Here is a 72,089-nt window from a genome sequence, read left to right as displayed (position 1 = left end):
CATTACATTCTATGGGGGCTGTGCTGCATTACATTCTATGGGGGCTGGCTGCATTACATTCTATGGGGGCTGGCTGCATTACATTCTATGGGGAGGGCTGTATTACATTCTATGGGGGGCTGTATTACATTCTATGGGGGCTACATTATATTCTATGGGGGTTACATTATACTCACGGGGCTAAAATATATTCTGTGGGGTGGCTGCATTATACTCTGGGGTGGCATCATTATACTGTATCGAGGACTATGGGGAATACATTATACTATATGAAGAACTATGGGGTGCATTATACTATGGGAAGTGAATTGTACTACATGGATGACAATGGTGGGGCATTATACTATATGGAGCACTATGAGGAATGTATTATACTATTTGGAGGACTGAGGAGTGTATTATACTATATAGAGGACTGTGGCAGTACATTATACTATATGGAGTACTGAGGAGTGTATTATACTATATGGAGGACTGAGGAGTGTATTTTAATATATGGAGGACTATGAGGAGTGTATTATACTATATGGGGGACTATGGGGAGTGTTTTATACTATATGGAGGACTGAAGAGTATTATACTATATAGAGGACTGAGGAGTGTTTTATACTATGTGGAGGACTGAGGAGTGTATTATACTATCTGGAGTACTGAGGAGTGTATTATACTATATGGAGGACTGAGGAGTGTATTATACTATATGAAGGACTGATGAGTGTATTTTACTATATGGAGGACTGAGGTGCACATTATAATATATGGAGGACTATGAGGTGTATTATACTAAACAAGCAAAATGCTGCATATTCATCGAGTGATTAGATTGTTTATGCGGGAACAGAAATCCTTGTTCTCAGCAGCACATCGCCGATGTAAACTGTAGATGTGCTGCTGATAACATGATACTGTATGGGGACAGATTGATCTAATTGTGATTGTTCTGTTCCCTTCATTCTTTCTCAGTTGGTGTAAAGAGGCCGGGAAACAAGCGAACGACTTCACTATTGTCGATCACACTTGTTTAGCGGCCTGAGAATAGCGCATGTAAATACAGCAGAAATGCATCGCAGGGAGACCAGGCAAGGATGATGACAGTTGTAGTTAGCACCCAGCGCCTGGGAATAGCGCTAACTCTACTGCTTTTCCCAGACGCCAGAGCATTTGATTCTGGTATGTGTAATGATTTTTAGGGTTGATGTCAGCTGCGTAATGTCAGCTGCTATCAATCCCTGGTGTAAGTAATGGAGAGGTGTCTATCAGACACCCCCACTACTAGCCCAGACCTGGCGAGACCCAGCGACTCTGAAGAGCGGTGACGGTAGTAACAGTACCGCTCTTCACAGTCGCCGAGCTCAGCGCAAGACCCGGAATATCTGAAGAGCGGTGACGTTACTGATGTCACTGCTCTTCAGAGTCACCGGGTCTCGTGCTGCGCAGCAGAACCAAAAGTGGCTGTAGGCAAAGTTTATGGAACATCAGAATGAGGTTATCTACGAGATCCAGTTATGTAGGTAAAGTAACAAAACAAACCCAAATTGAAGAATATACTTCCAAATTTCTCCACTATGCTCACGACCCCAGTGGGGGAGCTTATCGAGGAGATAATCTCTCACAATGACCAATAGGACACTCCCACAATTGGTATCATAGAAGAAAAAACGGAGTTTATGTCCATAAAGATATAACAAGTTTATTAGTTACACAATTGATAATCATAAAATATCAAAACAATTATAATCCAATCACAATTGATTACCAGTAGTGTTGAGCATTCCGATACCGCAAGTATCGGGTATCGGCCGATATTTGCGGTATCGGAATTCCGATACTGAATTCCGATACTTCCCGCGTATCGGATACCGGAATCGGAAGTTCCCAGAATTCAAATTGAACGCAGCAGCCAATGAGGAATGAATGAAAGTGTGGGCACATCCTGTTTAGCATGGTGGGCATGTAAGTACTGGCAAGGCTTGGATTGGCTGCTGAAATGATGTCACTCTGCACTATAAAAAAGCGCTGCCGCCATTTTGCGCTCACTCTGCTGTGATTTCAGTTAGGGACAGGACGCTGTGTTCTAACTGAGGGCCAGTTGAGCTAGCTAATTGCTTTATTTTCCTTTCCAAAGGCTAATTTAGCAAAACGCTGTGTGTTCTTCACTGTTCACCTTGCTCTTGCCTTGCAGCGCTGTTTTAACAGCGTTCTGCAAGGTCTCTGTGTGTGTGTGTGTGTGTGTGTGCAGCTCACTCTGTAGTCTGTGTGCAGCCATATACCCGGTTGTATTCAGCTCAGGGGGGGTTCACACTGCCTCACACAGTTGTTCTTTTTTGCTCTTAGTGCAGCCTGCTGCACATTTTTTCTCAAATTTCCTATTAGTGTTTTTCCACCAGTCTCCAGCTCTATTGTGGAAAAACACTACATAGGATAACCTAGAGGGGGGTTTTTGGGCCTTGCAGCGCCGTTTACGGCTGTCTGCACGGTCTCCGTGTGAGCCCAGCTCGCCCTGTAGTCTGTGTGCAGCCATAGCCGGTTGGATTCAGCTCAGGGTTCGTTACTGGCTCATACCTTGAGAAAAATTTTCCTTTTTTTCAAATAGTGCAGCCTGTTTAAAATTTGAAAAAAAAAATTCCTATTAGTGTCTTTCCACTCGTATCCAGCTAAATAGTGGAAAAACACTATATAGGATAACCTAGAGGAGGGTTTTTTGGCCTTGCAGCGCCGTTTACGGCTGTCTGCACGGTCTCCGTGTGAGCCCAGCTCGCCCTGTAGTCTGTGTGCAGCCATAGCCGGTTGGATTCAGCTCAGGGTTCGTTACTGGCTCATACCTTGAGAAAAATTTTCCTTTTTTTCAAATAGTGCAGCCTGTTTAAAATTTGAAAAAAAAAAAAATTCCTATTAGTGTCTTTCCACCAGTCTCCAGCTCAATTGTGGAAAAACACTACATAGGATAACCTAGAGGTTTTTTTGGGGGCCTTGCAGCGCCGTTTACGGCTGTCTGCACGGTCTCTGTGTGAGCGCAGCTCGCCCTGTAGTCTGTGTGCAGCCATAGCCGGTTGGATTCAGCTCAGGGTGCGTTACTGCCTCATACCTTGAAAAACAATTTCCTTTTTTTCAAATAGTGCAGCCAGTTTAAAATTTGAAAAAAAAAATTCCTATTAGTGTCTTTCCACTTGTATCCAGCTAAATAGTGGAAAAACACTATATAGGATAACCTAGAGGAGGGTTTCTTGGCCTTGCAGCGCCGTTTACGGCTGTCTGCACGGTCTCCGTGTGATTTAAACTAGCTCTGTAGCCCGATCTGCACCAAAAAAAAGGTTAAGTTCACCAAACACAACTTACACTTGTGTAGGCCACATTTGAAAAATAATAAAGTTTAGTCCACAATTTACAACATTAGTGTTTCTTACACCTGTTAGGAGGAGCATTACAGGAATAAGCACACTAAGGCCTTAGTACTTTTCTGCTTATCTTTATCTGTCAACCAAGATGAAGAGGGCAGGGAGTAAGGCACGTGGGCGTGGGCGCCGAGCAGGGAGAGGAGCAGGGAGAGGACGTGGTGATTCTGTGCCTGCTGCGGGCGCCGGTGACTCGTCGTCACTCAGTTTCAGCAGGGAACAGTCCTTCATGCGCAGCTTTGTCGGAGAGCGCCGTGCACCGCTGCTGCGTGAAGACCAAATTGAAGCCGTTGTCGGGTGGATGGCAGCTAACGCCTCGGCATCGACTTCAGTTAGTGCCACATCCTCTCAGGCACAGAGCACTGGAGAGCAGCCATCTGTCTCTTCACCACCTGCCAAATTGGCCAGGCAGTCAGAGAGCCCAGGACAGGAGCCGTCTCTACTTCTGTTCTCTGAATCTCTTGGCTTGGAAACAGGGGGCCAGCCAAGCAGCATTGGAGAAATGGAAGAAGAGGCAGTGTGCAGTGATGCCCAACACCTTTTTCTCTCTGACTCTGAAGAGGCAGGTGGGCCAGTGCCTCCGGTGACCACAGCGCAGTACGCATCTGATGATGAAACTCAGGTGCCGCTTTCTCGTGCGTACTGTGCTGCTGAGACTACCCAGGAGGAGCAGTTGGTGGCAGAGGGTAGTGGAGATGATGAGGTCCTTGACCCATCGTGGCGTGAGGAACAGGAAGGTGGTGGGAGCAGCTCAGAGGAAGAGCTTCCTCTTACGGGCCAAAGAGGGAGAGGGAGGGGGAAGACTGCGGAGCCTGTAGCCTCCACTTTGGCACCCGTTAGGAGCCTGTCTCTTTCCAAAGCCAAAAAGGGCGCTCCCAAGACTTGCAGTGCCTGGTCCTTTTTTGACACAGTTGCAGATGACATTTGTTTTGTCAAATGCAAGCTGTGTCATCATAAAGTAAAAAGAGGGAAAAATGTCAGCAACCTCAATACCACAAATATGTGGAAACATGTGCGGACCAGGCACGCGGTGGAGTTACAGAAACACACTGAAGATGTAGGCCAACCAACAGCGGCAGCTACCACCTCTTCAGCTCGTGTTGCCTCTTCCTCCAGCTCACGCACAGCTGGTTTGGCTTCCTCCCAGAGACCTTGTGTAATTCCACCCACAGCACCACCTTCCCAGTCATCCTCACACTCCCAGTCTACTCTACAGCCATCGGTAGTACAGGCATGGGAGAAAAGGCGGGCATTCTCGGCCAACCACCCCCGAGCACAGGCTCTGAATGCAGGCATTGCCAAACTGTTGTCCCTGGAAATGCTCTCGTTCAGGCTGGTGGAGACTGACAGCTTCCGTGACTTGATGGCATTGGCAGTCCCACAGTACAAGGTGCCCAGCCGCTTTTACTTCAGCAGGCAGGCTGTCCCTGCCCTGCACAGGCATGTTGAGGCAAACATAAAACATGCGCTACTGAACGCCGTCAGTAGCAAGGTCCACCTCACCACCGATGCGTGGACCAGTCAGCATGGACAGGGGCGATATGTTTCCCTCACTGCCCATTGGGTTAATGTTGTTGAGCCAGGTACAGATCGTGCGAGTGGCGCAGGACGTGTCCTGCCCACTCCAAGGATTGCAGGAATCCAGTCTGTACGCATCGACTCCTCCTCTTACACCAGTTCCTCTGATTCCTCTCTGCAGGATCCGTCACAGTCCACCCCCACATGGACCCGTGAACGTTTACCTATGACCGACATGAGCACAGCCGTGGCCAAACGTCAGCAGGCCGTCTTGAAACTAGTTTCATTGGGGCATCGAAGCCACACAGCGCAGGAGCTCTGGAATGCCATAAAGCAGGAGAGCGATGTGTGGTTACTGCCAGCGAATCTCCAGCCAGGCATGGTAGTGTGTGACAATGGCCGAAATCTGGTGGCAGCTTTGGCCCTTGGCAACCTCACTCACATCCCATGTCTGGCACATGTGCTCAATTTGGTTGTGCAGAGTTTTCTGAGGGACTATCCGGATCTTGATGCCCTGCTGCACAAGGTCCGCCTAGAGTGTGCTCACTTGCGGCGTTCCAGCTTGGCCAGATCCCGCATTGCTGCTCTGCAGCGCCGATTCCGCCTTCCGGAACACCGCATCATATGTGACCTACCTACCCGGTGGAATTCCACGTTACATATGTTGGAGCGGTTGTGTGAGCAGCAGCAAGCAGTTATGGAGTACCAGCTGCATCAGGCGCAAAGAAGTCGCAGTCAGCGCCGATCAGACTTCACAACCACAGAGTGGGCCACTATGAAGGACGTCTGCCAGGTTTTGCATCCTTTTGATTATTCCACGCGGATGGCAAGTGCAGATGATGCACTAGTCAGCATGACTGTCCCCCTTATCTGCCTGCTTCAGCAAACTTTGCAAGGGTTAAGGGATGATGTGGTGGAAGAGGTGGAGGATGAGGAGTCACCTTTTCCATCAGCTTCTGGAGAGTCAGCGCCACGTGGTTCCTCACAAAGGGGTACGCAGGGGCCAATTTGTGAGGAGGATGAGGAGGAGTCAATGGAGGAGGAAGAGCTCCGTCCAGAGGAGGGAGCGACACAATTGTCCAGTGGTCAGTGTGTACAGCGAGGGTGGGGTGATGACGAGCGGGCAGAGATCATGTCTCAAGCAGGGGACAGCGTTTCTGGGCCGGTTGGCACTCTGCAGCACATGGTGGATTTCATGCTGCAGTGCCTGAGAAACGACCGCCGCATCGACCACATTCTCAACATGCCTGATTATTGGGTGTTCACCCTCCTCGATCCTCGCTACCGGGACAACGTCCAAAACCTCATCCCTGCGTTGACCCGGGAGCGTAAATTGCGGGAGTACCACGACACACTGGTGAATTCCATCATCTTCTCCTGTCCAACTGAGAGGAGTGCTGCTAGTGCTTTACAAAGCAGCTCAGTGCGTCGAGGCAGTGGGGGAGGCTCTGCCCAAAGAGGGAGCAGAAGCAGTGCCTCTGCCCAAGGCAAGCCCAGTATGGCACAACTCTGGCACACTTTTGTGTGCCCGCCCCAAATGTCTACACCATCACCGGCGGCTCCAGTCAGCAGGAGGCAACGGTTCCGTCAGATGGTGACAGACTACATGGCTTGCCCTCTTACTGTACTCCCAGACGGCTCTTCCCCGTTCAAGTTTTGGGTCTCTAAGCTGGATACATGGCCAGAGCTAAGCCAGTATGCATTGGAGGTGCTGGCTTGCCCTGCGGCTAGTGTCTTATCGGAACGTGTCTTTAGTGCCGCAGGTGGTGTACTAACAGACCGTCGCATGCGACTATCCTCCGATAACGTTGACCGGCTTACTTTCCTGAAAATGAACCAGGCCTGGATCTCGCAGGAATTTGCCACTCCTCTGCCTGATTAAGTAATTGGGTGTCATCCAGGTCTCCTGCTGTGTTCATCTTTCTACCACCTGAACTGCTATTCCTGGGCTCCAACACCGCCAGTTGCGGCTCAGAAGTGCAGGCTGCACAGTAAAAACATACGACCCAGTGTTATTGGGTTTCAGTAACGTCAGCTGATCCCCAGCTGTGTAGCCGGCAATGTGTCCTGCGACCGCCACGCTGGCACAACAACCTAAATGTAAGGGAACCTCTCCCCCCCCCCCCGTCGTTTGTTACTGAAAGAGCCATCTTGTGCAGCAGTAATGCTGCGCAAGGAAAAGGTAGCTCTTTTTTTTTAGCTCTTTGCACACGCAGAACTTAACACTTATAAAATGTGTTCACTGATACCGTTATACCGTCCCGGAGCTGGGACTTTCCTTCGTAATGTGACGCAGCACAGCCGTCATTCCTACCCCCTTGGTGCCATGCGCTGCCTCCTCAGCGTTGTTTTAAGCTGTCACGGAGCCTGCGCTGTTCTGTTATCCCTTGGGCATGCCCTATTTGCGCTGCCTGTCTTCTGACATAATTTGGTGTCAGGCTGGCTGCGCCTGTGCGGCCGCGGTGCCCGAGATCCCGCCTCGCAGTGTCTTCTGATTGAGTCACACTGCGGGCCTGGGATCCATGGGCATGCGCAGTGCATATCTTCCCCTCGGGCTCTCGCTCATTTCCCTCCGCCTTCTTTAGACTGTGCGCCGTCAGCTGATCCCTAGCATGCCACGGCCGTGACACCGCACAGTCTGAAGAAGAGGGAAGGAGGGGAGTGAGAGTCGAGGTTATGCACTGTGCATGCCCATGGTTCCAAGGCCCGCAGTGGGATTACGTTAGATGAGACTGCGAGGTGGGATCTGGAGCAGCGTGGACGCACAGGCACTGACAGCCTGACACCAAATTATGTCAGAAGACAGGCAGCGCTAATTGGGCATGGCCAAGGGCTAACAGAACAGCGCAGGCTCCGTGGCAGCTTAAAACAACGCTGAGGAGGCAGCGCACGGCATCAAGGGGATAGGAATGACAGCTGTGCTGTGTCCCATTACGAAGGAAATTCGCACCTCCGGAACGGTTTAACGGTATAAAGGGACACATTTTTAGTGTTTACTTCGGTGTTTGCAAGGAGCATAATTAAAAGAGCAACCTTTTCCTTTTGCATCCTTAGTGCTGCACAACATGGCTCTTTCAGCTACAAACGTCTTGGGGGGGGGGGGTTAAAGGTTTCCTTTCAACTTGCTCCAATCAGGCTTCGGCCTACACTCTGTTCCTCTGCTCCTCCTGCTGTCCCTGGGCTCTAACACCGCCAGTTGGTGCCTGGAAGTGCTGTGTGCACAGTCAACAGTCGCTCCTCTGTTATTGGGGTTCAGTAACGTCAGCTGATCCCCAGCTGTGTGTGCGGCAATACCTCCAATCTGCTCCTCCTGCTGTCCCTGGGCTCTAACACCGCCAGTTGGTGCCTGGAAGTGCTGTGTGCACAGTCAACAGTCGCTCCTCTGTTATTGGGGTTCAGTAACGTCAGCTGATCCCCAACTGTGTGTGCGGCAATACCTCCAATCTGCTCCTCCTGCTGTCCCTGGGCTCTAACACCGCCAGTTGGTGCCTGGAAGTGCTGTGTGCACAGTCAACAGTCGCTCCTCTGTTATTGGGGTTCAGTAACGTCAGCTGATCCCCAGCTGTGTATCCGGCAACGTGTCATGCGACCGCCACGCTGGCACAACTAAAATGTAAGGGGACCTGTCCCCCCCCCCCCCTAGGCGTTTGTTACTGAAAGAGCCACCATGTGCAGCACTAATACTGCACAAGGGAAAGGTCGCTCTTGAAATTATGCTCCTTGCAAACGCTGAACTACACACTCATGTAATGTGTCCCCTCACACCGTCCAACCGTCCCGGAGGTGGGACTTTCCTTTGTAATGTGACGCAGCACAGCCGTCATTGCTACCCCCTTGGCACCGTGCGCTGCCTCCTTAGCGTTGTTTGATTCCGTCATGGACCCTGCGCTGTTATGTTATCCCTTGGCCATGCACAGTTTGCGCTGCCCGTCCTCTGACATCATTTGTTGTCGTCCTGGCTGCGCCTGTGCGTCCACGCTGCCCGAAATCACACCTCGCAGTGTCGTCTAATGTGATCCCACAGTGGGCCTGGTATCCATGGCCATGCGCAGTGCATATACTAGCCTCTCACTCCCCTTCTTCACGCTTCTTCAGACTAGGCGGCGTCAGCTGATCCCTAATAGCATGCCACGGCCGTGACGCCGCACAGTCTGAAGAAGCAGGAAGGAGGTGAGTGAGAGGCGATGATATGCACTGCGCATGCCCATGGATCCCTGGCCCGCAGTGGGACTACATTAGATGACACTGCAAGGTTGGATCTCGGGCAGCTTGGACGCACAGGCACTGCCAGCCTGACACCTACATGATGTCAGAAGACGGGCACCGCTAACTGTGCATGGCCAAGGGATAACATTACAGTGCGGGCTCCGTGACAGAACCAAACAACGTTGAGGAGGTGGTGCCCGGCACCAAGGGGGTTGGAATGACGGCTGTGCTGTGTCACATTACAAAGGAAAGTCCCACTTCCGGGATGGTTTGACGGTGTGAGGGGACACATTATATGAGTGTGTACTTCAGCGTTTGCAAGGAGCATAATTTTCGGAGCCACCATTTTCCATGTGCAGTATTACTGCTGTACAAGATGGCTCTTTCAGCAACAAATGCCTGGGGGGGGGGTTAAAGGTTCCCTTTCAACTTGCTTGTTGGAATAAGTTTAAATGCAACAACTCCATTCCTGTTGTAGTCTGCATTGAATGTCTATGAGTGTTCATTTGTCAGCTATGCTGTGATTGTTAAAGTTTGTACAAAAAGGTCAGAGGACTCTCACTGATTGCATCATTCTGCTGCTGTTTCCTTCACAGAGAGACATGTGTTACATGGACTAGATTATATCGGTAGTTACTGTCAAAGCTTTCTTATTTTGTTCCAGTTCAAGCTGCATATATTAAACACAGTTTGCCTTACGTTGGATTCTGCTGCTTATATGAAGTAACACGCGCTGCTGTGGTAATACTCCGGCTAACAGGTTATGGGCCCAGCCACCGGAAAGTAAATGGTAAAAAGCCCAGTCACCGGAATAAGCAGCGAGCCAAGCGCAGACAGCACAGAGGAACCCCCGGAATACAAGGACACCGGAACGCAAAGGTACCGCAGTGTACAGAGCACCGGACAGCGCAGCTTAAAGGGCCAGTAACAAAAAAAAAAGGTACAAGAGACAAGAATGTCTACAGAAAGGAATGCAGTGAAGTACACAGTGCCAAGTCTCACAAATCACAATTACAGCTCCTGGAAATTCAAGGTAAAGATGTTACTTATAAGAGAGGGTACATGGAAATGTATTGAACAGCCTGTGCCTGACCCAGTACCGGGTGATTGGCTAGAGACTGATCAGAAAGCACAAAGCACTATTTCCCTCAGCATAGATGATAACCAGATTGTACATGTATGCAAATGTGATACTGCAAAGAAAATGTGGGAAGAATTACAGAAAGTGCATGAAAGGTCAAATCTCAGCAATAAGCTATATCTTATGAGAAAGCTGTATCAGTCTAAATTAAGTGATGGCCAGCATATGCAGGACTATATCAGAAACACCCTAGAGATTGTGGAGCGCCTAAGGGGTATTGGTGAAGAAATTAAAGATTTTCATGTTGCTGCATTACTATTAAGTGGTCTTCCAGAAAGTTATGACACGCTTGTGACTGCATTAGATGCCAGACCAGATGATGAACTCACACTAGAATATGTGAAAGGGAAACTTGCAGATGAATACAAGAGAAAGTCAGAGACTATTAGCAATAATATATGCAAAGCAGAAGCAGCATTAAAGACACAGTACTTTTCTAAAGCTCAGAGTCATTTAAAGGAAACTCGTGAATGTTTTGTCTGTAAAAAGCCTGGTCACCTTAAAGCAGACTGCAGAGTGTGGAAAGCAAGAATGAATCAGTTTAAAAAGCAGGACAGTCATCAAAAGGTTAAAACAGCTGTAAAGAAGGAAGATGCATGTATTGCGACTGCATTTGGGGTCAGCACAAGCCCATATGCAAACCATGTTTGGTGTATTGACTCTGGAGCGACTGCTCACATGACACGTGATAAAGATTTCTTCATTAATCTAGATGAAAGCAAGTCTGAAAAGGTAATTTTAGCTAATGGTCACTATATGACATCAGAAGGAATAGGAGATGGTTATCTCCATTGTCAAGTTCAATCCTCAGCACAAGTCAGAAAAATCCCAGTTAAAGACGTGCTGTATGTTCCCAAACTTGAAAGTAACCTTTTATCTGTAAAGAAGCTTGCACAACAGGGAAATATAGTTACATTTAAGGATGACAGATGCATCATTTCAAAGAAGGGTCATACCCTTGCCGAAGGAAAAATCAAAGATGAACTTTATCAGCTGAAATGCAATGAAACTGTTTACAGTGCTAGACAAGATTTTCATAAGGACTGTATTCATGTGTGGCACAGACGCCTAGGCCACAGAGATCCAGAAGCAGTAAAGAAACTAGCTCAACTTGCAAATGGTATTGCAATCAACCAGTGTAATCAAACAATGAAGTGCACAAGTTGCCTAAAAGGGAAAATGTCCAGAAAATCGTTTCCTAAAGTAAGCACTACTAAATCTGCACAGATACTGGATTTGATACATACAGATGTGTGTGGTCCAATGAGTGTTCTTACTCCCAGCAAGAAGAGATATTTTCTCACATTCATTGATGATTATTCCAGATATACTGTTACTTACCTACTTCAAAGTAAAGATGAAGTTCCACAGAAACTTGAAGAATATCTTGCTGCAGTTCTTAACAAATTTGGAAGAATACCAAAGGTACTGCGAGCAGATAATGGAACTGAATATACAAGTGGTAAAGTGCAAACCATCTTGAAAAAGAATGGAATCGTGTTCCAGACAACCGTTCCATACAACCCAGAGCAGAATGGCACAGCAGAGAGAAAGAACCGAACTCTTTGTGAAAGTGGAAGAAGTATGCTATTTGATGGAAACCTACCTACAACATATTGGGGAGAAGCCATCATGACTGCTACCTATCTTCAAAATCGACTGCCAAGTAAAGCTACAAGTAAAACTCCATATGAGCTATGGAACTGTGAGAAGCCCAACCTGAAGCATCTCAGGATATTCGGAAGCAAAACTTTTGTGCATGTTCCCAAAGAAAAACGTTCTAAGTGGGAATCTCATGCAAAGGAAGGAGTTCTTGTGGGGTACAGTGAAACTCAGAAAGGATACAGAATCCTGCACCCACAGACCAACACAGTAACAATCAGCAGAGATGTAGTGATTGATGAAAACTCAGTATCGCTCAAATTTCATGAGGTTACGCAAATAATTCAACCTAAGGAACAAGAATTTCAGTCAGTGATTCCAGACATTGAAGAGAATCTCAAAGAAAATACTGAAGTCTGGATATGCTCTGAAAGTACTGAAAAAGAAACAGAAGAACCAAGCCAACCTCAGGAGATCAGAAGATCAGAAAGATCAAATAAAGGAATTCCAGCTAAACGCCTTTCTTATATGGTCAGATCAATTCCAGAAGAAGAGCCACAGTCATGGCAGGAAATGCAAAAACTGCCTATTCATAAGAAGCAAAAATGGATAAAAGCTGCTGATGAAGAAATGGAATCCCTTCATAAGCTCAAAACATGGGAGCTCACAGAGCTACCTCAAGGCAAGAAAGCAATTGGATGTAAGTGGGTCTTTAAGAACAAATATGACTCCGAAGGTAATGTTCACCGTTTTAAAGCAAGATTGGTCGCAAAAGGATATTCACAAAAATATGGTGAAGATTATGATGCTACTTTTGCTCCAGTTGCCAAGCAAACTACATTCAGAACTTTATTATCCATAGCTGCTGTTCAGCAGATGAAAGTAAGACATTTTGACATCAAAACAGCCTTTCTACATGGAGACATTGAAGAAGAGCTGTACATGACTCAACCAGAAGGCTATGTTAAAAGGGGTAAAGAGAACCTTGTTTGCAGAATGCAAAAATCTCTCTACGGCCTTAAGCAATCAGCAAGAGCATGGAACACTAAGATGAACAAAGTGTTAATCGACGAAGGATTTAAAAGGTCTCAAGCGGATCCATGTTTGTATACAAAAGGTGTATCACAAGATTGGATGTATGTTATTCTATATGTGGATGATGTAATAATAGCGCATCAAGAAGAGAGAGAAATTTCAAAACTAGGTCAAATTCTGAACAAGCATTTCGAGACCAAGGACCTTGGAGATGTGACATACTATTTGGGAATCCAAATCCAGAGAGAGGAAGATGGAAGTTTTCTTCTTAATCAAAATTCTAAAATCTCCACAGTTCTAAACCAGTTTGGAATGTCAGAAGCCAAAGGCATATCAACTCCAATGGATCCATCTTACCTAAAATTGGAAGGAGAAGAAGATCTGCTACCCACAAATGACAGTTACAGACAAGCAGTGGGGGCACTTCTATACATAGCAACCACAACCCGTCCAGATATCTCAGCCACAGTGGGAATTCTCTGCCGACGTGTAAGCAAGCCACGCCAAAGAGATTGGAATGCAATTAAGAGACTTCTTCAGTATCTTAAGGCAACCCAAGAGTTAAGTCTAAAGATTTCTGCATCAGGAGATCTAATTCTCAGAGGATATGTAGATGCAGATTGGGCTGGAGACTCAAGTGATCGAAGATCAACAAGTGGTTACTTGTTCAAGTTAGGACACACTTCAATCTCATGGTTCAGTAGAAAACAAGTGTCAGTTGCATTGTCTTCTACAGAAGCAGAATATACATCAGCTGCTCATGCAAGTCAAGAGTTAATTTGGTTGAAGCAACTTTTGGAAGAATTCGGCAAACCACTAGCTGAACCAACTGTTATCTATGAGGACAACCAAGGATGTATCAAGCTCGCCAGCAGTGAAAGGATAAGTGCAAGAACAAAGCACATTGATGTTAAACATCATCACTTGCGTGACTTAGTAGAGCGTGAAGTTCTAAAGTTTGTTTACTGTGAATCTGACAAGATGTTAGCAGATGTTTTGACAAAGCCATTGTCAAGAGCCAAGTTTGAAGAATTCAGAACTGCAATGGGACTAACAGGATAAGCAGTTGTTGAGTGGGGGTGTTGGAATAAGTTTAAATGCAACAACTCCATTCCTGTTGTAGTCTGCATTGAATGTCTATGAGTGTTCATTTGTCAGCTATGCTGTGATTGTTAAAGTTTGTACAAAAAGGTCAGAGGACTCTCACTGATTGCATCATTCTGCTGCTGTTTCCTTCACAGAGAGACATGTGTTACATGGACTAGATTATATCGGTAGTTACTGTCAAAGCTTTCTTATTTTGTTCCAGTTCAAGCTGCATATATTAAACACAGTTTGCCTTACGTTGGATTCTGCTGCTTATATGAAGTAACACGCGCTGCTGTGGTAATACTCCGGCTAACATTGCTCCACTGCAGGCTTCGGCCTACACTCTGCTCCTCTTTGATTCCCTGGGTTTCAACACTGTCAGTTGCCACCTGGAAGTGTTGTCTACACAGAAAAAAACACTAGGTGATGTGTCAGTGGGGTTCAGCACCGCCAGCTGTTCCCCTGCTGTGTAGTCGGCAACGTGTCCAGCACAAGCCACGCTGGCACAACAGAACAAAAGCTGCCACCAGTGCAGGCTTCGGCCTACACTCTGCTCCTCTCCTCCTCCTGCTGACCCTGGGCTCAAACACCGCTAGTTTTTGCCCGGAAGTGCTAGCTGCACAGAGAAAAACACCAGCCAATGTGTTAGTGGGGTTCAGCAACGCCAGCTGTTCCCCTGCTGTGTAGCCGGCAACGTGACCTGCAAACGCCATGCAGGCACAGGAACTGAAATTAAAAGGGAACCTGGCCCCACCCCCCCAGGTGTTTCTATGTATAACAGCCACCTAGTACAGCAGTACTGCTGCATTTGTACAAGGTGGCTGACTTTTTCTCCTTGCCCACGTGGAACTCAACACGTACAAAATGTGTCTCATTGAGACCATTCCACTGTCCCTGAGGTGTGACTTTCCTTTGTAATGATACGCAGCACCCCCCTTGGTAGCGTTTCCCGTCTTTTGTCATCATGGTTAGCTGGCTGCGCCTGTGCATCCGCCCTGCTAGAAACAACGCCCCTCGTTGTCATATTTATTTTGTCAGCGAGGGTGTGGTTTATGGGCACGAGCAGTGCATATGTTCGCCTGTCTTAACTCATCTCCTTCCGCCTTCTTCAGACTGTGCGGCCTCCTGGCCGTGGTAGGCGATAAGGGATCAGCTGAGGCCGCCCAGTCTGGAGCAGGTGTAAGGACATGTGTAAGCGGCAAACCTATTTACTGCACAAGGCCACGAATCCCAGCCACGCAGTGTGATTTTTTGAAAACACACTGTGGGTCTGGGATTCATGTCCATCGCTAACCGCAACGGCCGACATGAAATGAGGTCAGAAGACAGGAAGCGCTCACAGCGCATGGCCAAGGGATCACAATAGCGCAGACTCCTGTACAGCAAATAACAACGCTCAGGAATCTGCGCCCAGTACCTAGGTGCAAATTTTGACACCTGTGCTGCGTCTCGTTAAAAAGACAAGTCACGCCTCCACAACTGTTTGACAGTATAATGGGCTAAATAGTGTACGTGTTTTAGTCAGCGTGTGCAAGGAGCAAAACAAATAGAGCAACCTTTTACTTGTGCAGCATTAATGCTGCACAAGGTGTGGCTCTTGTACCTTGCAACACCTGAGGGGGGGGTTAAAGGTAACCTTTGAAATTGGTTCAACTAGGCTTCGGCCTACACTCTGCTCCTCTACTCCTCCTGCTGACCCTGGGCTCAAACACCGCTAGTTTTTGCCCGGAAATGCTAGCTGCACAGAGAAAAACACCAGCCAATGTGTTAGTGGGGTTCAGCACCGCCAGCTGTTCCCCTGCTGTGTAGTCGGCAACGTGTCCAGCACAAGCCACGCTGGCACAACAGAACAAAAGCTGCCACCAGTGCAGGCTTCGGCCTACACTTTGCTCCTCTCCTCCTCCTGCTGACCCTGGGCTCAAACAACGCCAGTTTCTGCCCGGACATGCTAGCTGCACAGAGAAAAACACCAGCCAATGTGTTAGTGGGGTTCAGCACCGCCAGCTGTTCCCCTGCTGTGTAGTCGGCAACGTGTCCAGCACAAGCCACGCTGGCACAACAGAACAAAAGCTGCCACCAGTGCAGGCTTCGTCCTACACTTTGCTCCTCTCCTCCTCCTCCTGCTGACCCTGGGCTCTAACACCGCTAGTTTTTGCCCGGACATGCAATCTGCACAGAGAAAAACACCAGTCAATGTGTCAGTGGGGTTCAGCAACGCCAGCTGTTCCCCTGCTGTGTAGCTTGCAACGTGACCTGCAAACGCCACGCAGGCACATGAACTGAAATTGAAGGGAGCCTGCCCCCCACCCCCCCAGGTGTTTCTATGTATAACAGCCACCTTGTACAGCAGTACTGCTGCATTTGTACAAGGTGGCTGACTTTTTCTCCTTGCACACGTGGAACTCAACAAGTACAAAATGTGTCTCATTACAGACCATTACAATGTCCCTGAGGTGTGACTTTCCTTTTTAATGACACGCAGCACCCCCATTGTTAGCGCTGCCCGTCTCCTGACATCATTGGTTGGCTGGCTGTGCCTGTGCGTCCCCCCTGCCCGACACAACGCCCCCCGTTGTCTCATATATTTTGACTGCGAGGGTGTGATTGATGGGCACGAGCAGTGCATATGTTCCCCTGTTTTCACTCCCCTCCTTCCGCCTTCTTCTGACTGTGCGGCCTCATGGCCGCGGCATGCGATAAGGGATCAGCTGAGGCCGCCCAGTCTGAAGCAGGTGTAAGGACATGTGTGAGCGGCGAACATATTTACTGCACAAGGCCACGAATCCCAGCACCGCAGTGTGACTTTAGGAAAAGCCACTGTGGGTCTGGGATTTATGGCCATCGTTAACCGCACCGGCCAACATGAAATGAGGTCATGAGACGGCCTGCACTAACAGGGTATTGCCAAGGGATAACACAAGAGCGCAGTTTCCTGTACTGCAAATAACAACGGTAAGGAATCTGCGCACAGCACCTAGGTGTAAATTTGTACACCTGTGCTGCGTCTCCTTAAAAAGACTAGTAGTCACGCCTCCACTACTGTTTGACAGTATAATGGGCTAAATAGTGTACGTGTTTAATTCAGCGTGTGCAAGGAGCAAAATTAAATAGAGCAACCTTTGACTTGTGCATCATTAATGCTGTTCAAGGTGTGGCTCTTGTACCTTGCAACACCTGAGGGGGGGGTTAAAGGTAACCTTTGAAATTGGTTCAACTAGGCTTCGGCCTACACTCTGCTCCTCTACTCCTCCTGCTGACCCTGGGCTCAAACACCGCTAGTTTTTGCCCGGAAATGCTAGCTGCACAGAGAAAAACACCAGCCAATGTGTTAGTCGGGTTCAGCACCGCCAGCTGTTCCCCTGCTGTGTAGTCGGCAACGTGTCCAGCACAAGCCACGCTGGCACAACAGAACAAAAGCTGCCACCAGTGCAGGCTTCGTCCTACACTTTGCTCCTCTCCTCCTCCTCCTGCTGACCCTGGGCTCTAACACCGCTAGTTTTTGCCCGGACATGCAATCTGCACAGAGAAAAACACCAGTCAATGTGTCAGTGGGGTTCAGCAACGCCAGCTGTTCCCCTGCTGTGTAGCTTGCAACGTGACCTGCAAACGCCACGCAGGCACATGAACTGAAATTGAAGGGAGCCTGCCCCCCACCCCCCCAGGTGTTTCTATGTATAACAGCCACCTTGTACAGCAGTACTGCTGCATATGTACAAGGTGGCTGACTTTTTCTCCTTGCACACGTGGAACTCAACAAGTACAAAATGTGTCTCATTACAGACCATTACAATGTCCCTGAGGTGTGACTTTCCTTTTTAATGACACGCAGCACCCCCATTGTTAGCGCTGCCCGTCTCCTGACATCATTGGTTGGCTGGCTGTGCCTGTGCGTCCCCCCTGCCCGACACAACGCCCCCCGTTGTCTCATATATTTTGACTGCGAGGGTGTGATTGATGGGCACGAGCAGTGCATATGTTCCCCTGTTTTCACTCCCCTCCTTCCGCCTTCTTCTGACTGTGCGGCCTCATGGCCGCGGCATGCGATAAGGGATCAGCTGAGGCCGCCCAGTCTGAAGCAGGTGTAAGGACATGTGTGAGCGGCGAACATATTTACTGCACAAGGCCACGAATCCCAGCACCGCAGTGTAACTTTAGGAAAAGCCACTGTGGGTCTGGGATTTATGGCCATCGTTAACCGCACCGGCCAACATGAAATGAGGTCATGAGACGGCCTGCACTAACAGGGTATTGCCAAGGGATAACACAAGAGCGCAGTTTCCTGTACTGCAAATAACAACGGTAAGGAATCTGCGCACAGCACCTAGGTGTAAATTTGTACACCTGTGCTGCGTCTCCTTAAAAAGACTAGTAGTCACGCCTCCACTACTGTTTGACAGTATAATGGGCTAAATAGTGTACGTGTTTAATTCAGCGTGTGCAAGGAGCAAAATTAAATAGAGCAACCTTTGACTTGTGCATCATTAATGCTGTTCAAGGTGTGGCTCTTGTACCTTGCAACACCTGAGGGGGGGGTTAAAGGTAACCTTTGAAATTGGTTCAACTAGGCTTCGGCCTACACTCTGCTCCTCTACTCCTCCTGCTGACCCTGGGCTCAAACACCGCTAGTTTTTGCCCGGAAATGCTAGCTGCACAGAGAAAAACACCAGCCAATGTGTTAGTGGGGTTCAGCACCGCCAGCTGTTCCCCTGCTGTGTAGTCGGCAACGTGTCCAGCACAAGCCACGCTGGCACAACAGAACAAAAGCTGCCACCAGTGCAGGCTTCGGCCTACACTTTGCTCCTCTCCTCCTCCTGCTGACCCTGGGCTCAAACAACGCCAGTTTCTGCCCGGACATGCTAGCTGCACAGAGAAAAACACCAGCCAATGTGTTAGTGGGGTTCAGCACCGCCAGCTGTTCCCCCGCTGTGTAGCCGGCATCGTGTCCAGCACAAGCCACGCTGGCACAACCGACCAAAAGCTGCCACCAGTGCAGGCTTCGTCCTACACTTTGCTCCTCTCCTCCTCCTCCTGCTGACCCTGGGCTCTAACACCGCTAGTTTTTGCCCGGACATGCAATCTGCACAGAGAAAAACACCAGTCAATGTGTCAGTGGGGTTCAGCAACGCCAGCTGTTCCCCTGCTGTGTAGCTTGCAACGTGACCTGCAAACGCCACGCAGGCACATGAACTGAAATTGAAGGGAGCCTGCCCCCCACCCCCCCAGGTGTTTCTATGTATAACAGCCACCTTGTACAGCAGTACTGCTGCATTTGTACAAGGTGGCTGACTTTTTCTCCTTGCACACGTGGAACTCAACAAGTACAAAATGTGTCTCATTACAGACCATTACAATGTCCCTGAGGTGTGACTTTCCTTTTTAATGACACGCAGCACCCCCATTGTTAGCGCTGCCCGTCTCCTGACATCATTGGTTGGCTGGCTGTGCCTGTGCGTCCCCCCTGCCCGACACAACGCCCCCCGTTGTCTCATATATTTTGACTGCGAGGGTGTGATTGATGGGCACGAGCAGTGCATATGTTCCCCTGTTTTCACTCCCCTCCTTCCGCCTTCTTCTGACTGTGCGGCCTCATGGCCGCGGCATGCGATAAGGGATCAGCTGAGGCCGCCCAGTCTGAAGCAGGTGTAAGGACATGTGTGAGCGGCGAACATATTTACTGCACAAGGCCACGAATCCCAGCACCGCAGTGTGACTTTAGGAAAAGCCACTGTGGGTCTGGGATTTATGGCCATCGTTAACCGCACCGGCCAACATGAAATGAGGTCATGAGACGGCCTGCACTAACAGGGTATTGCCAAGGGATAACACAAGAGCGCAGTTTCCTGTACTGCAAATAACAACGGTAAGGAATCTGCGCACAGCACCTAGGTGTAAATTTGTACACCTGTGCTGCGTCTCCTTAAAAAGACTAGTAGTCACGCCTCCACTACTGTTTGACAGTATAATGGGCTAAATAGTGTACGTGTTTAATTCAGCGTGTGCAAGGAGCAAAAATAAATAGAGCAACCTTTGACTTGTGCATCATTAATGCTGTTCAAGGTGTGGCTCTTGTACCTTGCAACACCTGAGGGGGGGGTTAAAGGTAACCTTTGAAATTGGTTCAACTAGGCTTTGGCCAACACTCTGCTCCTCTACTCCTCCTGCTGACCCTGGGCTCAAACACCGCTAGTTTTTGCCCGGAAATGCTAGCTGCACAGAGAAAAACACCAGCCAATGTGTTAGTGGGGTTCAGCACCGCCAGCTGTTCCCCTGCTGTGTAGTCGGCAACGTGTCCAGCACAAGCCACGCTGGCACAACAGAACAAAAGCTGCCACCAGTGCAGGCTTCGGCCTACACTTTGCTCCTCTCCTCCTCCTGCTGACCCTGGGCTCAAACAACGCCAGTTTCTGCCCGGACATGCTAGCTGCACAGAGAAAAACACCAGCCAATGTGTTAGTGGGGTTCAGCACCGCCAGCTGTTCCCCTGCTGTGCAGCTTGCAACGTGACCTGCAAACGCCACGCAGGCACATGAACTGAAATTGAAGGGAGCCTGGCCCCCACCCCCAGGTGTTTCTATGTATAACAGCCACCTTGTACAGCAGTACTGCTGCATTTGTACAAGGTGGCTGATGTTTTCTCCTTGCCCACGTGGAACTCAACACGTACAAAATGTGTCTCTTTGAGACCATTCCACTGTCCCTGAGGTGTGACTTTCCTTTCTAATGATACGCAGCACCCCCCTTGGTAGCGCTTCCCGTCTTCTGACATCATTGGTTGGCTACTTGCGCCTGTTCGTCCGCCCTGCCTGAATAAAATGCTCCTCGTTGTCTTAATTATTTTGACTGCGAGGGTGTGATTGATGGGCACGAGCAGTGCATATCTTCGCCTGTCTTAACTCATCTCCTTCCGCCTTCTTCAGACTGTGCAGCCTCATGGCCGCGGCATGCGAGAAGGGATCAGCAGAGGCCGCCCAGTCTGAAGCAGGTGTAAGGACGTGTGTGAGCGGCCAAAATATTTACTGCTCAAGGCCACGAATCCCAGCACCGCAGTGTGGCTTTATGAAAAGACACTGTGGGTCTGGGATTTATGGCCATCGTTAACCGCACCGGCCAACATGAAATGAGGTCATAAGATGGGCAGCGCTAACAGGGCATTGCCAAGGGATAACACAAGAGCGCAGACTCCTGTACAGCAAATAACAACGCTCAGGAAGCTGCGCCAAGCACCAAGGCGTTATTTTGGACACCTGTGCTGCGTCTCATCAAAAAACCAAGTCACGCATCCACTACAGTTTGACTGTAGAATGGGGTAAATTGTGTATGTCTTTCATTCAGCGTGTGCAAGTAGACAAATTAATAGAGCAACCTTTCACTTGTGCAGCATTAATACTGCACAAGGTGTGTCTCTTGTACTTTGTAACACCTGAGGGGGGGGTTAAAGGTTTCCTTTGAAATTGGTTCAACTAGGCTTCGGCCTACACTCTGCTCCTCTCCTCCTCCTCCTGCTTCAACACGGGCTCTAACATCGCTAGTTTTTGCCCGCAAGTGCTAGCTGCACAGATAAAAACACACGCCATTGTGTTAGTGGGGTTCAGCAACGCCAGCTGTTCCCCCAGTGTGTAGCCGGCAAAGTGTCCTGCAAACGCAACGCAGACACAAAGCTGCCTCCAGTGCAGGCTTCGGCCTACACTCATCTCCCCCTGCTTACCCTTTGCTCCAACACCGCTAGTTGGGGCTCTAGGAAGACAATCTTTAATAGGCAAGGCAACGCATCCGGGTTCCAGCACCGCCAGCTGGTTCTCGGCAGTGTTCTTGTCACAGGTACTCCCTCGTGCCAAGCCTGGTTTCAGCACCGTCAGCTGTTTCCGGGTTGTGTCAACTTCACTGAGACGCCTATGCTTGCCCCGTCGTGGGGCGGTCGAGTTAGCCAACTCCAGGGTGCCTCCAGTTTAGGAGCTTCCTATGTGGGCTGCGTGAACTGGTAGTCAAGGCTGGTTCTGTAGTGCCAGTAGGCCCAGCTCCCCCTGTAGGACTGTTGGGGTTCGGTAACTGCGGCTGCCTCGCGGCCTAGCTGTTCTCTCCTCTCCTGTGGGCCTTGGGGTCCACCACCTGGTTCCAGCACCGTCAGCTGGTTCCGGGCCGAGCCTTTGGCTTAGGTGCCTCCTCCTGGGTATCCGAGTTCCGCCAACGCCAGGCGGTCCTTGGTAGTGCTTTTAAGCGCGGGCACCTACAGCTTAGTAACCGGGTTCCAGCACCGTCAGCTGGTCCTCGGTCGTGCCATTGGCTCTTGCACACTGGGGCAACGCATCCGGGTTCCAGCACCGCCAGCTGGTTCTCGGCAGTGTTCTTGTCACAGGTACTCCCTCGTGCCAAGCCTGGTTTCAGCACCGTCAGCTGTTTCCGGGTTGTGTCAACTTCACTGAGACGCCTATGCTTGCCCCGTCGTGGGGCGGTCGAGTTAGCCAACTCCAGGGTGCCTCCAGTTTAGGAGCTTCCTATGTGGGCTGCGTGAACTGGTAGTCAAGGCTGGTTCTGTAGTGCCAGTAGGCCCAGCTCCCCCTGTAGGACTGTTGGGGTTCGGTAACTGCGGCTGCCTCGCGGCCTAGCTGTTCTCTCCTCTCCTGTGGGCCTTGGGGTCCACCACCTGGTTCCAGCACCGTCAGCTGGTTCCGGGCCGAGCCTTTGGCTTAGGTGCCTCCTCCTGGGTATCCGAGTTCCGCCAACGCCAGGCGGTCCTTGGTAGTGCTTTTAAGCGCGGGCACCTACAGCTTAGTAACCGGGTTCCAGCACCGTCAGCTGGTCCTCGGTCGTGCCATTGGCTCTTGCACACTGGGGCAACGCATCCGGGTTCCAGCACCGCCAGCTGGTTCTCGGCAGTGTTCTTGTCACAGGTACTCCCTCGTGCCAAGCCTGGTTTCAGCACCGTCAGCTGTTTCCGGGTTGTGTCAACTTCACTGAGACGCCTATGCTTGCCCCGTCGTGGGGCGGTCGAGTTAGCCAACTCCAGGGTGCCTCCAGTTTAGGAGCTTCCTATGTGGGCTGCGTGAACTGGTAGTCAAGGCTGGTTCTGTAGTGCCAGTAGGCCCAGCTCCCCCTGTAGGACTGTTGGGGTTCGGTAACTGCGGCTGCCTCGCGGCCTAGCTGTTCTCTCCTCTCCTGTGGGCCTTGGGGTCCACCACCTGGTTCCAGCACCGTCAGCTGGTTCCGGGCCGAGCCTTTGGCTTAGGTGCCTCCTCCTGGGTATCCGAGTTCCGCCAACGCCAGGCGGTCCTTGGTAGTGCTTTTAAGCGCGGGCACCTACAGCTTAGTAACCGGGTTCCAGCACCGTCAGCTGGTCCTCGGTCGTGCCATTGGCTCTTGCACACTGGGGCAACGCATCCGGGTTCCAGCACCGCCAGCTGGTTCTCGGCAGTGTTCTTGTCACAGGAACTCCCTCGTGCCAAGCCTGGTTTCAGCACCGTCAGCTGTTTCCGGGTTGTGTCAACTTCACTGAGACGCCTATGCTTGCCCCGTCGTGGGGCGGTCGAGTTAGCCAACTCCAGGGTGCCTCCAGTTTAGGAGCTTCCTATGTGGGCTGCGTGAACTGGTAGTCAAGGCTGGTTCTGTAGTGCCAGTAGGCCCAGCTCCCCCTGTAGGACTGTTGGGGTTCGGTAACTGCGGCTGCCTCGCGGCCTAGCTGTTCTCTCCTCTCCTGTGGGCCTTGGGGTCCACCACCTGGTTCCAGCACCGTCAGCTGGTTCCGGGCCGAGCCTTTGGCTTAGGTGCCTCCTCCTGGGTATCCGAGTTCCGCCAACGCCAGGCGGTCCTTGGTAGTGCTTTTAAGCGCGGGCACCTACAGCTTAGTAACCGGGTTCCAGCACCGTCAGCTGGTCCTCGGTCGTGCCATTGGCTCTTGCACACTGGGGCAACGCATCCGGGTTCCAGCACCGCCAGCTGGTTCTCGGCAGTGTTCTTGTCACAGGTACTCCCTCGTGCCAAGCCTGGTTTCAGCACCGTCAGCTGTTTCCGGGTTGTGTCAACTTCACTGAGACGCCTATGCTTGCCCCGTCGTGGGGCGGTCGAGTTAGCCAACTCCAGGGTGCCTCCAGTTTAGGAGCTTCCTATGTGGGCTGCGTGAACTGGTAGTCAAGGCTGGTTCTGTAGTGCCAGTAGGCCCAGCTCCCCCTGTAGGACTGTTGGGGTTCGGTAACTGCGGCTGCCTCGCGGCCTAGCTGTTCTCTCCTCTCCTGTGGGCCTTCGGGTCCACCACCTGGTTCCAGCACCGTCAGCTGGTTCCGGGCCGAGCCTTTGGCTTAGGTGCCTCCTCCTGGGTATCCGAGTTCCGCCAACGCCAGGCGGTCCTTGGTAGTGCTTTTAAGCGCGGGCACCTACAGCTTAGTAACCGGGTTCCAGCACCGTCAGCTGGTCCTCGGTCGTGCCATTGGCTCTTGCACACTGGGGCAACGCATCCGGGTTCCAGCACCGCCAGCTGGTTCTCGGCAGTGTTCTTGTCACAGGTACTCCCTCGTGCCAAGCCTGGTTTCAGCACCGTCAGCTGTTTCCGGGTTGTGTCAACTTCACTGAGACGCCTATGCTTGCCCCGTCGTGGGGCGGTCGAGTTAGCCAACTCCAGGGTGCCTCCAGTTTAGGAGCTTCCTATGTGGGCTGCGTGAACTGGTAGTCAAGGCTGGTTCTGTAGTGCCAGTAGGCCCAGCTCCCCCTGTAGGACTGTTGGGGTTCGGTAACTGCGGCTGCCTCGCGGCCTAGCTGTTCTCTCCTCTCCTGTGGGCCTTGGGGTCCACCACCTGGTTCCAGCACCGTCAGCTGGTTCCGGGCCGAGCCTTTGGCTTAGGTGCCTCCTCCTGGGTATCCGAGTTCCGCCAACGCCAGGCGGTCCTTGGTAGTGCTTTTAAGCGCGGGCACCTACAGCTTAGTAACCGGGTTCCAGCACCGTCAGCTGGTCCTCGGTCGTGCCATTGGCTCTTGCACACTGGGGCAACGCATCCGGGTTCCAGCACCGCCAGCTGGTTCTCGGCAGTGTTCTTGTCACAGGTACTCCCTCGTGCCAAGCCTGGTTTCAGCACCGTCAGCTGTTTCCGGGTTGTGTCAACTTCACTGAGACGCCTATGCTTGCCCCGTCGTGGGGCGGTCGAGTTAGCCAACTCCAGGGTGCCTCCAGTTTAGGAGCTTCCTATGTGGGCTGCGTGAACTGGTAGTCAAGGCTGGTTCTGTAGTGCCAGTAGGCCCAGCTCCCCCTGTAGGACTGTTGGGGTTCGGTAACTGCGGCTGCCTCGCGGCCTAGCTGTTCTCTCCTCTCCTGTGGGCCTTCGGGTCCACCACCTGGTTCCAGCACCGTCAGCTGGTTCCGGGCCGAGCCTTTGGCTTAGGTGCCTCCTCCTGGGTATCCGAGTTCCGCCAACGCCAGGCGGTCCTTGGTAGTGCTTTTAAGCGCGGGCACCTACAGCTTAGTAACCGGGTTCCAGCACCGTCAGCTGGTCCTCGGTCGTGCCATTGGCTCTTGCACACTGGGGCAACGCATCCGGGTTCCAGCACCGCCAGCTGGTTCTCGGCAGTGTTCTTGTCACAGGTACTCCCTCGTGCCAAGCCTGGTTTCAGCACCGTCAGCTGTTTCCGGGTTGTGTCAACTTCACTGAGACGCCTATGCTTGCCCCGTCGTGGGGCGGTCGAGTTAGCCAACTCCAGGGTGCCTCCAGTTTAGGAGCTTCCTATGTGGGCTGCGTGAACTGGTAGTCAAGGCTGGTTCTGTAGTGCCAGTAGGCCCAGCTCCCCCTGTAGGACTGTTGGGGTTCGGTAACTGCGGCTGCCTCGCGGCCTAGCTGTTCTCTCCTCTCCTGTGGGCCTTCGGGTCCACCACCTGGTTCCAGCACCGTCAGCTGGTTCTCGGCAGTGTCTTTTGCTCTTGTACCTTCTGCTCCCCATCCTGGTTCCAGTACCGTCAGCTGGTTCCGGGCAGAGCCTTTGGCTTAGGTGCCTCCTTCTGGGTATCCAAGTTCCACCAATGTCAGGTGGTCCTTGGTAGTGCTTTCAGGCACGGGTACCTCCTGCTTAGTAACCGGGTTCCAGTAACGTCAGCTGGTCCTTGGTAGTTCCATTGGCTCTTGGACATTCGGCTACCCATCCGGGTTCCAGTACCGTCAGCTGGTTCTCGGCAGTGTCTTTTGCTCTTGTACCTTCTGCTCCCCATCCTGGTTCCAGTAACGTCATCTGGTTCCGGGCAGAGCCTTTGGCTTAGGTGCCTCCTTCTGGGTATCCGAGTTCCGCCAACGTCAGGCGGTCCTTGGTAGTGCTTTTTAGCACGGGTACCTCCTGCTTAGTAACCGGGTTCCAGTAACGTCAGCTGGTCCTCGGTAGTTCCATAGGCTCTTGAACCTTCGGGTAGCCATCCGAGTTCCAGTTCCATCAGCTGGTTCTTGGCATTTTCTCAGCCTTCTTGTACCTTCTGCTACATTTCCAAGTTGAAGACCCTAACGTCGACAACCCGGAAGACCACCCCGATGACGACGACCCGGAAGACCACCCCGATGACGACGACGACGACGACGGCGGAGACGACGACGGCTGAGACGACGACGGCGGAGATGACGACACTGGAGACGAAGACCCTGGAGACGACAACATGGAAGACCGAGAAGCAGAAGAACAAGAGGCTGCAGAACAAAGAGCAGAAGAACATTAAGCATAAGACTTAATATCAGAGCAAAAGATATTATCTAAATTATATGCAGAAGAAGACTAAGCAGTGTATGGGGGTGAGTCCGTTCCTCCTCGTGGTGCCCCTGGATAAAGCCTGATGCTGCAGGCCAAACTGAACGCGGACAAATGTAACTTTTGTGACTGGCAGAACGGAAGGTGTAATCTTCCAACTTTTATAGATAACAACTACGGGAATGCCTGTCACAAATGAGAATATGATGAAGAAGTAGAATAGGAAGAATAATAACAGTGGAATAAAAAGAATATGTAGAATAGGAAGAATAATAATAGTTGAAGAAAATGAATATGAAGAATGTAATAAAAAAAAAAAATAGGTAGAAGATGAAGAAGAAGATGAATAAGGTGAAGAAGTTGATGTCAAGGATGCTGATGATGATGAAGATGAAAGTGTGGGAAAAGAAAAAAAAAAAAAGAAAAAAAAGAATGGGAAGGGCGTGGAATAGTGAAACATCAATATCTGACAAAATAAAAAAAATTTACATACTCAATATCTTTTTCAATCCGAACGTCTTTAAAAAAAAAAAAAAAACATGCTATTCTATTTGATTGGACTAATCCTCATTGCCTTTAATGTCTCCGCCACCTCCCCCATACATCCTACATTATTCTTAGTTGTTTTCCTTCAGGTAGAATGAACCTACAAGGAAAGAAAGGGTTTATTTTAATTCCGATATTTTGGTCCCATTGACTTGCATTGGGATCGGGTATCGGTATCGGCGATATCCGATATTTTTTGAATATCGGCCGATCCAAACCGATACCGATACTTTCCGATATCGGAAGGTATCGCTCAACACTAATTACCAGCAGAAAGAAGGTGAAGGTAGCAAAGATGGAAAAAGCACGGCGTGGAGGATCTTAATGCCATTTAAATCATTCTAAAGTGCATAGTGCAAACGGTCAATAGGTATAGGACCAGACTCTGTGAGGTCTATGTCAATCATAGCCAATCTATACAGTGAAGTCACTGAGCCCTGCGCACAGGCTCAAAAAATTAATAGCCAAATAGGTAATCACAAGGGATAAACCCACTCCAAGTCCTTACCCAGGTAATGGCGACCAAGAAAAACCACGTCGTGGCCCTAACGCGTGTTTCGCGTCAGCTTCGTCAGGGGGCTCAGTGACTTCACTGTATAGATTGGTTATGATTGACATAGACCTCACAGAGTCTGGTCCTATACCTATTGACCGTTTGCACTATGCACTTTAGAATGATTTAAATGGCATTAAGATCCTCCACGCCGTGCTTTTTTCCATCTTTGCTACCGTCACCTTCTTTCTGCTGGTAATCAATTGTGATTGGATTATAATTGTTTTGATATTTTATGATTGTCAATTGTGTAACTAATAAACTTGTTATATCTTTATAGACATAAACTCCATTTTTTCTTCTATGATATGTAAGTAAAGTAGCGGCTTTTCTTGGAGCTGCAACTAAAAGCAATAAATAGGACCGAGCTGTAATGCTGGATACAGCTGTAATTATATGTTATATAGTCGTGTTACACTCCCCTCACTACTTGTAACCTACAAGTGTACAAAGATATTATACAGTCACCATGTGACAAGTGGGCCTGTGTACCTTCAAATGCCAGGGCTGAATTTTAGTCCCAGTCCAGCCCTGCCGATATGTAGTGCCTCATGGAGGAACAACACGTGGCACATGGAACTATAATACCCACCTGTAGGAATTTACTTTGCCACAATTCAAGGTGTGTGTATGCATCAATGGCAAATACATAGACCCCAAACTAAATGGTCAATTAATGGTGTTCAGTGCCTCATAACTAACACAACCCTTAGCTATATATAACAAACAACCGTTATCAGATCAACATTCACTTAAGGTAAAGAAGAACTGGTTGTGTGATGTAGACAACAGCTTTAAATTCCTGTCTACTATTTCTAGAAAATCAAGATGGAAGCAGCAAAATCTTTGTTATATAATATTACTATATTGTGTAATCATTCTTCAAAGATTAACCCATTTAAGACCATGTCTCAATGCAAATAATTTTGTTGAATGGTTAGGTGTTTTCTGCCGGTGTAAGTTGTTTTTTTTATATAGGGGAAGAAATTGGTTAAATACAAATCAGTACTATTTCACCTTCATATTTCACTTGACTACAGACCTGTTCTGCAATTCACCGCACAACACATGTCCAGAAGAATGATCCTAATTGGTTACTTTGTTGCCCGAGTTACAAGGGTTGTCTGATACTTTATATTGATGGCCTATCCTTAGGATAGATCATCAATATCAGATCAATGGGGAATGTTCCCTGTGCTCAGTTGCAGAGCGTAACTACACAGCTCCATCAGTCATAGAGGCCACGGCCGAGTACCACACATCTGCCCTTATTTCATTATATAGTTGATGCAGCTGAGCACAGCCGGACACCGCCGACACTGGGAACACACTGCACCAGCACGCCTGTGCTTCCGCAGGACCACTGCGCCACCATTATTTCCCAGTTGTCACGGTCAGGAGAGCGTTCCCCTGGCTTACCCCTCTTGGATCATCCACTAAGCTGGATACATTGCATCAATTTGAAAAATTTCAAAAAACGGTTCCAATATCCTCTTGGTGACCTCTAAGGCGACTATATGATAAAGGCCGGAGTTCGGCCGAAACGTCACTGTCGCTTCACCCATCACCGTTAATAAAAATTCATTTCACTTGAAAAGCATACCTCTCTATTGAGTGCAGTGATTCTATATTTGATTTGGACACTGGGAACAGTTCATTGGCAAGAACGCCGGGTGTCACAGTCTCATTGATATTCTAACCTAAGAATACACCATCATTGCAAAATGCCAGACAATCCCCTTTAATGGGAACCTGTCACCCCCAAAATCGAAGGTGAGCTAAGCCCACCGGCATCAGAGGCTTATCTACAGCATTCTGGAATGCTGTAGATAAGCCCCCGATGTAACCTGAAAGATGAGAAAAAGAGGTTAGATTATACTCACCACCTGGGCGGGCGGTCCGGGTCCGATAGGCGTCGCGGTCTGGGGCCTCCCATATTCTTACGATGACGTCCTCTTCTGCTCTTCACGCTGTGGCTCCAGCATACTTTGTCTGCCCTGTTGAGAGCAGAGCAAAGTACTGCAGTGCGCAGGTGCTGGGCCTCTCTGACCTTTCCCGGCGCCAGAATGCTGTAGATAAGCCCCTGATGCCGGCGGGCTTAGCTCATCTTCGATGTTGGGGGTGACAGGTTCCCTTTAAGCCTCAGCTCGGCTGCTACTGTATAGGCAATAAAATGAATTGTTTAGCAGTGGTTCCACAGTCCAGTCACAGATTAGTGACCATTAATTGGACTGTTGCTCATGAATCAGTTTTGTTGCTGGGCTGCTGAATTTAACAAATGCGGACATTGATAATCATTTTGTGGATAAGACATTTTTTGCAGCTGAAGGGCAGACGTCATCTCTACTAGTACTGAGCCACATTTTATATCGTTATGCCAATGATTCTCCCTCCAGCAATCTTTTGTACCAGTTCCTTCTTGCATTATCTGTTGTTATGGGCAGCACGGAGATTCAGTGGTTACCACTCTTGTCTATCAGTCCTGGCTCAGTGGTTAGCACTCTTGACTCCCAGGTCTGGCTCAGTGGTTAGCACTCTTGACTCCCAGGTCTGGCTCAGTGGTTAGCACTCTTCACTTTCAGGTCTGGCTCAGTGGTTAGCACTCTTGACTCCCAGGTCTGGCTCAGTGGTTAGCACTCTTCACTTTCAGGTCTGGTTCAGTGGTTAGCACTCTTGACTCCCAGGTCTGGCTCAGTGGTTAGCACTCTTGACTCCCAGGTCTGGCTCAGTGGTTAGCACTCTTGACTCCCAGGTCTGGCTCAGTGGTTAGCACTCGATTTTCAGTCTTGGCTCAGTGGTTAACATTCTTGACTTTCAGGTCTGGGTTTGAATCTGAACCATGGCAAATTCTACAGAGAGTTTTCCACGTGTTTCTGTGGTGGCCTCATACAAACCCAGGTAAAACATGGAATCTAAAAATCTTGAAATGTTGCCAACTACGTTTGGTCCGCGCAATCTGAGCCTCTTCCTCCCAGCAAGCCTCCAGGTTATGCTAAAGGCAAACATTATAGTTACTTGAGCCATAAACCACCTTTCCCCTGAAAATACTAATAGAATTACACAATTTACACTGATGTTTTCCTACTAGAAGTTAATTTCTCAGTAAAAAAAGGGCTACTTAGCGCTAAGGCTACTTTCACATTTCCGTCGGTAGTCGCCCGTCACAAAGCATCGGCGCGACGTACCGACGGAAGTGTGTCCTTTCACATTTCCGTCTGCAGTCCCGGGCAGGAAAGAGACAGAGAGCGAGATTTCCTGCCGGGCATGCGCAGACGGAAAAACAGGATACAACGCACAGAAAAACATTCCCTTGAACGTTTTTTCCAGACAATGAGCCGCCAAAACCCGCCGCAACCAGTGCATGACAGACGCAATGTGTGACCATACGTCGCGATCCGTCGGCAATACAAGTCTATGGGAAAAAACGCATCCTGCGGGCAAATTTGCAGGATGCGTTTTTTTCTCAGAATGACGCATTGTGACGGATACAAAACAAGGTAAGTGTGAAAGTAGCCTAAAGCTAAATCCAAGTCTCCTAAAGGACCTGGTCCCTCTGCCAACTTGGAAATAGCCGACTCTGTGAGAGAAGGCTAAATCCCAGTGCACAGAAGGACCAGGTCCTTAGCCGACTTGGATTTAGCCCGCCCGCCGGTCACGTGACGCTTCTAACCCAATGGTGACCACTAGAACGAGTATGAAAGAAAGGCGCTCGGCGCTCTGCAAGTGCTGCCTGCTCTGGGTTGTTTCCGAGTCTTCCGATCACGTGACACACTGCCAGTCACATGAATCCTGCTGTCATCACCAGGAGTCTAAAGATGGCGTCTCATCTGTCCTGCGGCCGGGTGAACCTGAACGTCTTACGGGAGGCGATGCGCATTGAGCTGCGGGAGTTCCTGGATAAATGTGCTGGGAGCAAGGTGCGGTACAGGCGGACCCCCGACGGCTGTCCTCCCCATGGAGCCCCCTCTATTTCCTCTGCACCTTTCACCTAGAACCCCTCATTTCCTTCTCTTATTTATGGCTCCTCACGTTGGTTCCTGGTTTTGCAGAATATTCTAGTCTTAGAATTGTTTTTAGATGCAGTTTCGGGTAGATGTAGATCCAGCGCAGACATATAATGCAGCCATGGTAAACTGCAGGATTCGGCGTTTAAATGGTTAAAAAGCAAGCGTTATTTCTACAAGAATAATGATATAGAAGTGAATATTTGTTAAAGATTTTGTTTAATCTAATTAAATTAATTTCTAATTAATATAATTTGTTAAATATTTGTAAAAGACCGATGGCAATCGCTGACTGGCTATATATTTAAATCGGTTTTTGATCCCTTTTTTTTTTTTTTTTTTTACAATGAATGATTATGACTTTTTATTACCAAAAAAACCTTTTATCTAATTGTTGTACAACTAAAGCTTTTCTTTTTGATCTGCTGTAAATAATCTATGGAAGTTTAGGCCATAAATATATGAATGTCAGACAAGCCCTTTACTCCTCCCTACCCCCCAAGACCATCTGACAGGGAATTTAGGCTATGATCCCCAGTGGGGACAGTGATGTGTAAAGCGCTGCACCAGTAGTGGTGCTATATAACAAGGAAAGTAACCAGCGATTAGCCATGTGTCTCCCTGATACAAGGATGCATTCAGCTGCCCTTCATTATGTGACTGGTGCATTTTCACAGTATGCTAGGTGTACGCGGCCTGAAAAAAAAAAAAAAAAAAAAGGGGGGGGGGGATTATAATTGTGGAGAATTTTTTTTTTTTTTGCAATATATTGAAATGATCTAAATTGATACTTCAAAGAATCAAGGACCCTTCATTGGTTTCAAAATGAGCGAATATGTTCAGGAAAGCTATCACCGAATCCAAATGTTCCAAATTTGTTTATTTCCGAACATATTCGCTCATCTGTACTCCCATTGACTCCAATGATGTTCAGCAAATACGGCGATCGTTATCCGAACAAAATATTTGCTCATCTCTAAATGCTACTCTCAAAAGAGCTGATTATGAGCGATGATTTGTGAGCAAACACAGAGATTGTCGTGAGATCTAGTTATTTGAGGTCATTTAGACGTCTGTTTTCACATGTGTTGTATGTTCACATGTAGAACGCATACCCATTCTAGTCTATGTTGCTGTTCACATGCCCATGTAATCTTTTACGGACAGAGTGTCCTGAAAATAAAACTGAGGACAATGGTTTGATCTGAGGTGCGGATCTAACTCTCCCATTCACACTAATGCTTGCCCATTTTTTTTTTTTTTTTAAACTTTTAAGGCTAGGTTCACATTGCGTTAGCGCAATCCGTTAGCATATCCGCTAAACGCAATGTCCAAAAAGGTATTGCGTTCGGCAATCCCGCTGGCGCAGATGCCCGATCTGCGCTAGCGAGGAACGGACCCTGAACGCTGCAAGCAGCGTTCGAGGTGTGTCCGAAACTAACGGCACATTGCAGGCGCATGCCAAAAATGGCATACGTTTGCGATGCACTAGAGATCCGTTAGCACATTGCAGTCAATGGGTGCGCTAATGGATCCGTTACATAGCGTTAATTGCGACAATTGCGCCATGTAACGTAGTACGTAAGCGGACACCCACTAACGCAATGTGAACCTAGCCTAATGAGTTGGAGATTCTTCTGATTTTTATTTTTTGGGGGGCATATGAGAAAAAAAAATCAGCCACATTGTGCTTAAACAAAAACAAAAAACCCTCCTATAATGATGATTATAAAAAAAATAAAAAAAAATTGTATTGTGAATTACTTGACTAATTGTTACTGTTTTTGTATTTGCATGTAGGCAATTGTGTGGGATGAGTACCTGACAGGCCCTTTTGGATTAATTGCCCAGTATTCGCTCTTAAAGGTATTTTTTATTTGTAGCACTATGACTTATTCCTTCTTAAGGTTTGGTAAATCCAGCCAGGCTGTTATGTTTGTTTTTAGGATCATGATGTTGAAAAAATGTTTACACTGAAGTCGGGCCCACTACCATCATCTGATGTTAAAAACATCATATTTTTTGTCAGACCCAGGCTGGAATTAATGGACATAATTGCTGAGAACATTCGGAGGTATTTCTTATATTTGATGTTCTATGTATTGTTACTTAAAGAGGTTGCCCCATGCACAAAGTACATTTTAATCTTGGAATAATAATAATTTCCACAATTGGATGTGTTTAAATAAAATGTTCCTGTGCTGAGATAATCTTATAAACGCGCCCCTGCTGTGTACTTTGTAATGTTTGTGTCTGACCGTGCAGGAACATGGTCTGATCATACCACAGCTCCTTTCCAAGGGAGGGACCATAAGTCACTTGTATAATAAGTAAGCATCCAGACCAAACAGCGGGGGCTTCCAGCTGGCTGCTTTTTAACACATTTCCCTGCTTGTTTTATCACAGGAGTGTGTTTCTTAGGAGAGACTTGGATAGGAGCATAGTAAAAATCTTACCTCTTTCAATAAAGTGTCTATCTTCGGGAAATATATATATATATATATATATATATATATATATATATATATATATATATATATATATATATATATATATATATATATATATATATATATATATTCCATCAACTTGCATCTCAAAAAAAAAAATTAGAAACTGGCTATTATAGCTTAATCCTGTGTTTTCTTTCAGGTTTTGTGGCAGCACTGTGACTCAGTGGTTAGCACTGTTGCTTTGCAGTGCGGAGGTCCTTGGTTCAAATCCCACCAAGGACAACATCTGCCAGGAGTTTGCATGTTCTCCCCGTGTTTGCGTGGGTTTCCTCTGGGTACTGATAGGGAATTTAGACTGTGAGCCGGTAATGTCTATAAAGCAATGCAGAATATGATGGCGCTATATAAGCAATGATTAATACATTTATTGTATTTGTGATAAAAGTTAGGATGGTCCATTCTACGGTAGCAGATTATCGTTTTTAGGGAAATAGAGGCGGAGAGAAATGTGCCCATTGTGTTTTCAGTCTCCAGGATTGTGTAGACATTGCGTGTTCATTTCTTCTTGACTTTTGACTTACAATAGGCAGTGGCCAGGGCTTAGTGTGCTGTTTCTCCTACAGCACATTGCAAAGCTGGAAGTGAGAGGTAAAGGGGAAGATCCCAGCATTTTTTATTTTTTTTAGAATGCCATCATAATATCCAGGTATTGAACCAAGAAATATTATATATATATATTTTTTTATTATTCCTAATAGAGAAGATAAAGGGCGTTCTAATCAGCGGGATTTCCACATTTTATTTGTTCCTCGCCGTAGTCTGCTATGTGAGCAGAGACTTAAGGATCTTGGAGTTCTTGGCTCATTTTATCTTCGTGAGGAATATCGCCTGAACCTGATCCCCTTTGATGGAGATCTGTTGTCTATGGAATCTGAAAATGCGTTCAAGGTAAGGTGATAGGAGCTCCGCTGGGGGAGGTGCATGATCAGGTCATCCACTAATAAACGGGCCACAAAGAAGGCTGTCCAATATGGATCTCTTGTACCACTTACTCCACACCAAGTATTATAGAAGCATTGAAGGTGTGGATGCTTTGAGGAAAAACCATAGGTGCTGTATGGTTGTTGGGTCTCTAAACTCCCCTTTTAACCCTTAATCAAATGAAGGATACCTCTTACTGACTACATTAGCAATCGCATGCTAACGTCTGGATCCATAAGCCTTCATGACATAAGGGCTGGTTGTGCCACCTGTTCTTGTTGGGCTCAAAGTTTATTAAAACATAAAACTTGCATCGCTCAAGTAGTTTGTTTTTATTTCTAACAGGAATGCTACTTGGAAAATGATCAGACAACACTTTATCATGCTGCGAAGGGTCTCACCACTTTGCAGGCCTTGTATGGGACCATTCCTCAGATTTGTGGGAAAGGCGAGTGTGCCAGGGTAAGTGTGCACTGCAGGAAAGTTTGTGTTTTTCAGGGTGATGCCCATCACTCTATTATTCCAGTCTTTATAAAGAAATTCCTTACATGGAAGACTTCAAATTAGATGTTATCTGATTCTGTATTGTAGGTTTTTTGTTTGTTTGTTTGCTTGTGTTTTTTTTTTTTTTTTTTTTTTTTTTTTTTTTTAAATAATTTTAGCTCTTGAAATATTTAGTGTTTTGAGAAGTAGTGGTCTCTCATCAGCCACTGAGCAACACCAAGATGGGTATGTTATAATCTGAGCTTATGACGGAGATATATTATGGCAGTTATCTGGAGGAATATTTTGGCGCTTGTCAAAAATGTAGACTCTTAGGCGGAGTCACACTACTCGGTCCAGTGTCGGGCCGGAGTCACACTACAGCGAGATACGGCCGAGTCTCGCAGGTTAAAACCAAGCTCCGGCACTCTGGAGCGGAGCGTGCAGCTCCATGTATTGCTATACGGCCGCACGCTCCGCTCTGGAGTACCGGTGCCAGAGCTTGGTTTTAAGGTTTTAACCTGCGAGACTCTGCCGTATCTCGCTATGTGTGACCCCGGCCTTATACTGTGGGGCAGCGCAGACCTGTGATTATTATGCCGAATAGGCATGAGGGAACAATGGCAGCATGCTGCAGTTTGCAGCGAGACTCGGCTCACTTGCGTGCATACAAGTCTATGGGTGCAAGTGAAGCATCACACTGCACTCGAATATTACCAGAGTGCAGTGCGATTCCCACCAGCATAAGAGCAGATGGAGAAATTACTTGCAGCTGTACTATGATCGCTCATGCAAGTGGAGCAGAGCACTGACTTTTGGCTCACATTCGAAGCAGAGCAGGAGCTGAGGGTCATTGGCATATCGCATAGAATGCCATACGCAGTTGTGATTCCAGCTCTACAGATTTATTAGAAATTTATCTGGCAAATTATACCACAAATCTACACCTGTTCATAACTAATCTTTAACGTTTGATATTGTGCTTCCGAAGGTGGTCCGAGACCTTTAATGGTGGGTCATACAACTGGAAATAACACCAACATTGTCTGGATATGGTTGGTCTATTTTATTTATAGGGAGAGATTAAAAAAGTTGTCCTACATAATTGAATTTATTTGTTTTTGCTTGGATACTTTTACAATTTAAATAAAAAAAAAAAAAATATTGGCATACTTTCCTACCAGTAGCCCCGTAAATCTGGCTCACATGCTCAGGAGGTCTGCAAAAGTTGTCTGCTGCGTTTGGTAGTCACAGGACTGCTGGAGCCAGTGATTGGCTGCAGTAGTTAGAATACAAAAGCAAATCATCATAGAAATCTCTCCTACTAGTCCCCTTTGGCTGCTACAGCCAGTCACTGGCCTTAGCTGTCCCGTGACTTCTGAACTGAGCAGGTAGACCTTCGGAGTAAACAGCGCTAGATCCATGGAGCTGCTGGTAGGTGGGCTTTTACAAAAATGTTAAGTTTCTGAATAGCCATGTTCCTGCCTGTTTGTTTGGGCACAGCTTTACCCCTGGCCACTTATTACATTCTGTGACTACAGCTCCTATGTCTTTCTCGGGTGCTGTCCATACCGGTTTGACTTTTGCATACAAGTAATTTTAGACAAAAAATTTAAAATTGTATTGTACCTGTCAGATATTATTCTGATGCTTTCTTTTTCTCAAATAGTCAACTCCTCGATTACAGTTTTGCAAGCAATAAGAATTGCATTGGTATTTGTCCTGTAGTAATAGACTAAGTGTGCAGAATTTGGGCTCATGTGGCGTGATGCCATATGGCTAATTTTGGGTTTTCTTCTAGCATGTTGCCAATATGATGATCAGGATGAAGCGTGAGTTGGGTGGAAGCAACAACCAGATAACTCCAGTGTTTGACACCCTTTTGTTACTGGATCGTAATGTGGATTTGCTCACCCCACTGGCAACTCAACTTACTTATGAAGGACTTATCGATGAAGTCTATGGGATCCAGAATAGTAAGTTTGTGTAATGGCATTTTTGTAAAGGTTACAATGCGGAAGTTGAAGTTAATTTCATATTCATAACCCAACACATCACGGTATGATTTGAAAGAGAATCTATTGTCATCCCAACCGGAATTTCCCCCCTCCTATGACTAAAGCTAAATGAAAATCGGATGTATCCTCTATATCGATGGAGCAGTGGAGGGAGAATTTAGAAACTGTTCCCGCATTATATTCCAGTGAGGCTCAAATGCTCTCAACTATTTTTAATTCAGAGTATACAATACTCCAAGGTTCTGTCTTGTGTAAAAAGATCGCCATGATGCAAAATGAACTACGTATGGGAATGATGAGACACATTTGATACATATGCTGTGGGAATGTAGACACAGGCCCATTTTGGAATAAAGTCCTCTCCTTGGTAAAAAGGGGGTATGGAGTGAAATTATTAACAGATCCTGTATATGTATATTAGGATTATATGAAGGTGGAGTGGATCCCGACTCTCCTCTATTCAGACGTATCTCTCGTATCCTTTTTCAAACATGTAAACTTGCATTTCACTGCTTATATGCACAACCTCCCACTACTACCGATACCTCTACCTTGTGCCAGTCATTACACTGGTTACCCATCCATTCAAGAATCCAGTACAAAACTACTACCCTCATCCACAAAGCACTCCATGGCTCAGCACCACCCTACATCTCCTCTCTGGTCTCAGTCTACCACCCTACCCGTGCCCTCCGCTCCGCTAATGACCTCAGGTTAGCATCCTCAATAATCAGAACCTCCTATTCCCGTCTCCAAGACTTTACGCGTGCTGCGCCGATTCTTTGGAATGCACTACCTAGGTTAATACGATTAATCCCCACAGTTTTAAGCGTGCCCTAAAAACTCATTTGTTCAGATTGGCCTACCGCCTTAATGCATTAACCTAACTATCCCTGTGTGGCCCATTAAAAAAAAACAACCAAAAAAAACCATAATCTGGCTCCTCGCATCATGATCTCATACACTTTATGTAGTTAATAGCCCTCTGTGTCTGTACTGCTACATACTTAGGCAGTTAACTGGTTCATGCAGCTTTACATGAACACCTGAACCTTACACTATGGCTGGTCCAAATAACTAAAGCGATTGTTACCATCCACCTCTCGTGTCTCCCTTTTTCCTATAGATTGTAAGCTTGCGAGCAGGGCGGCCCTCATTCCTCTTGGTATCTATTTTGAACTGTGATTTCTGTTATGCTGTAATGTCTATTGTCTGTACAAGTCCCCTCTATAATTTGTAAAGCGCTGCGGAATATGTTGGCGCTATATAAATAAAATTATTATTATTATTATTACTGGAGAGTTAAAGCGAACGCTAAAATAATCGACTCCTCTTTCCAGCCAGATTATATCATAAGTGCAACTCTCTTCGCAAATCTAAAGAGTCCTTGGCTTGATGCTCCAGGGTTACCCACATATCTTCTGATTAGAGATAGAAGCTATATAATGTTCCATAATCGATAGTTTCTTGTGTTTGTTTTTTGTTTTGTTTTTCTTCTCCCCCTTGCAAACAAATTCTATGCTCCTTTATTCTAGAACTGCCATGTGAATGAAAATGGTTCTCCCGTGAATGGTTTGACTTGGGTTAAAGGAGAGCTACGAAATTAAGTTCTGTTTTGTCTTTTGTTTTATAACTTGGAATTATGTCATACATCATCAATTGAAAATTAGAAAACTTTTACATTGGAGAGTTCAATAAAAAAAGATTTTTTTTTTTTGAGGTTCTGTCACCATGTTAAAAGCTGCCAGCTTTTCCTCTTACTTCATTTCCTCTGCTCCCCTCAGTAATTCTGCGTGTGGTGTTTTGTTAATCCGCCATACAATTTCAAAGATACGAGCCTTATTTAGTGCTAATTTGAATGATCTTTACCGAGGAGGCTGCTCTGCATTTATTACCCCTTTGAGTAATCTCTCCCAGGGCTGCCACTAGGAATTTCGGGGCCCCATACTGGCATAATTTTCTGACCCCCTTGAGACTCTGCCTAGGCTCCATCCCAGCTCCTCCTCCACCTCCTCGAACCGTCCAGTCCCACCACCCTCTCTTGGAAAAAGTCCACTTCTGCACCATGTCGTCACCAATCACACAATAACAGTTCCCATCGAACACCAGATCACATTCATAGAAAGCGGGTTTCATTTTGGACAAATGTTGTTGTTGTTGTTGTGTTTTGTTTTTTTTTTTGTTTTTTTTAATCCACCACCACAAGGTAGATTCCTCTAAAGCGGTCCCTACTCTACTGTAACTTATTAAACATTTGTTCAAATATCCTGTACTTTTTAGCAAATTTTTTATTTTTTCAATATTTAAAATGACCAATAAAACCACATGAAAGGAGCAAATACCACAACACCATGGACAGACCACATATAACCAGCACATAGTGACCGAATAATACCACATACAGGGGACAAATACTGTGGCACCGTGGCCGGACCACATATTACCACCACAGTGACTGAATACTAAAATACTGATCATTAATAGAAAAACACAATGCTAATATCACCGTAAGTAACATTTTACACAGGAGATCTGCACTTGGTATACAGTGTCAGTGTACAGGTAATAGTGAGCACCAGTGACATTATACACAGGAGCTCTGTATATAATACAGTGTATAGTGTGCATATAAATGTAATACTATCTCACCATTGACATCTCTAGGTGAAGTCCTTCATCTTCACTATTCATCTTCATCCAGCACCGACCGCTATCATTTCTTCCAGCCCAGACTCATCTGTGCAGGAAATAAGTTGTCTAGAGCACCGCTTGCAGAGCACATTTGCTTTGCACAGTAACAGGACCCCCCCATTGAAAACAGAATCCTCAAATAAAATGCATCATTGCAGTAATAATATCCCTTAAGTATAAGCTACAGTAATAATATTTCCCATCCTGGCCTCCTTGTCTCATTCCTGACTCCAGCCATATGTTTTTCCAACAAACTTTATTGAAAATTTTCCACATACAAAATGGGATGGGTGGGGAAAAGAGGGATTAGGGTTAGGATGGTAAGCTTTATAAACTTTATTAGGGAGCATTACAAGAAGTGAAGGGAAAGGATTTACATTTGTTTCAAAAAAATTTATAAGGTCAAATATGTTCTCCCATCCTGCCCTCATGAGTATCCATTTTGCCCCATGTGATGTCCCATCCTGCCCCATCTGTTTCCATTTTGTCCGCTCCTGCCCCGTCAGTCTCCATGCTCCTGCCCCGTCAGTCTCCATGCTCCTGCCCCGTCAGTCTCCATGCTCCTGCCCCGTCAGTCTCCATGCTCCTGCCCCGTCAGTCGCCATGCTCCTGCCCCGTCAGTCGCCATGCTCCTGCCCCGTCAGTCGCCATGCTCACTTGGCCCCTTACACCAGTAAGGGTAGTAATGCCTGGATGGCAGCCCTGATCTCTCTTTTTGATAGGAGCATAAAAACTAAAACTGCCCATATCATAAAAGGCATATGATTTTTTTTTTTTTATTTGTTATTTTAGAGTTCAGCAATTTTGGTAGTGTTGTTCTATTATAGATATTTCCGTTTTATGCAATTACAACAGGCAATGTGAAACTTCCCCCAGAAAAATTTGCTCCTAAGAATCAGGGTGAGGGTGGCAAAGAGCTCCCTACAGAGGCGAAGAAGCTGCTGTTAAATTCCGCTGAGGAGTTGTATGCTGAAATCAGGGACAAAAACTTCAACGCTGTGGGCTCAGTACTGAGCAAGAAGGCAAAAATTATATCTGCAGCTTTCGAGGTAAAGTAGCATTTGCTTGATAACCTGGCATCCATCCATGTACACATTCTGCAAATATAATAAAATGTAAAGACGTTTTTGAAGACTGTGTGTATAAGCATAACTCTTGGCCTATTGATATCAGATTGGTGATAACTCTTTTTTTTTTTTTTTTCAATAATTTTTATTTAAAGATTAATACATAGATCTCCCAACATGGGAGTTTTGAAAGTACAACAAGGGGCCACTCTTACATCGTTAGTGACATCAAATATCCACTATAATGGGCCCATACGTATATACGTACAAGACAAAGACAAAACAGAAACAAAAGGATAAGTGGGTTAGGACATGAATCATAAGAAATCCGCTTTACAGTATTCTTTACCACACAACAGTACACTTTAGGTCAACACCGACAGAGTTCAGATTTTTGGTTACAACTCATAGCGTGGGATAAGCAAAAAGATAGTAAACAGAAAAAAGAACCCACACTCCTATAACTATCGCTAAATAGTAATCTGCGGTCTCCAGTTCTTCCCTCACGAGGAGAGCGTAAGGGCAAGCGTCAGCTGATCCCCAGAGTTCAAATCCAGCCACGGAGTCCACACTCGGAGAAAGTGGTTCCAATCATCAGTTCTCGTTGCTTGGATGCGCTCATACATCATAATTGTGTTCATTCTAGTCCTGACTTGGGGCATTGAAAGTGACGGTGTCCTCCATTTTGATGCTATGTGTATTTTAGCCGCCATGCCCAACAAGATCACCAGTCTAAAGAGTGTTTTGGACATTCCCTGTGGCTTTAGGCCGAGTAATAATGTCCGTGGGTCCAATGGTATCTCTCTTCCAGCCATCCTATCAATCGTAAGCTTCACCTCCTCCCAGAGACCCGCCACCACCGGGCATGTCCACCATATGTGTCTCATGTCTCCAGGTGTATCGCAACCCCTAAAACACCTATCCGAGATCTGAGGATAGATGGCATGAAGTCTCGTGGGTACTTGGTAAGTCCTGTGAAGGACTCTGAGAGAAGATTCAACCATAGATACCTGGTGGGAGCCCCTAGATAAATTGTCACAAGAGCGCCACCATTCCTCCAACGACAATTCGAACCCCCAAATCCTCTTTCCACTGACTCATGAATCTTAGTTTTCCTTCCCCGGTGATAACTCTTGATGTCAGATTGGTGGGGATCAGATGCCCAGCATTTATGGCTTGATATCCTGACGGCTTTCCATAATTGGTAAATGGGCACACCGCCGTATGTTGGGTAGCAGTTGTGTCTAGGGCTGCAGTGTTTTATACAATATTATGTACAGGGGTTATGATATATACAGTGAACTATAAAAGGGGCAAGGGTGTTAATCTGATATTGCTGGCCTGAAATGACATGCTAACATTATGGGGACATCAGAAGAGAACTAGCATAAAGGACAGTAATCGGTCAATATACATTCAGTTCGGGGGATCTGTTGAATTTGGGTTTAAATGTTAATGATTTTTGTGACCTGTTGGCAAGGTTAATTCTATCTTATCTGGTTTAAATACTTGGCTTGAAGGGGGGAAAAAAGGCTGTAAAAGGTGATAATGAGATTGTGGATGCCCTGCTGAAATTGCAGGGTTTTACAGCCAGGCATAATTATCCACCGCCTGCCAGGACTTGCCCGCTACGTCACGCCAAGCATTACGCATGTGATTGCCAATTGTATTTAATGCAGATTTTCCAAACCTTAAATAAAGGACGCGCTTTTCATATTCCAATCTGTTTAGTTAACGTCAAAGCATTTTGAGTCCAGATCTTTTTCTGATCTTATTGAATCCTTTGTTACCGTAAATAAGTTTTTATGTAAATTCAGTTAAATTAGCAAAATTATGCAGTTTGTGATTCTTCAACATTTTAATATCTGGAACACATTCTTTATTTTTAATTTTCCAAATGAAGGGAAGACACAATGCCAAAACGGTGGGTGAAATTAAGCAATTTGTCTCGCAACTTCCACATATGCAAGCTGAACGAGCGTCTTTAGCAAATCACACATCTATTGCAGAACTCATAAAGGATATAACCAGTAAGTGCCATTACATTTTTCTATTCAGAACGTCATTTAAAAAAAAAAAAAAAAGAAAATGGTTTCACACCATCTTCTTTTCACCAAGCTATAGTTGAGGCTGGAGCCACACGATATGTTGAGCGAAAGAAGTTCTCTGACAAGTTGCACATACAAAAAACATCTTTGAACTTGATACAGTGTTACAATTTTTTACAGTTGGGATTTTGCTGTAAATAAAACGGCTAAGTTGCAGACAAGTTGCATGTCACTTGAGACTTGCATTGAAGTTTATGGCCAGTTTTATTGCATCCAACGATGCACTGTGAAGCCCTAGTCTTATTGGGATACATACGTTTTTGATCACTTTTTATTCTAATTTTTATGGGATGCCAGATGAATGACTATAGTTTGGTGTTTTGATTACTTTAAAGAGGACATTCACCAAACTTTTACTATTCAACTTGACACTGTCATGAATGTGCTGCATTCTGCTGGCACCTGTCGTACATCTGAGATTAGAAGATCGCAGAAATTAGCGAAGCACATGCACTCTTTAAATCTACACAGCTATTCAGGAGTTAATGGGTTTCTTGTGGCATGGAAAGGGTGTAGAGTTCCTCGTTATTATATAAACCTGTATTTGGCTTCCCTCCATGCGAGCAATAGAATCTTCATTCTGTTCCCAGCTTCATTGGAGAAAGTGTTCTAGAGAGTCGCTTTTGTTGTCTTTGTTGTGAATACCTCTACCTTCCCTTCTTTTCTGTTGCTTTTCTGCCTCTTCCCTGTGCAACCATTTTACCTTTTGTATTTTATCCTGTATGTTGTTGTTTGATTGTGCCTTGGTTTACCCCCTCTATCCAGGCGGTGTTACCTTTTTTATTTCTGCCCCTTTACTCACTGGGGGGAGGATGGGAGCTACATCGGATTTTGTAGGAGCACAGAGATGCATGACTCGGGCTTCTCCACCTTCAGTGGTAACCCTGGGGTTGGTGACAGACTAGGGCTTCCCTAGATTAAGGGACGGTATAGGGTCCCTCCTCCCTGGTTTCCTACTGTCAAAGGATGTAATAATGGCTTCTTTAATCTTTTTACAGTGATTCAATGAGAGGACATAACTAGTTTATATAAATAAATCTCTTTATATTATATGTATTAAACAATACCCTGTACCCACACAATATTGGTTACAAACATTAAAACGTAGTCACAGATCCTCTTGACCAGAATTGGGTTCAGATTGAATGGAGAGGTCACAGTACCTGTGTGGGTCTTGTAGGCGGGATCTTGCCCTACTTCCTGATCCCTGCCTGAGCAGCAGAGGTTGGCACCCTCGGGTCAGGATAGTAGTGCCCCCTCTCAGTCGGCTATCCTATAATTCCCTCACCTGTCTGGTATCGGAATAAAGAAGGGAAATTGATAGGTGCGCATTTCGAGTCAACATTCCACTCAAAATTAAGCCAGACATTAAATACACCATATAGGTATAAGACCTCAAATATAAATGTTTCAGCTTTTATGGTTAGTTTCAGAGCTAATACAACCTGAAAAATGTACAATCATGTTGCAGGTACAAAACGATCTCTTAAAGAATATGCCTAGGAACTCCTCCCATCCAGTAATATCGTGTTGAAAGAAGGATAGTCACACTAGATTCATGGGTGGGAAAATGCCCCTGGCTGCGAAGGATGGCACCCTAGAATCACGGTAATGGCGCCCCCTTATCCTCGACGGCTCATCTTAGTCCTCCCTTACCTAACTAGTTGTAAGGGAGACCACTAGGGATAGGATATAAGTATTCTACCAACACTGTACATAATATTCATTCAAAGCAGGGACCATCACTCTACAGAAAGTGAGGAGTTCCTTAATGAGAAAATAATAACAGCACTTTATATAAATATTGCAATCAAAAGCATATGCGTCTTGTAGATGGAACAGATCCACCTATTTGGGCTTATAAATAGTCCTTCTTTCATATAAACAATAGTGGTATGTGTCAAGGGTTAACGTATCTTATCATGCCTCTACGCGTTTCCCCCTTTATGGTGCTGGGTTCATCAGGAGGCAGTGGTGAAGGAGCTCTTCTGTATTGTACCGAAGTCCTGCTGAAAAAAAAGGTGGATTTTTTTTTAATACACATAAAATAAAGGTATTATTTTAAGGTGAATTTATGTTAACTAAATATTGGCCTCTTTTCAGAATAAAACATGGTTTTATGTATGAATTGTCAATTGTACCCGACACCCAACAGGTTATATAAAATAGGGAGTCGCTCCCGATCCTGATGATATCACAGGGCCTTCTGCATCTCTAAGTTGCTTCCTGCTTATGATGGGTTAGCATCATACAAGAGGCAAAATACCCCCCCCCCACCCAATGAAGGCAAAATACCCCCCCCCCCCCCCCAATGAAAACAATCTACTAACACCAACTTGGGACTTAACTTTAGATAACTCCTTAGGTGTTATGGGACAGAGAGCAACTATTACTGGAAATTATTGACTACTCAAAATTTACCTCAATGTGGCGGAATCCTCAATTGGTGGAATTTGTTAAATTTGTCTAGCTAGGGAGGTAGCTAGGAGAGAGGAATACAAACATTAGACTATTTGTTGGAAAAGGGGTGTTTGAAAGCTTTGACAAACTTCAACAGAAATTTAATTTACCACACAATCTTTTCCCAATATTTATAATTAAAGCATACGTTCCGGACTCCATTCACTGTACCCGATCCAGTTATACAAAAGGACTACATCCTAGATTTAATGGCTACAGCCAAACCTACATGGGGTTTACTTTCCAAAGTTTATCATCCGCTTTTATTGGATCTCCTAAAAGAATAGCCTTTATTAGTTAAATCTAAATGGGAAAGTGATGTCTGATCTCTGAAGATCAATAGGATCTTACACCTGCTGAGATTTTCTCAAGCTGTGCATGCAATCACTTTATCTTTAACAGTAAAACCTAATCTACCTAACTATACCTATTGCCATCTTTTCAGCTGTTCTAACATGCTTCAAATGTGACTCAATACCTTTACTTCTGCATGTTGTCCAATGCTATATATAAATATGAATTCTGTTTCTTTTTAGCTTCGGAACCCTTTTTTGATAATTTGACAGTGGAGCAAGAATTTATGTCTGGGTTTGACACCGAAAAGGTACTCCACTTACTATCATTTTTACACTCACCACCATCCCCCCCGCCCCCCTTCAAAAAAAAAAAGAAAAAAAAAATTACCATGCGGTTTTGCTGTCCTCTTGGTTTTCCATGTATGTTATTGAAGTAGTACTGTGACTGCAATATATGTATATACCTCTGTGCATTACCATCATATTCAGGATTTGTGACACTTGATCCTAAATATGGTTCTTTACATGGAGTCTATCTTCTATATTAACCCCTTCCCGACCTGTGACGCCACGTAGGCGTCATGAAAGTCAATGCCAATCCGACCTGTGACGCCTATGTGGCGTCATGGCAGGATCGCGTCCCTGCAGATCGGGTGAAGGGGTTAACTGAAATTTCACCTGACCTGCAGGGACAGGGGGAGTGGTACTTGAGCCCAGGGGCTGATGCTGCAATATCATCGGCCATGGCTAGAGACCACGATCTGCCACCGCCACCATCTCCTCCCCTCCGTCCTGTCCTCTGCTCCACTCTGTCCTCCTGTCAGGTCCCCCCCATCCCACCCCATCATACTTATCGACCTCCGTTGTCCCTCCCGGTGTCCGTCTTCTGCATGGTTGCTGCCATATTCCAAAATGGCCGGCGCATGCGTAGCGCGCAAGCCGAATCGATCGGCAGATTCGTTCATTTATTTTGATCACTGTGATAGCTCAGGTAGTGCAGCTCATCCAGGATGGCACATCAATGCGAGCTGTGGCAAGAAGGTTTGCGGTGTCTGTCAGCATAGTGTCCAGAGGCTGGAGGAGCTACCAGGAGACATGGAGGGGGGCTGCTGCCTCAGCCTTTGTGCAAGGAGGAACAGGAGGAGCACATCTAGAGCCCTGCAAAATGACCTCCAGCAGGCCACAAATGTGCATGTCTCTACATAAACTGTTAGAAAACGACTCCATGAGGATGGTCTGAGTGCCCGACGTCCACAAATGGGGGTTGTGCTCACAGCCCAACACCATGCAGGATGCTTGGCATTTGCCACAGAACACCAGGATTGGCAAATTCGCCACTGGCGCCCTGTGCTCTTCACAGATGAAAGCAGGTTCACACTGAGAAGATCGCTCTCCACGGTGTCACATGTGCTGTCTGCAACATCCTTCAGGTTTGGCAGTGGGTCAGTAATGGTGTGGGGTGGCATTTCTTTGGAGGGCCGTACAGCCCTCCATGTGCTTGCCAGAGGTAGCCTGACTGCCATTAGGTACCGAGATGAGATCCTCAGACCCCTTGAGACCATATGCTGGTGCGGTTGGCACTGGGTACCTCCTAATGCAGGACAATGCCAGACCTCACGTGGCTGGAGTATGTCAGCAGTTCCTGCAAGATGAAGGCATTGAAGCTATGGACTGGCCTGCCCATTCCCCAGACCTGAATCGAATTGAACACATCTGGGACATCATGTCTCTCACCATCCACCAACAACACATTGCACCACAGACTGTCCAGGAGTTGGCGGATGCTTTAGTCTAGGTCTGGGATGAGATCCCTCAGGAGACCATCCGCTGTCTCATCAGGAGCATGTCCAGGCGTTGTAGGGAGATCATACAGGAACATGGAGGTAACACATACACAAATGAACGTCATTTCCTTGTCTTGGGGCATTTCCACTGAAGTTGGATCGGCCTGTAATTTGATTTTCCACTTTGATTTTGAGTATCATTCCAAATCCAGACCTCCGTGGGATATTCATTTTGTTTTACATTGATAATTTTTAGGTTTTCTTGTTCTCAACACATTCCACTATGTAATGAATAAAGATTTGTAACTGGAATATTTCATTCTGTGATATCTAGGATGTGGGATTTAATGTTCCCTTTTATTTTTTTGAGCAGTGTATTTTGCATACACTGAATTAAATGGATGGCATATGCCAATCATTCCAGTACATTCCTAGATGTCATAGCGTTGTGTATCAGTTATTCATTGTCCTTTTATTTCTATCAGATTAATCCGTACATAGAAGATTGCATAGCGAAAAAGGATCCTTTAATAAAGATCCTCCGACTGGTGTGCCTTCAGTCCATATGCAACACAGGTCTAAAGCAAAAAGTGCTGGACTTCTACAAGAAAGAGATCTTACAGGTAAACGATGTCACGTTAGCCCATAGCATATTCTATCTTTTATACTATAAATGCATGAAGAAATGCATTCAATTTACAATAGGTCAATATATTTCTCATTAAATGTATCCCACCCTGCTGTAAACAATCACACTGTGAGAAGAACCTCCTTTTTTATTGGCCTATTAGGCCATGTTCACACGTTCCTAATTTCCCTGCTGTTTTTTCTGCACTAAAAACCGCAGCTCTTGGCAGAAAACGCAGGTCCTTTTTTTGGTGCGTTTTTTTATGCGTTTTTTAGTGCGTTTTTTTTTTTTATGCAGTTTTCAATGCAGAGTCTGTGTGTTTTCTAGGAAGTTTTTTAGGGTTAAAATGGCTGAAAATACCCTAACCCTAACCCTACCCCTAACCCTAACCCTATTCTAACCTTAGTGGAAAAAAAAAAAAACATTCTTTTTTTTATTGTCCCTACCTATGGAGGTGACAAAGGGGGGGGGGGGGGGTCATTTACTATTTTTTTTTATTTTGATCACTGAGGTTATATCTCAGTGATCAAAATGCACTTTGGAACGAATCCGATTCGGTGGGCGCACTGCGCATGCGCCCGCCATTTTGCAAGATGGCGGCGCCCAGGGAGAAGACGGACGGACGGACGGACACCGGGAGGCCGGGTAAGTATAAGGGGGGAGATGAGAGCACGGGGGGGGGGTGGGATTGGGGCATGGGGGGGCAGCCACACTGCACCACAAACCGCAGAAAACCCGCAGATATTTTTTTCATCTGCGGGTTTTACTGCGGGTTTGACCTCACAATGGAGGTCTATGGGTGCAGAACCGCTGCAGTTCCGCAAAAAGAAGTGACATGGTACTTCTTTTTTACCGCAGCTATTCAGCGCGGCTTTTTTAGTTAATTCCCGCATCATGTGCACAGTGGTTCCTGTTTTCCATAGGGTACAGTGTACTGTACCCTGCATGGAAAACAGCTGCGGACCCGCAGCGGCAAAATCGCGGCGGTTCCGCAGTAAAAAACGCACAGTGTGAACATGGCCTTAGCTCGGCATGGTTGTGAAGTATCCTGGCAATTATGACTGTCGGGAAACCATTGACAGAAAAACTGTCTCACCATTCTGGTATAGCAGCACTGTACATGGATCCTTCTCTCTTTGACTAGTCATAGTTACATAGTTACATAGTTATTAAGGTTGAAGGAAGACTATATGTCCATCTAGTTCAACCCATAGCCTAACCTAACATGCCCTAACATGTTGATCCAGAGGAAGGCAAAAAAACCCCATGTGCAAAGAGTAAGCTCCACATTGGGGAAAAAAATTCCTTCCCGACTCCACATACGGCAATCAGACTAGTTCCCTGGATCAACGCCCTATCAAGGAATCTAGTGTATATACCCTGTAACATTATACTTTTCCAGAAAGGTATCCAGTCCCCTCTTAAATTTAAGTAACGAATCACTCATTACAACATCACATGGCAGAGAGTTCCATAGTCTCACTGCTCTTACAGTAAAGAATCCATGTCTGTTATTATGCTTAAACCTTTTTTCCTCCAACCGCAGAGGATGCCCCCTTGTCCCTGTTTCAGGTCTATGATTAAAAAGATCATCAGAAAGGTCTTTGTACTGTCCCCTCATATATTTATACATTAAAATGAGATCACCCCTTAGTCTTCGTTTTTCCAAACTAAATAGCCCCAAGTGTAATAACCTATCTTGGTATTGCAGACCCCCCAGTCCTCTAATAACCTTGGTCGCTCTTCTCTGCACCCGCTCCAGTTCAGCTATGTCTTTCTTATACACCGGAGACCAGAACTGTGCACAGTATTCTAAGTGTGGTCGAACTAGTGACTTGTATAGAGGTAAAATTATATTCTCCTCATGAGCATCTATGCCTCTTTTAATGCATCCCATTATTTTATTTGCCTTTGTAGCAGCTGCCTGACACTGGCCACTGAATTTAAGTTTGTCATCCACCCATACACCCAGGTCTTTTTCATTGACGGTTTTGCCCAGAGTTTTAGAATTAAGCACATAATTATACATCTTATTACTTCTACCCAAGTGCATGACCTTACATTTATCCCCATTAAAGCTCATTTGCCATTTATCAGCCCAAGCTTCTAGTTTACATAAATCATCCTGTAGTCTAAAATTGTCCTCCTCTGTATTGATTACCCTGCAGAGTTTAGTGTCATCTGCAAATATTGAAATTCTACTCTGAATGCCCCCTACAAGGTCATTAATAAATATGTTAAAAAGAAGAGGGCCCAATACTGACCCCTGTGGTACCCCACTGCTAACCGCTACCCAGTCCGAGTGTGCTCCATTAATAACCACCCTTTGTTTCCTATCCCTGAGCCAGCTCTCAACCCACTTGCACATATTTTCCCCTATCCCCATTATTCTCATTTTATGTATCAACCTTTTGTGTGGCACCGTATCAAAAGCTTTTGAAAAGTCCATATACACTACATCCACTGGGTTCCCTTGGTCCAATCCGGAACTTACCTCTTCATAGAAACTGATCAAATTAGTCTGACATGAACGGTCCCTAGTAAACCCGTGCTGATACTGGGTCATGAGGTTATTCCTCTTCAGATACTCCAGTATAGCGTCCCTTAGAATGCCCTCCAGGATTTTACCCACAGTAGAGGTTAAGCTTACTGGCCTATAGTTTCCGAGTTCAGTTTTTGTTCCCTTTTTGAATATTGGCACCACATTTGCTATACGCCAGTCCTGTGGCACAAACCCTGTTATTATGGAGTCTTTAAAGATTAAAAATAATGGTCTATCAATGACTGTACTTAATTCCTGCAGTACTCGAGGGTGTATCCCATCCGGGCCCGGAGATTTGTCAATTTTAGTGATTTTTAGACGCCGCCGCACTTCCTGCTGGGTTAAGCAGGTGACATTTAATTGGGAATTTTTATCACTAGACATTTTGTCTGCCATGGGATTTTCTTGTGTAAATACTGATGAAAAAAAGTCATTTAGCATATTGGCTTTTTCCTCATCCTCATCCACCATCTCACCCAGACTATTTTTAAGGGGGCCAACACTATCATTTTTTAGTTTCTTACTATTTATGTAGTTAAAGAATATTTTAGGATTATTTTTACTCTCTCTGGCAATGAGTCTCTCTGTCTCAATCTTTGCTGCCTTGATTTGCTTTTTACAGAATTTATTTAATTTTCTGTATTTATTTAATGCCTCCTCGCTACCTACTTCCTTTAATTCTCTAAATGCTTTCTTTTTGTCCCTTATTGCGCCCCTTACAGCTCTATTTAGCCATATTGGTTTCCTCCTATTTCTAATATGTTTATTCCCATACGGTATATACTGTGCACAGGTCCTATCCAGGATGCTAATAAACGTCTCCCATTTTCTCTGTGTATTTTTGTGTCTCAGGATATCGTCCCAGTTAATTGCACCAAGATCCTCTCTCATCCGTTTGAAATTTGCCCTCCTGAAGTTTAGTGTCCTTGTAACCCCTCTACTACACATCTTTTTAAAGGATACATGAAAACTTATTATTTTGTGATCGCTATTTCCCAAGTAACCCCCAACCCTTATATTTGATATGCGGTCTGGCCTGTTGGTTAATATTAGGTCTAGCAGTGCCCCCCTTCTTGTTGGGTCCTGAACCAGTTGTGAAAGGTAATTGTCTCTCATAATTGTCAAAAACCGATTACCTTTGCTGGAACTGCAGGTTTCTGTTCCCCAATCTATTTCAGGGTAGTTGAAGTCCCCCATAATAATGACTTCTCCTTGAGTCGCAGCTTCATCTATTTGCTTTACTAGGATATTCTCCATTGCTTCCATTATTTTTGGAGATTTATAACAAACCCCTATCAGTAATTTATTATTTTTTCCCCCTCCCCTTATCTCCACCCACAGGGATTCTACATTTTCATTAAATTCACCTATATTATCGCGCAGGATGGGTTTTAAGGATGATTTTACATATAGACACACCCCTCCCCCTCGCTTATCTGTACGGTCATTTCTGAACAGGCTATAGCCCTGCAAGTTAACAGCCCAGTCATGGCTCTCATCCAGCCATGTCTCAGATATCCCCACCATGTCACAATTATGCTCCAACAACATTAGTTCTAATTCGTCCATTTTGTTGGCGAGGCTTCTGGCATTAGTATACATGCACTTTATGTTCCTCTCTGTACTTCTATTTCTTAAATTATTAACTGTTCTGACCCCACCCCCCATGCCACCGCCACCCCCAACTTCCTTATTTGTGCCCAGGACTCTGTCTGCACTATCTTCCCCTCCTATAAAATGAATACCCTCCCCCCCAATTCCTAGTTTAAACACTCCTCCAACCTTCTAGCCATTCTCTCCCCCAGCACAGCTGCACCCTCCCCATTGAGGTGCAGCCCGTCCCTAGCGTAGAGCCTGTAGCCAACTGAGAAGTCGGCCCAGTTCTGCAGGAACCCAAACCCCTCTTTCCTACACCAATTCTTGAGCCACTTATTAACCTCCCTAATCTCCCGTTGCCTCTCTGGCGTGGCACGTGGTACCGGCAGTATTTCGGAAAATACCACGTTGGAGGTCCTTTCAGCTTGCAGCCTAATTCCCTGAAATCATCTTTAAGGACCTTCCACCTACCTCTAACTTTGTCATTAGTGCCAATGTGCACCATGACCGCTGGGTCCTCACCAGCCCCTCCCAATAATCTGTCCACCCGATCAGCGATGTGTCGGACTCGAGCGCCAGGTAGGCAGCACACCGTTCGACGATCCCTGTCTTTGTGACAGATTGCCCTATCTGTTCCCCTAATAATTGAGTCGCCCACTACCAGCACCTGTCTGGCCTGCCCTGCTCTCCTATTTCCCTCCTTACTGGAGCAGTCACTCCTCCGGCTTTCAGAGGACATGCCTGGCTGCAGCAGTGCTACCCCTGTACTGGCACCCCCCTCATCTGCCAACTTAGCAAACTTATTGGGGTGTTCCAGATCAGGACTAGCCTCCCTGGCACTCTTCCCTCTACCCCGCTTCCTAACTGTCACCCAGCTTGCTACTTCATTGTCCTGCAGCTCCATCCCACCATCCCCCCCCTCATCTGTCCCATTGAGCGTCTGCTCCGTGAGCAGAAGACTCCTCTCCATGTTGTCTATGGATCTCAGTGTTGCCAGCTGCACATTTAGAGTCAAAATCTGGGTTTCCAAATGCACAACGTGCTCACATCTCGCACAGCAGTATGCACCCTCGATCGGCTGCTCAAGGACTGCATACATGTGGCAAGATGTGCACTGGATGGCATTAACAATCGTGGAGCACATTTCCTAATGGGGATTGCACCAGACAGAACAGTTCAATAAAAAAAAAAATAAATACAAAGTATTGATAAAAATCAGACAGCAATTCAGTAATTCCTCCCCTGAAAACTCCCTGACTCCAAAGTCACTGAATCACAAGTCACACTTACCGGCGTCCACACTTACGCTCTGGTCACACTCAGCTCGCTCACACTCGCTCTGCTGAAGATTTATAGAGATTTTTTTTTTTTTTTTTTTCCTAGTTCCCCTCAACAGCAATCAACCTTGCTGTTCAAATGCATAGTTTACACTTTCCATTTTGATAGTTTGTTTTTGGTTAGTTTTTTAATCGGTGTTCAAAGCAGAGATTGGATCCAGAAAAGAGAAGGTTCATTCAGTCCTGCTTCTCCAGTGAGGACTCGTAATGTGGGAGCCTTTACCTACCGTTCGTTTAAACTGGGACATCATCACTGACCAAAAAGAGTTGATGTATTTTGTATGCTAAAGTAATATTTACTGAAGTCGTCTTTTCTTACACTATTTCCAGCGTAGTATATAATGTTCGGTTTTTCTTTCAGACCTATGGTTATGACCACATACTGACGCTGCACAATCTGGAAAAGGCTGGGCTTCTAAAAGCACAACTGGGCAGTAGAAATAATTACCCAACCATCAGGAAGACCCTGCGCCTCTGGATGGACGATGTTAACGAACAGGTACCGTATATACTCGAGTATAAGCCGAGATTTTCAGCCCAAATTTTTGGGCTGAAAGTGCCCCTCTCGGCTTATACTCGATTCACGGTAGCGGTGGGGTTGGCGGGTGAGGGGGAGAGGGCGCTGAGGCATACTTACCTAGTCCCAGCAATCCTCGCGCTGTCCCTGCCGTCCCACGGTCTTCTGTGCTGCAGCTTCTTCCCCTCTTCAGCGGTCACGTGGGACTGCTCATTACAGAAATGAATAGGCGGCTCCACCTCCCATAGGGGTGGAGCCGCCTATTCATTTCTCTAATCAGCGGTGCCGGTGACCGCTGACAGGAAGAGGCTGCAGCACAGAAGACGGGGAGGAAGGCGGGGAGCGTCAGGATCGCTGGGACTAGGTAAGTATGTTATATTTACCTGTCCACGTTCCAGCCACCGGGCGTCGCTCCATCTTCCCGGCGTCTGCGCTCTGACTGTTCAGGTCAGAGGGCGCGATGACGCATATAGTGTGCGCGCCGCCCTCTGCCTGATCAGTCAGTGCAGAGAGACGCCGGGACCGGACGCCGGAACGAGACGCTGGGAGCTGCAATCAAGAGAGGTGAGTATGTGTTTTTTTTTTTTTTTTTTTTAGTGCAGCAGCGGCCATGGCACAGATTTATGTGCAGCATCTATGGGGCAATATGAACGGCACACAGCACTATATGGGGCATCTATGGGGCAATATGAACGGCACACAGCACTATATGGGGCATCTGTGCAGCATCTATGGGGCAATATGAACGGCACACAGCACTATATGGGGCATCTATGGGGCAATATGAACGGCACACAGCACTATATGGGGCATCTGTGCAGCATCTATGGGGCAATATGAACGGCACACAGCACTATATGGGGCATCTGTGCAGCATCTATGGGGCAATATGAACGGCACACAGCACTATATGGGGCATCTGTGCAGCATCTATGGGGCAATATGAACGGCACACAGCACTATATGGGGCATCTGTGCAGCATCTACGGGGCAATATGAACGGTGCAGAGCACTGTATGGGGCATCTATGGGGCAATATGAACGGTGCAGAGCACTATATGGCACAGCTATGGGGGAAATAATGATCTATTTTTATTTTTGAAATTCACCGGTAAATGCTGCATTTCCACCCTAGGCTTATACTCGAGTCAATAAGTATTCCCAGTTTTTTGTGGCAAAATTAGGGGGGTCGGCTTATACTCGGGTCGGCTTATACTCGAGTATATACAGTAATCATGGAGACCAGACTTCAGGATTACTGGAGGCTGCATATGTCTCACTCTTTGCTGCAGCTTTGTAAGTCTCATTACAGGTCGGTTTCTCCGTTCTCCGAGTCTTCCCTTTCCCTTCCCTAGATGTGTTTCTGCTTTGCGATCTACCTCAGTGTGGAACCTCGAGTAAATTTTTGCGCCTTTATAAGACTGCTGATGCTAACTCTATTATCTTAAAGGGGTTTTCCAGGCTGTAAAGGCTGCAGTATGGTGAATTGTGACTGTATATAGTGTACACACTATCACAATGCCCTTTTGATCACCCGCTTTTGTTGTGGCTACAAGGGCATTGAAGGAAGTGGCTGATATTCAACTCTGCACATAATCGCAAGTATGCAGATCGTATGCCTGCTTTCACGTAATCGCCCATTCGCAATGTTAATACAGGGAATCGTGACAGTGTGCACAGTGCTAACTATAGCAGCATTAAGTAATTGCAGATTTTTTTGTTGTTTTCAGCTCAGAAAACCCCATTTATCTTTTACTACTTTTAATTTTTTGTCCATTCAAGTGCTTTATTAGAATGCCTCACTCATCTCCCCTCTTTCAGATTCAGTCAAAGTACCAATCATTGCATTATCCGTATAAAATGTTATGGAAGATAAACATCTCTAATGTTTTCCCCTCATTGCTTTTGTCCACTCTTTACACCAAGAATCCAAACGACATCTCCTATGTGTACAGTGGCTATGCTCCTCTTAGTGTGCGCCTGGCCCAGGTTCTGGTACGTCCAGGTTGGAGAAGCATTGAGGAGGTTCTTAAAATCCTTCCCGGTCCTCAGTTTGAAGAGCGTCAGTCCCTACCAGCTGGTCTTATGAAGAAACGTAAGTACCCTTTTATACACTCATTACAAAAGTCCGGTCATGCGCTTTCAGCAGCTTTTCTCTTATTTCTTTCCTTCCCTGTCCTTTCCTTTCCCCCTCCAAAAATAAGCACATCTAGTCTAGCTATTTAAGACTGGTTAAGGGCTCTGCTATCTTGACTTGGGTATGGATATTCCAGTTCCTTGACTTCACACCAGCAATTTGCATATCATGCAGGTCATTTTATGTTATTTGTTTTCCTTTTTAAACATAAGTTCAAATTGCACACTTCCCCCATTGAAAATAGAGATATTACATAAAAAAAAAATACACGTGGTATCGCCGCTTTTGGAAAAGTTCGATTTATCAAGATATAAAAACAAATAACCCAATCAGTTAACATCGGAAATGGGGAAAATTCAAAAACGCTAAAATTACATTTCTTTGGTCGCTGCAATTACACAAAAAAAAGCTGGAAGAAGCGCTCAGTCAGATCTATTCCAAAATGGTATTAAATAAAAATAAATAAATAGAAACCTTAATCTCACCCCTCCGTCACACAGCAAAAATTAATGGGGTCTCGAGGAAAAAAAGGCAACACAACAAAAACGTCCTCCAAGCCGAAATGTATGTTTGTTTGTGTGTTTTTTGTGTTGTTTTTTTTTTTTTAAACGTTTTTGATTTAAAAGGGGAACAAAAAAAAAATTCATAGGCAGTTTCTCTGGGAAGAAAAACGTGTATGTACCCGCAGTGCAGCTTGTCTTGGCTGCTGATGGAGAGCATGTGACCAGACCTGTCAATCGCTCATTTTTCTTATATCAAACCTGTAAATAAAAAGATGTAGCTCCAATGCAGCTTAATATTTGTGAACGGCGCCCACGGTTTGTATGTATTCACTACAAGCTTTTTTTTTTTTTTCTAAATTTTATAATTTTTCAGGTCAACAAGGGGAGAACAAAGTGATGCTGATCTTTTTCCTTGGTGGAGTAACTTTTGCAGAAATTGCCGCCTTGCGTTTCCTTTCTCAGCTAGAGGACGGGGGGACAGAATACATAATTGCCACCACCAAACTGATCAATGGCACTACATGGATTAAATCTCTAATGGAAAAGCTTGAACCACCACCATTTTAAATTGAATTCCCATTATTTGGGAAGTGCAATAAGACATACCATTCTGGAAGAAGTTGCTAAAATTTTGGAACTGGCTCCAAATTACCATGCAAAAGTTTCCGTAAGTGGTAGTAACCATAGTAGAAGTGGATTACGTACAACGCTACGCCTTGAAGAATTCCGTGCTGTAAATTGCCAAGAATGTCCACAGCTCACAGTGGAATTTGGAAACAAAGATGTTGTAATTTTCCTTCTGCTTGTTCAGTCTCAAAGGAAAGGGCTTTTGGGTTAAGACCATTTCCATTTATAACATGGAAAGCCCTAATGTAGCTGATCCAAAAAATGTGGTTTATTTTACACACGTGGTAAAGACTAAAACCAGTCCTGTGGTTTCTCGCAGTTTCCTACAGTGGCTTACATTAATATAATGTAAAAATTAATTTTAAATAAACACTGTTACAGTTTAAACCGTGTCTGATTTATATATTTATTTATTTTTATTTCTTTCGGCAGTTTTTCCCCAGTTTATAGACCTTGATGGATTGTGATTACCCACCCCTCCTAAGGTCTGCTCTAAGCGGGCAGTATTTGTGCTGTTCTTCCACCCTAAAGACCTTTCTGTGCCAGCCTTTATTCAGCCAGCTGGGAGATCTGATTCTATATCCCCCAGCCTCGATTCTTTTATCAAACATTTGAAATAGATCTCCAGCGAGTAACTCTCCTCAAACTGTCGCACAGAGGGCTGTATGGATTATATTTCCCAGCCACAGGCGCACAGCCCCAAATGTAGGGAACCCCTGCCTGGCCTTTGCTATAGTCCTATGGTGAACAGCCATTAGGAATGATTGGCTTCACGTTGGGCTAAAATGTTGAGACTTTTCAAACATTTTTACTTGAGAATTCTGGCATTAATGGTTCGATGAATTGGCCCCGTTATGTTGGGCCTTCTTCACACTAGTTTTTGCTGAGTGATTTGATCAGTATTTGTAGGTCAAGTCAGGAGTAGAGCCTACACGGAGAAAAATGATGATTGCAATCCAAAGCTTAGGCAGTGGGTCTAAAACACAGAATTGTGAACCTTTCAAATACTGATGAAACACTGACTAGCAGGGAAAAAAAAGCTGATTTGTGATTGAAGTTTAAGGCCTGGAAAACTTGTTGGTACCCAAAAAGGCCACCATTAGTCAAGGAAAGTTGGCACAAGCCACAGTATGCCTAATTTAACCCCCTTAAAGGGGTTTTCCTATGAACAAAATTTTATTCAATAGATCTTGGAATAATATTTGACCATTGATGGATTATTAAGTCATTTGTTTAATGCCACACTGCGATCAAAGTTGCGGTGTTTGCATCAAAATTCCGGCGGCGTCTTACCTCTGGGTAGATAGTGTTGTCATCCTGGGGGTGTAGCCACCCTCCTGCAACCGTGGTCGCTGTTCAATTCTGAACAGCCAATCGCAGCATTCTTCAATGTTTCATGAAATCAGATTGCTTGAAACACTGATGTGACAGCTTGTGACGCAGTTCACTCCGCAGAGCTTGTGCCTGCTGTTTTACACTTTTCTTTTCACCCACACACAAAGTACCAAAACAATCACCACATACATTTAAAAAAAAAAAAATGTCCCATTCGTCCCAAAAGCGCTATTCAGTGGAGGAGGCATATGCTTTCCTTGCCTTCGACACTGATAGCGAGGGAAAGAATCCCACATTTCTTTTCCGATTTGTCCTCTTCCTCCTCAGGTGCTGCTGAACCGCCATGCAGACGTCCCAGAACAGAAGGTGAAGCAGTGCCCCCCATTACATTATTGACCCCATATGGACCTCGCCTGCCCCCCTTGAAAATTATGGGCAACTGTTTCAGGAATCAAGTTTGACACCACCAACCGCACAGAACTAGGCTTTTTCAAAGTCTTTTTCTCTGAGAATTTTGTTAACCTCATGGTGGGCCAAACTAATTTGTACGCTCAACAATTTTTGGCACAAAACTCAGATTCATCATTTTCTAACTGGTCTTCTGTAGACGCAGTTGAAATGATGCACTTTGAACAGATCAGCAAACTATTTGTTGAACCGTTTGATTGTGTACGTGCCCCAAAGGGACATCTGCATGCATGAGTCTGTAATTCATTTCAAGGGGAGGCTCAAATTCCATAAGTACCTGGACAGTAAGAGGGCCAGGTATGGAATAAAACTCTATAAGCTGTGTGAGAGTACCTCAGTGTACACCCACAGGTTTAGAGTTTATGAAGGGAAGGACACCTGGATTGAACCCCCTGAATGCCCTCCTGTTCTGGGAGTAAGTGGAATTTGGTGCACCCACTGCTGGATTAAAGTTATCACCTCTATGTGGATAACTTTTATACCAGCATCCCACTCTTCAAATCCCTCTCTGTGTGAGGTACCACAGCCTGCGGTATTGTCCACAAAAATCAGAGGCCTCCCAAAAACGCCACTTTGGCAGATGCTCAGAAGGGTTGAGAGCAGAGCCCAATGTAGTGACCACCTGCTTGTGGTCAAGGACAAGACAGATGTCTTTTTCTTGACCACCATACATGGTGATCTCAGCACTGTACGGGTCACCTCTGCACAGGTCTGCAAACCGGATTGTGTGCTGGGGTACAAAAAAAACATGGGGGGGCGTTGATCTCTGATCAACTCTTCCAGCCGAACAGTGCTTTGAGAAAGGCCAAGGTGTGGTACATGAAGCTGGCCATGCAGATCGTACAGATGACAATGCTTTCCTGCTGTCACGATGTGCGGGCCAGACTGATGCGTTGTACCTTCAGTACCAGGAGGTAGTGATCAAGGCCTTAATCTTTGGAGATCAAGAAGGAGTGGGCCCCGTTCTTCCGGAACTGAAGGTGCTCGTATCATGCTAGGTCAACGTTTCCCGGGGGAAATCCCTCCAAAGTGGGGGAAAAAAAAGGTAAAACTCAGCAAAAGATGTGCTGAGTGTGTTACAAAAGGGGAATAAGCAAGGAAACTATTTATCAATGCGACACCTGCCCCAATAAACCTGGCCTGTGTATGAAAGAATGCTTCAGACTGTACCATACCTCCATGCACTACTAAACTCTTTTCTGACTTGCACAACTGACATGTGGCAACCAGCTGAACACTACACAACTCACGTATGCCACTCGATTATAAAATTCACATACCAGGAAACAGTGGATTAGATCCAAAAAGGGGGCACTTGTTGGGCGTTGCCACTGTTTAGGCACATCTAGATAAGTTCCTTGGGGGTCTGGTTTCCAAAATGGGGTCACTTGTGGGGGGTTTCTACTGTTTAGGCACATCAGGGGCTCTGACGCCAGCAGACCATTCCATCAAAGTCTGCATTCCAAGTGTATGGGTGCGTCGTCCCTAGGGATTCGCTGGTATGTATATTAGGGTATGTGGAAGAAATAATAACTGACAACATGACCAAAATAGTAATTGCCAGATTGTTTATGGCAAGGAAATTGATTGCAAAATATTGGATTAGAGAGGAGCCCCCGTCCAGACGTGAATTTATTGCTCAAACGAACCGTATAATTCAACTTGAAAAAAGAATTTACACCAAGAGAAACAAGCTTGATTTATTCTACAAACTATGGTAACTGCGTGGTTGGACAGGATGTATTAATGCTGCACCAGTACACCGGAATGTAGCTTTAAACCTAATGTGAATCGGACTAATGTTGGATATTGCTAACTATGGACGAAATGTTGTCTACTCCTGAAATGGTCTCCATGGGAGGGGGTGGGGTTAAGGGCGGAAGGGGTATTTTACTGTTAAAATGCAAAATGAGTATTGACAGGTGATATTTGTTTTACATTTTTGTTTAATAAAAATTTATCGAATTAAAAAATTGTAAAAAATGAGAAATCGCAGGTCAACTTTTAACCCTAACGAAGAAAAATTGTTTCCAAAATTGTGCTGATGTAAAGTAGACGTGGGAAATGTTATTTTGTGTGACATATTTCTCTGATCTAAGGGCATAAAAATTCAAAGTTTTGCAATCCGTCGAATTTTGAAAAAAAACTGATCCGGCGACTGATGCCGCTGGATCTGTTTTTTTCTCATAGACCCGTATTAGCGATGGATGGCCTCACGGTTCATCCGTCGTTCGCCAGATCTGTCGAATTGTTGTCCGGCGGCTGGAGACAACTGACAAAGTAACCTTTTTTTTGTGTACGTCGAAAAAACCGACAAACGTCCGTCTTTTGCTCGAATGGAAGCCTAAGGGCGCCGCATCCGTCAAATGATGGAATCTAGCGACAGTTTCCGTTTTTTGTTTTTTTTTTTTAAACTGAGCATGCTCCTATTTTTTTAGGATCCAATTAGCCAGATCCGCTAGCCGGATTTGGCGAAAAATAGATCCGTCGCATCAATTTTTCCACAATCCGTCGAGCCAACGGATTGTGACTGATGGCAAAAAACTGATGTGTAGAAGGGGCCTAAGAGATGCTACTGCACTGGTGCCGTTTTGCTGGAGGTAAGAAAACAACATTTTCAAAGCCCACACTATAAACTGCAATATTTTAAAATAGGCAGGTTACTGAAGGATCAGTGATCCGATAGTTAAGCTACAATAATGAAGATGATGCCAGAGCACCAAATAAAGCCCCGCCCCAGAGCACAAGAATCTCATTAATCTTTGATTTTCAGTTTTCAATTAACCTGGAGGTATTTTTGTTTTTTGCTCCCCTTCTTCCCAGAGCCATACACTTTTTTTTTTTTTTTTTTTTTTTTTTCAGTCAATATGACCATGTGAGGGCTCGTTTTTTTGCAGGACAAGTTGTACTTTTGGACACAATTGGTTTTAACATATCATGTACTGGAAAACTGGGGGGAAAAAAATCCAAGTGTGGTGAAATTGCAAAAAAAAGTGCAATTCCAGTCGTTTTTTCTGGTGGTTTTTTTTATTTTTTTTACCATTTTCACTAAATGCTAAAACTGACCTGCCATTATGATTCTCCAGGTCCTTACGAGTTCATGGACACAAAACATGTCTAGGTTCTTTATTATTTAAGTGGTGAACAAAAAAATCCATACTTTAGTTTAAAAAAAAAAAAAAAAAAAAGTTCCATTTTCCAATACCCGTAGCATCTCCCTTTTCTCCTTCGCCTCATTGGGGGACACAGGACCATGGGTTATGCTGCTGTCACTAGGAGGCTGACACTAAGCTGAGACAAAAAAAGGTTAGCTCCTCCCCTGCAGTATACACCCTCGTACTGGCTTCCAGATACCCAGTTTAAGCTTAGTGTCCGTAGGAGGCACACTGATTTTTATTTTCACGAATTTTTTCCTTTTAATCTATTCCGGACGAAGGGGGCGACGGGTCCTTTCTAGGTCCGATCTCCCCCGAACCAACAACAGGCGAGCACGGGAGTTTTACCTCTCCGTATCCTCTCCTGCGACGTGGGAGCCACTGCCTGAGCTGACATTTTTTGGGCGACGGTTTCTCCCCTAATAGGGCCCCGATCTCCCCTTTTTTATACAGACGAGCACTGGGTTTTCCTCCAGTATCCTCCTCTGCAGCCAGGCCTTTTTTATGCCGGACATATGCCCTGTCCACCAGGTTCTACCCTCGGCTGTACAGTGGCCCTATCCCCGTGGCGTCCGTGCAGACCACACTGCATCACCAATGTTCTGTGTGACTCAGGTGGTGGACGGTTCCTCTCCACCCCTCTCTCTCAGGGGCTGGTGGATTGAGGCTTCCCATTCCCTGCACCGTCCCAGCCATCCTAAGGTTCCTCTCACCTCCATAGGGTAAGTGTTCCGTGGGGGATGGGGGGGTCACAGCGGTCGGAGGGCTCCTCCTCATCTGGCACATTGGCGGGCTGCAGCGCAGTATGGTGGGCCGAGACGTCGGCCTTTTGCGGCCGCGCGCCGGCCCGGGGCCGCAAATTTAGCCCCCGGCTTCGGCCTGGCCGCTGGTCGCTGCCGATAGGCTCCGCCCACTCCTGCGCGTCATCGGCGGCGCCGCCCCCCCGGTCCCTGGCGCTTCTCGCAGCCGCCGAGATCTCTCCTCTGATCTCGGCGGCCATCTTGGTCCACACATACACGCCGCAGCTCCAGCTCTGCCGCATCACGGAGACACAGCGCCCACGTGCAGCTCTAGCTCGGCAGCTCGGCTCCCCTGGACAGCGGGACACAGGACCGGGGTAAGGAGACATCGTCAGCTTCTCCTCTGCAGCGCCGCCCTCTGCTTCCCAGGCCAGATTATAGCCCCTGTGGTTTTTGTGCATGAGTCATGTCGCAGACTAGATCTAAAAAATCCTCTAAGGTGCATACGACCTTTTTTTTTTCTGCGTGTACCACCTGTCAGGCCCCTCTTCCTAGGCCTCAAAGTTCCCCTCTCTGTTCTGCCTGCGATGCCCCATGGGCCCAGGAGCCCTCCACCGCCACCGACTCTGGCGTACCTAGTCCCCCCCCCCCCGTGGGTCGCTTCTCTCTCTCAATCCGTGGATTTTTTAGCCAACGCCATCAAATCCATTCAAAATCCTCCCGGGGAACGAGGCAACCCGTTACAGGCGTTAAGAGATCCCTCCATAGCAGGGGAATCGTCGGTCAGCAGGGGCCGCTCTCTCCATAAAGAGGCTCGGTCATCCCGAAAGCGGATCCGCCCTACCTCTCCTGAACGCTCTCCTCACCGTTCAGAATCTGGCAGCTCCCCCTCTCGCTCACCCTCTGTGGGGGCTCACAGCGTTCCCGACTCTGAACATGAGTCCGAGGTATCATTGGACCCGGAGGCTCCGGAGTTCAGAGCTACGGTCGACTCCCTCATTGTAGCAGTCAATCACGCTCTTAAAGTGGAGGATGACGCTAATTCCGCTCCGGAACACGCGGTCTCTTTTACCAGATCCAAACGTTCCCACAAATCCTTTGCCTCTCATCCAGCCTTTCTGGATATAGTCAGGCGTCACAGGGAGCATCCAGATAAGCGGTTTGCGGGTAAGAAGAATCTGCTATCAAAGTACCCCTTCTCAGCGGATCTCGTGAAAGACTGGACGGATCCTCCCTTAGTAGATCCGCCGGTCTCGCGCCTAGCTTCTAAAACGCTTCTCTCAGTTCCGGAAGGCGCGTCAATTAAGAGCCCCACCGAACGCCAGATAGACTCGCTAGCTCGTTCGGTGTATGAAGCCTCTGGCTCTTCCCTGTCCCCCTCCTTCGCAGCGGCTTGGGTGTCCAAGGCTATGGTTTCCTGGGCGGATGCTCTAGCGAAATCCATTAACGAACAGGACCTCCCGTCTGATATGGCAGACCTAGCCAAGCAGTTAGCCATGGCTAGCGATTATGTGATGTTCGCATCCCTCGACGCGGCGAATTGCACAGCTTCCGCGGCTTCCAACGCCATCGCTATCAGAAGGGCTCTTTGGCTCAGAGATTGGCGCGCAGATTCCTCCTAAGAAATCTCTGATCTCCCTCCCTTTTCAAAGCGGGCGTCTTTTCGGCGAAAAGCTTGACCAGCTTATTTCCGACGCCACAGGGGGAAAGAGCAAGTTCCTTCCCCAACAGAGGCCCAAGGCGGCCTTCCAACGCCAGCCTTACTTTCGCTTTCGGCCCTTTCGTACCAGCCCAGCCTGGTCCAATCCTACCGGTCTTCCAAGATCGGACCGAGCCGCTCGCACAGACAGAGACGCTCGTCCCTCCTTCAGGCCTATTCCTTCCTGGCGCGGGAAACCGAGACAACCCAGATCCCGAGGGTCCAGACCTCCCAGATTCCCGTCTCAATGACTCGGGAACGACGCCAGTCGATACCTTCAGAGTAGGCGGACGCCTGCTCCTTTTTCAGCAAGCCTGGCTCTCCGTCGTGCACGACGAATGGGTCAGGGATCTGGTATCGTCAGGCTACAAGATAGAGTTCTCCTCTCCTCCCCCAACTCGGTTTTTCCCCTCTCGTCTTCCCAGCTCGGCAGCTCAGTCTCGCGCCCTTCTTTGCGCCATTCACACCCTCCGCCAGAGCGGGGTCATTGTCCCGGTTCCGGAACACGAGAGGTTCAAAGGTTTCTACTCAAACCTCTTCGTCGTGCCAAAGAAGGACGGAAAAGTGCGGCCCATTTTGGATCTGAAGCTCCTGAACAAGTGCGTAAGAGTCCGGCATTTCAGGATGGAATCGCTCAGATCGGTCATCTCTTCGATGGAAAGAGGGGAATTTCTGGCCTCGATAGACATCAAGGATGCCTATCTTCACATCCCGATTTTCCCGCCTCATCAAAGGTTCCTCCGCTTTGCCATTCGGGAGGACCACTTCCAGTTCACGGCCTTACCCTTCGGTCTCGCCACTGCGCCCAGGGTATTTACCAAGGTCATGGCGGCTGTCATGGCCATTCTTCATTCTCGAGGAGTCGTCGTGTTACCTTACTTAGACGATCTCCTCATAAAGGGCCCGTCTTTTCAAGCCTGCGAGTCAAGCGTCCACATTACCCTGGATTCTCTTTCGCGCCTAGGTTGGTTGATCAACTGGGACAAATCCGCTCCCGTTCCGGCCCGTCGGATCTCCTTTCTGGGAATGATCCTGGACACTTCAAGGGGACTGGTCTTGCTTCCTCGGTCCAAGGCCCTAGCACTTCAGAAGGGAGCCCGAACGCTCTGTCATCCCCGCCCGCGAACCATTCGGTTCGCCATGAAGATTCTGGGAAAGATGGTTGCCACAATCGAAGCAGTTTCTTTTGCTCAACTCCATCTCCGTCCCTTGCAACAGGCTTTGCTGGACAGCTGGGACAGGAGTATCTCATCTCTCGACCGCCCTTGTCCCCTGTCCCCGCGGGTCAGACAATCTCTCGTATGGTGGACCCTGGGCCCATCTCTTCTCCAGGGGAAGTCCTTCCTCCCGATCCGCTGGTTAGTGGTAACTACCGACGCCAGTCTTCTTGGCTGGGGGGCGGTGTTCCTCCACCACTCTGCCCAGGGCCGCTGGACAGTTCGGGAATCCAAACTCCCCATCAACATCCTGGAGATTCGTGCTATCAGACTTGCTCTGAGTCGCTTTCACGCCCTGCTCGCGGGTCACCCAGTACGTGTCCAATCGGACAACGTCACGGCGGTGGCTTACATCAACCACCAGGGGGGTACCCGCAGCAGGGCGGCGATGCAGGAAGTCTCCCTCATCCTTCGTTGGGCCGAAACCAACCATTCCATCATCTCTGCGGTGCACATTCCGGGAGTCGAGAACTGGGCGGCGGACTTCTTGAGCCGCCAGGGCCTTGCCTCGGGGGAGTGGGAACTCCACCCAGAGGTTTTTCACCAGATCTGTCTTCGCTGGGGGACCCCGGACGTGGATCTGATGGCGTCCAGATTGAACGCCAAAGTCCACAACTTCATTGCTCGATCTCGGGATCCCCAGGCCATTGGAGTGGACGCGCTGATCTCTCCGTGGCATCAATTTCAGCTCCCATATGTCTTCCCTCCCCTTCCCTTACTGCCGAAGGTGATCCGAAAGATCAAGACGGAGGGAGTTCCAGTCATCCTGGTCGCCCCAGACTGGCCTCGTCGCGCTTGGTACGCGGAGCTCGTTCAGCTCGTAGCCGACGTTCCCTTGCGGTTGCCAGACCGCCCAGACCTGCTTCGCCAAGGACCGATCTACCATCAGAGCTCAGGGGCCCTACGTTTAACGGCGTGGCTGTTGAAACCTGGATTCTAACTCGTGCCGGTTTCTCTCAGCAGGTCATCCCCACCATGTTAAGTGCTCGCAAGGCGTCTTCCGCCTCCATTTACCACCGCGTATGGAAAACCTTCTTCTCATGGTGCAGGCTCCGGGGTCACCCTCCGCTCGTTTTCTCTATCCCTTGCATCTTGAATTTCCTTCAGTCGGGTCTGGACTCCGGTTTGGCCCTGAGTTCCCTCAAAGGTCAGATCTCAGCGTTATCCGTGCTTTTCCAGCGTAGGATCGCCACCAACCTTCAAGTCAGGACTTTCATCCAGGGAGTCTCCCATGTGGTTCCTCCCTACAGGATGCCGCTAGAGACCTGGGATCTCAACTTGGTCCTCGGGGTTCTTCAGGAACCTCCGTTCGAACCTCTTCAAGATGTTCCGCTCTCTGTCCTCTCTTGGAAGGTTTCCTTCCTGGTAGCGGTGACGTCCATCAGAAGGGTTTCAGAGCTCGCCGCTTTATCCTGCCGGGCTCCTTTCCTTGCCTTTCATCAGGACAAGGTAGTCCTACGTCCTTCTCCGGCATTTCTCCCGAAGGTGGTCTCATCTTTCCACCTCAATGAGGACATCATTCTTCCCTCCTTTTGCCCGCAGCCCAAACATAGGGTCGAGAAGGCCCTCCATACCCTGGACGTGGTAAGGGCCCTCAGGAGGTACATTTCCAGAACGGCTCATTTCAGAAAATCGGACGCCCTTTTCGTGCTCCCGGAAGGTCACAGAAAGGGTTTGGCTGCGTCTAAATCCACGATAGCCAGATGGATCCGATCTGCTATCCAGGAATCCTATCGGGTCAGGGGCAGTCCTATCCCGGCGGGGATTAGAGCTCACTCCACTCGGTCGATGGGTGCTTCCTGGGCCATCCGGCACCAGGCAACAGCGGAGCAGGTTTGCAAGGCCGCAACGTGGTCCAGCCTGCATACTTTCACAAAGCATTACAATGTTCACATTCACTCCTCTGCGGATGCGGCCCTTGGCAGGCGTATCCTGCAGGCGGCCGTTGCGCATTTGTAGTCAGATGGTACACGGAGTTATTTGGTTGTATTGTTTCCCTCCCAGGGACTGCTTTGGGACGTCCCATGGTCCTGTGTCCCCCAATGAGGCGAAGGAGAAATAGGGATTTTTGTGTGTACTCACCGTAAAATCCTTTTCTCCGAGCCACTCATTGGGGGACACAGCACCCACCCTGGTAGCCTTTCGGCTCGTGACCTTGTTTTTTGATCTTGACTGTTTGTTTGACATGTTATATTCTAATGTTACTTGTTATATTGTTAATATCCTACTGCTTTTGCACTAAACTGGGTATCTGGAAGCCAGTACGAGGGTGTATACTGCAGGGGAGGAGCTAACCTTTTTTTGTCTCAGCTTAGTGTCAGCCTCCTAGTGACAGCAGCATAACCCATGGTCCTGTGTCCCCCAATGAGTGGCTCGGAGAAAAGGATTTTACGGTGAGTACACACAAAAATCCCTATTTTTTTTGTGATTTGAGTTGGGGCTTATTTTTGTGCGCCAAGCTGACATTTTTTGATACCATTTTGGTTGCAAACTTTTGTTCGCCCATTATTGCATTTTATTGCAATGTAACTGCGACCACAAAAAAAGTGATTCTGGCGTTATGATTTTATTTTTTCCTCGTTACGCCGTTTACAGATCAGGTTAAAAAATTTTTATTTATTTATTTTTGTAAACTTTTGGCATGCTTCAACAGTCTCTATGGGAGACTAGAAGCTGCCATAACTCTATTGGCTCTGCTACTTACAAGTGATGATCAGATCGCCTGTATGTAGCAGAATACCTCACTTGCTATAGGCACTGACCACAGGGCGGCGCTCATAACAATCCGGCTATGACAACCATAGAGGTCTGCTGGAGACCTCTGCTTGTCATGCCAACTCATTAGTGACCCGATAATCACGTGACGGGGTCACTGATTGGCAGGATTTCCTGTGCGCTTACTGGAAGCGCGCGTTAAATACCGCTGTCAAGAGATTGACCGGCATTTAACCGGTTAACAGCTGCGGGTGGATCGCGATTCCCCTCGCAGTTGTTAGAGGCACATGTCAACTGTTCAAAACAGCTGAACTGTCCTGGGAAAGATGTGAGCTCAGCACGGAGCCCACATCAAAGCGATGGTTCCAACGTGGGTGTACTATTATGCCCAGCGTTGGAAAAGGGTTAAACCACAACCACAAGATGGATTTCTTAAAACCAGGTATAATCTGTCTAACGGCGCTAATCTGACAGTGTCTGTAGTTTTCTTAAAGCTAACCTGTCCTCAGGATTTTAAGTTTTTTGGGGCAGCACGGTGGCTCAGTGGTTAGCACTGCAGCCTTGCAGCGCTGGGGTCTTGGGTACAAATCCCACCAAGGACAACACCTGTAAGGAGTTTGTTTGTGCTCACCTGGTTTGCGTGGGTTTCCTCCGGGTTCTCAGGTTTCATCCCACATTCTAAGGACATACAGATGGGGTTTCTAGATTGTGAGCCCCAATGGGGACAGTGCCAATAATTTTTGTCTCGCGCTGTGACATTAATGGTGCTATATAAATAAGTAAAATAAATGAAAGAACAATCTTTTCAAAATATCAGTAGGTCTTAGGCTGCCATCACACTAGCAGTATTTGGTCAGTATTTTACATCCGTATTTGTAAGCCAAAACCAGGAGTGGAACAATTAGAGGAAAAGTATAATAGAAACATATGCACCACTTCTGCATTTATCACCGACTCCTGGTTTTGGCTTACAAATACTGATGTAAAATACTGACCAAATACTGCCAGTGTGACGGCAGCCTCACAGTTCATTTGAATCTTCTTGGACTGGTCCTTTGCAATTTCAGTGACATTTTCTCAAAGCCAATGGCAATACGTCACACGCTTCTGTTCATCTCCCCTCTTAATTTGCACCACTCACACTACTATGGCTTCAGGTGAAGCAATTTAAGAAGACGTCGACATGTTGTTCTGCTGGTGTCTGAGGGCCATAATTTTCACATTAATTTTCTCAGCCTTCTCATTCTATCCTGGATGACCTCAACAATGATGGGTGTACAGACTCATTATCTTTACATCAGCACAGATCCTGTGTTATATCGCTTCTACACCAAACCATGTTTACTGCTTCACGCTGGGATAGGAAGGTTGGAACATTGCCCATTAAAATGGCTTTGTGTTTCTATTAGAGATGAGCGAATCTGGACTTAAACGTTCTGACAGCCAGGAGCGGTACCCACATCTGCTAAATGCTGTGATCAATATCAATACCAATATGGTGCTTCTTCCCTTCTAAGCTTTGCACTGGGCCTCAAAAGTGGATTTCAACGACATATGGGCTATTGACCTACACAAGAGAAATTGCCCAACAAATGTTGTAGTTAATTTTCTTCGGTTACCCTTGTAAAAATTTTTAAAAAATGGTAAATTTTGTTGAATAAAATGAGACATCGCTGGTCAACTTTTAACCATTATAACTTCAGAACAAAACAATTGTTTAAAAAAATTGTGCTTATTTAAAGTGGAGATGTGGTAAGTTATTTCTTAAATATTTTGTAACACAACTCTGATTTAAGGGCATAAAAATTAAAAGTTTAAAAATTGCAACATTTTTGCCAAATTTATTTTTTTCACAAATGCAAGTCCTGTTAAACATACACTGCTATGTACGAATTTATGTCTGTAATCTGCCTGTGAATTTTGTATACTTGATCTGTATTGCAGGCTCTGACTCCAAACTTTCTTCACCTCAGTATTTATAAAAGTACAAAGAAATACAACTGCTGTATATAATGTACATGTATACTGTTTCTGGGTTCACTGCCTGCAATCCATCTCAAGATTTCCAAATTTTCCTATGTTTGATTATTGGCTGTGGCTCAAAGTTATACCTGCTGCATGAGTACATGAAGAACATGACTTTGAGTCGCATGGAGACCTGATCATATGAGAAGAAGTGAGATTATAATTTAATTCAACCTCAAACCAGGACAGTCCTGTTGAATGTGGGATGGTTGGGATCTACAGGTGAAACCAGAAGTTTACATACACTATATAAAAAGACACTGCATGGTTTTTCTCAATATCTGAAACAAAATCTGAATAAACCTTTCCTGGTTTAGGTCAAGCAGGATTACCATAATTATTAATATTTGCCAAATGCCAGAATGAAGAGAGAGAGAATGTTTTAAGGCATTTTTATTACTACTGCAAAGTCAAAAGTTTACATACATTTCATTCGATACCATTGCCCTTAAACTGAATGACTTGGGTCAAACATTTGGGATCTCATTCCACAAGCTTCTCACAATAGTTGGTCGGAATTTGGGCCTATTCCTTCCGACAAAACTGGTGTAACTGATCCAGGTTTCTAAGTCGCCTTGCTCGCACCGGCCTTTTCAGCTTTGCCAATTAATTTTCAATAAGATTAAGATCAGGGCTTTGTGATGGCCACTCCAAAACATTGACTTTATCCTTAAGCTAATTTGCTACCATTTTGCCAGTATGCTTCGGGTCATTGTCCA

The 72,089-nt window shown here is 46.6% G+C and overlaps 1 protein-coding gene across 2 annotated transcripts; it reads left to right on the top strand.

Annotated features, from left to right (window-relative positions):
* Positions 1-31,552: 31,552 nt before the first annotated feature.
* VPS33A (VPS33A core subunit of CORVET and HOPS complexes) lies at positions 31,553-58,403 on the top strand. 2 transcript variants are annotated; one of them, XM_069755564.1, is made up of 13 exons: positions 31,553-31,701; positions 33,589-33,654; positions 33,735-33,862; positions 35,060-35,189; positions 35,568-35,684; positions 37,507-37,681; positions 41,270-41,463; positions 43,385-43,511; positions 46,586-46,653; positions 48,615-48,752; positions 54,594-54,731; positions 56,676-56,844; positions 57,763-58,403. In XM_069755564.1, exons 1-13 carry the CDS (start codon positions 31,567-31,569, stop codon positions 57,954-57,956), a joined length of 1,779 nt encoding a protein of 592 aa, XP_069611665.1. In that variant the 5' UTR covers positions 31,553-31,566; the 3' UTR covers positions 57,957-58,403. The 2 variants fall into 2 exon arrangements, with proteins under 2 accessions (XP_069611665.1, XP_069611658.1); XM_069755557.1 differs by having other exon boundaries at positions 35,000-35,189.
* The last annotated feature ends 13,686 nt before the right edge of the window (positions 58,404-72,089 follow it).

This window comes from Ranitomeya imitator, chromosome 1, assembly GCF_032444005.1.
Source record: "Ranitomeya imitator isolate aRanImi1 chromosome 1, aRanImi1.pri, whole genome shotgun sequence".
Lineage (NCBI taxonomy): Eukaryota > Metazoa > Chordata > Amphibia > Anura > Dendrobatidae > Ranitomeya > Ranitomeya imitator.
This window is presented reverse-complemented; position numbering and strand designations above follow the sequence as displayed.

Coding starts and splice junctions, on each gene's coding strand:
- VPS33A (XM_069755557.1), top strand. CDS start 31,567: ATGAATCCTGCTGTCATCACCAGGAGTCTAAAGATGGCGTCTCATCTG. Junction 43,512..46,585: donor ACTCATAAAGGATATAACCA/GTAAGTGCCATT, acceptor GTTTCTTTTTAG/CTTCGGAACCCTTTTTTGAT. Junction 54,732..56,675: donor TGGACGATGTTAACGAACAG/GTACCGTATATA, acceptor CTTTACACCAAG/AATCCAAACGACATCTCCTA.